Source organism: Acanthopagrus latus, chromosome 4 (assembly GCF_904848185.1).
Source record: "Acanthopagrus latus isolate v.2019 chromosome 4, fAcaLat1.1, whole genome shotgun sequence".
Lineage (NCBI taxonomy): Eukaryota > Metazoa > Chordata > Actinopteri > Spariformes > Sparidae > Acanthopagrus > Acanthopagrus latus.
In genome coordinates this window covers 23,361,695-23,422,642 of record NC_051042.1, presented here as the reverse complement: position 1 = coordinate 23,422,642, position 60,948 = coordinate 23,361,695, and the positions used below count along the sequence as shown (strand labels likewise).

Here is a 60,948-nt window from a genome sequence, read left to right as displayed (position 1 = left end):
CCCTCAACTCAGTTGGTAGTTCTCTTGCGCTCCAGGAGGTGGCAGCATCAACCTTAGTACAACTGCCTGAATGGGCGAGATCATTTTTTTAATGACCTTTTATCAATGTGGGCTCAGCATTACCACCAGAAAATACACCAGATTGCATTTATTTTCTTGTTATTATCAGTAAATCAAACCCAGATTGTAAACAAGATAGGTCTGACGGGATGAAGTACTAAATAGAGGCGAAACAAAAGGATTACTGTAAATCCAAGAAGTATTGCATATTGGTGGTAAGTCTCATGTTACTGCCCCACAAATCAAAATGAGGAAGTGTCATTGCACTTCAGTGGTTTCCTTATAGACTCCAGATGCCTGACAGGTGCAGCCAACATAAAGAGAGATTTTAAGACAAGAGATGAGACCAACTTGCAGAACTCGACCGACAGCCGGCTGTTATGTCAGATGTGTTAATGTGTCATTTTTTTTCCATTGTAAAGGAAGACAAAGGATGACAGTGTGACAAGAGGAGCATGAGATGACAAAGGGAAATTCTCAAGTCTTGCAATTCAGGGCGTTTGCGAAAGAAGGAAGTTGCAGATGTCATTGCTTCAAATATTTTCCAAAGGACGCTTGTAAAAGAAGACCCATGAAAGTGCAAACCCGAGGCAGATCGTGATTCAGGGTGCAGAGGGGATTTATTTACAAGACAGCAAAGTACAGAACAAAAAAACCCTGATAATAAATGTCCAATATCAGAAGCATACAAATATGCCAATATGCTGTGATGTTATGTAGTCATGTGTGATCAGTGACAAACACACAGGGGGTTAACAAAGTGTATGTACATAAAACTGTATAATATAAGATCTATGCATGGCAACACAATACAGTCAGGTCAAGATGGATTCAAAACACATACTGTATGGCGTTTGATGCAGAAGATGAGTATTTCTTTTGCTCTTTTTTTAACAGCAGTCAAAACATCGCCTACAATCTTTTTACCTGATGGTGTCTGTATTTAGTTGCCATGTAGCAGCAACGGTATTTACATGAATCTCTTATGGCCTGTTTCTTTTTTATTCAAAAGTAAAACATTCACTTTAACCCTGACTTTTTTAATTCTCAGCTCCTGTTGAGAATGTTTCTCTGCAGGTTGAGGTATGAAGGAGTGGACCCAACATGTGTTCCAGCCCCTCGCTTCACTAAACATCAGAAAACTCTTCACTTGTCCGGAGTCTGGTGACGCCTCATTGTAACTGGTTGTGACAGGTCAGGCAGGCAGGGACACGGAGGACGGGGGCGGTGGACCGGCTACTAGTTGTCGGTGACAGAGATGGGGTTGTCATAAGCTGCGTCCTCCAGGTCATCCACCCGTTTCCTGCGAGTCTCCGCAGGGGGTCTCGGTGGTGGATTCTGAGGGGGATTCTTGATGCTCTCTGCGACTGGTGTCCGGGTCTCCTTCCTTGGAAGAATGGGCTCCCAGCGCTCACCTCGGATTGCTGCCTAGAAACAAGGAAAGGTGACGAGGAAAGCGAGTCAGTACTGATCGGCTGGCCACTCCCCTGACCGGTCAGATTGCACAACTGCAGGGTGATGTCTCAAAAGAGGTACCAGTAATGAAACAATGTCTTCCTTGTTGTCATTTCCTCATTTCCTTCAACAAGCCACCTCCTGTCACAACTAATCAAAGGTGGCAAAGATTGACCAACTTACCACAAAGTAGATAATGCTGGCAATGCCGAGGCAGACACATCCCAGGACGGTGGCAAGCATGAAACCTCCAGGCACACAGATACTATTAAAGACAGACAGGGATTTTAAGGACAAAGGACTGTAATGACCATATCTGAAATGTGACTGTGAATAAGTGGAATGCTGCCCTGCGAAAGACAAGCGGCTGACATAATGGACTCACGCAGCATGTAAAAATGCTCTGACATAGTAGTTCCTTGTCAGCGGCCCGAAGGACTTAACACACACTGTGAAGCAGTACTGGCCCCTGAGGGAAACACAAGGGTGTGACTGGTTGATAAGCCTCACTTCATCACAGAACACGCTCATTAAAGCAAAGACGACACATTGAATTATTTGACGGTGACATCACTCACGGTCTCTCCACGCTCGTGCCCTTGCTCCTCTTGCTCCTGGGGTATTCGAGCAGGCACACAAACACCCCAGCAGCACTGGTTATCTGTCAAGGCTGTTTTCATCTTACATGCTTCACTAAGTCACATAAAACTATGAGATGATGTTCAAAGCAAAGGAGAAGATGACTGGATTGATGGTTTCTGCTGCAAAGGATTACATTTGCACAGAATGTCAAGCATGGGAGATGGAAAGAACTTTTTTTTTTTTTTACCGTGTTGTGTTTTCACTGATGTAAAATGTGATGAATACAAATGTTAGCAGACACAATTGAGACTTACTATATATGGGTTCAAGCATTCATGTAATTAAGTAATTATTACAATCGACCCAGCTCCCCTAGGCTTACATTGTAGTTACCTACAGTAAATCACATCTTAACTTTCAGCTATTGATTTATTCATTCTTCATGCAAGTTATTTTACTAAAGGGCTGCCATAACATCCTTAAAGGTGCACAGCTACTGTCTTCTTCTGAATAAACTCCAGTTTTGGTTAAGAAACATTCATGATGCCTCAAAAGTGGATATTTTCAGAGACAATTTCAGTGTCACTTTTTTAAATTGGACTGTGGTTTATTCAAAGTATTAAGGATACACTGCATAAGCAGCAAACTGCCAGCCTCTGAACTGTCCAGCCACCCCCACAATGCCTCCAGTGAGGAGAACTGAAACGAGGAAACAGGAAGAGTAAATTAAAACTTAAGTCAAACATAGACATACCTTTCACCCCCGACAGTGGAACAAAAGTTGTACATTGACTTGACTCTGAAATGCAGTTTCTTTTCTATACACGTATTATTAATGAGTATTTTCCATCATTTCTGATAAGAGCAGGCAGTTCATCAAAACAAGCTGTTAAGCTGAATTAAATAATAATAAGGAGCATTTACTCCATCACTTAACTGGTCATGGCAGCTTAAAAAAAAACAAAACAATTTAATGTAAAAGTATTGCATTTTGGTCAAACTGCTCATGTAATAATGAGACATGAATGTCTTTTTCTTTTTCATGGAACTCATTAAACAGCTCAAAGTAAAGTTTATATACTCACTGAGACCCGAAGCCAGAGCCTGCTCGTTGGCCCACATCGCCCACTCTATTTTCCCCATCGCGTTCAGATAAACGTTCCCTCTGCACGCCGCTGTGACTCTCAAGTGAGCGACTGCTAACTTCTGATTGTTTCTACAAGGAAGCAGATGTATTTACGTGATGTGAGGTGTGCAGACGAGCAGGATGGGGAGGGGGCGGGGCTTAGCGAGTCGTCATTTCCGACAATGGGAGAGGAGGGGCTGACCAATCAGACTCACCAGACAGGTCATTCTGTATGAAGTCATTTAGTCAAACCAAAGTTTATTGACATTTTTTATTGAGGAAAGATACTTGTTATTGGTTTTACAGTTAACTCTCGGACTGAACGATTTGGCTTTTTCTGACTGATGTTCCAATTCGATTTGGTCAAGCTTCAGCTCAATATTCACTGTGTATTAGATTTAAAACATATTGTGGAGTATTACCACATTATTATACAGGTCTTGCATACAGGTCCTTTTTCGATGTTGTACATCAGTCTCTTCACTGCGGTAAAGCCAGACATGGTTCGAGTTTACTTGGTCAAATCAGCCGCACCTTTTTTTTCGGTGCGCAAATGCACAAACATTTACAGTAATCGTAATGAACCCGCTCTGACTGTGGGTCAGACTGCAGTCTCACAATCAGACCCAGGAAACATACGATGATACTTTTACAGTAATTATTCCCGGTTATAAACTGAAGGTATCACGTAGGTATCCTTCCGGGTTTCAAAGTAAAGGACTCCAAGATTCATACACTGCTGAACTAAGTACTTCCAAGACCACTTGCATGCATAATAAGAAATACTTTTGCTGTGTATTTTTAAAGTACTACTTTGGCAAAATCGCTAACGGAGAAAAAGATTAACTATATTTCGCCCAACTTTGATTGGGAATAAAAAAAACTTGCTGGCCGAAAGATAGGTACTCTTGTTCTCTGTTAAGGATTGTGACCCTGGATTACTTGAAAGTCTGAAAGTACAATAAGTATTGTATATTGTAACCGAAGTAAAACTATTCATTTATTTATTCATCATTTATAAAAATACACGGTAAAAGTACTTAATTTTATGTATGCAAGTAGTATAGGAATTACTAAATTCAGTATTGCATGAATCTTGGACAACTTAAGTGCATAAACAAAATAATTATATATATATATATATATATATATATATATATATATATATATATATTTTCATTTACTTGTAAATCCTGAGGGATACCTACGTGATACCTTCAGTCTATTATGGGGAATAATTACTGTGAAAGCTCTTCAGAGCTATTGCAGTACGATTATGGCCACCTCTTGAATTCAATCTCAGAGTAAATAGGGAGCAGCATATCAGAAATGTAACAAACCAACTGCTATTAGCTAGTTAGCTAGCTCAATTAGCAAAGCAGCTAGCAGTCAAGACTGGGAGCTCGAACCAGTGGGAGACAGTTAACATGTATGCTAGGCTCCACTGCTGGAAAAGGTGTACTGGGATGGGTTTGGCTGGGTAGCGTGCCAAATGTGCTTTGCTACAAAATACAAAGACGTCACTCCTTCACATTTTAATGTTTTCAATCGTAATTATTACATACTGCACCTTTAAAGTCAACAACACTGAGTGGACCATGGATTTTTTTTCAATGTCTTATCTTTCTGTCGTTCTTTGCGTTTGTCCCCGAGGAAAACAAACTCTTACAAAAGCTACTGGAATCTGGGCATAACAAAAGAAAACTCAAAGGAACAATCACATTGACTAAAATATATTTAATATCACAGAATAAAATTCACATCAATTATGAGTGTGCTTTTCAGTCTGACATGAGGTTTCATGAGATGAAAAATGAAAACATACTTAGGTAAAAATAATTATTGTACCTTCCTTCAAGTCAGAGAGCTGAGGATCAACTGTATTTATGACTCAGTTTGTCCTTTTAGGTACTTTTCTGTTGCTCTCTTCACTGAGACATTTCAGAACCAGGTCTTTTACTCTGGCTTTTCATTGCACTGAGATCAGGGTTTGTATGCAAATTGGGATTCTTATGGTTGTTTTTTACTTTCAACCGTAGCGAGGCTGCCAAATATAAAAAGGTTTCTGCCAGAGAAATGTACTCCAAGTACATGCAAGAATATCAAGTGATAAAGAGATGAGAGACACACCAGTTGGATAATTAAAGGAGAATAGAGCAGAAGGTGTCTGTTGTGGCTGTGATTTGTAAAAACCTTTGTAAAAAAAAATAAAAAAATGCACATTTGATCTCGTTCGTTCAGAGCTTCAAGGCATCAGACAGTTTCCTTGGGCAAACCATCAGATCCAAGCAGATGCTGAGCTGGATCCTCTACAACACGAGGGCCTGGTCCAGCCTTGAACACACAACAAGGAGAGGTCATGTCACTGACTGATGCAAAAGATCAGACACATCCTCTGTGATCGTGGTATGATCTCCAAATGCATCAACTTTAAAAGATTGCTCTAATAAATTATAACCTTAATAGTGTTGTTTAGTGAAATGTTTAAAGACATTATTAACCTGGGTTTAACATCAGTAAAGCAGGGGAACTACCATGTGCCACACTTTTTAAGTGAAGGAGTGCAGCACAATGTTATATAAAAGGAAATGTGGACATAAATCTAAACTTGTCGCACAATCTGATGATTAATATACTACATCTTTCTAGCTTATATTGTGCTTAAGATAGGACACACCAAGACATAAATCAACAACAGATAACATTGATTTTTAGCTATTGTTTAAAGTAAACTGATAAAGGAACTGGGCTGCAGAGTGATTACATCTGGGTGTACCTTTGTACTAATAATGTAGCTTATTCCCTTTGGCATTGGCTCCAAACCAATAGCCTGTTTCAGCTCCCCGGAAAGAGAGGCACTCTTTACTGGAAGACCCTTAATGAACCTGCAGAGAACGAAGAAACAATCAATGAGTCATCCACAGGCTGAGACACACGCCCTAATAAAAAACAGTGTGAAACAGCTTCTATGGAGACAAAAAACTTCCATCTACAATTGTATATTCACGGTATAAATATATATATATTTTAGATAAATTAAGTGGTTTGCATTATGCATAATTTTGTTTAAAGCTAAAAAAGAATGTTAACTATTCACTCACTGTCCTCCGTTGGTCTCTGGGGGGAAGAAGTGTTGAACCACCTGCACAAACTCAGGAACATGCTGCTGCAGAATAAAGATCACGGCATTGGGTCCTGCATCAAATGTGTAGGTCACCTGGAAGGAGACGAACCTAGACTGTGACCGTCATGTAAAGAGGGAGGGTGTTTCTGTTCCCCGGTTTAAAAACCACCGTACAAGTTTCACATCATCATTACACCAGCTGGGAAACCCAGCTGCATGAGCTGGGACACATTTATAACATAAGAGAAAAGTGAATAAAGAGAAAGCAGGATTTAACCACAACGAATAGAACTGCTAAATAGATATTTTCTGACAGAAGTGTAAAGTTGCTCACCCTTGTCTCCCCGTAGTGTCTGTTATACCGATGTACCAAATTGATGACCTGTTGAGACACACTGTTGAGGTAGAAGATGGGAGGGTATGTGTCAAGGCAGGTGGCATGGAACTGGTTACTGTCCTTCATGGTTAGTTCAGCAAACCCAGCAAAGTCCCTTCTTCGCACCGCCTCAATCATCTCTACCATCCGGCCTGGAACAACACACTCAGCTCGGTGCTGAACACACACACGCGCACACAGTGTACATGAAAATGATCTCCAATTTTAACAGACAGTAAGTTAGCAGGACAGAGTTAGTACAATGAAAAAAGTGAGTTTGAAAAAGCTACCTTTAAAAGACAGCTCGTTTGTACACTGGTTTGCATCCCAGAGGTGCTGCCCACTGGCTTTCTCTCAGCACTGGCCTGTGACAAAGTGCATTAATAAGCTTTAGTGGAATCTTTCTTACCATGTGGAATGAAAAAGTGCATTTTGTGCAACTACTCATGATGGCTTCTCTACATTTTATGTAGAAAAAATGTCATTTATACTTTCACAATATAACACAGAAATCCTGACCCACCACAAGCACAAGGATTCTGAGCTCAGGCCAGTGAGTCTCTGGCTCCACCTGCTGGGCTATACTGTCCTTGCCATCGTCTTTCTGCCCCATGATCCACTGGACAAACCCTCCATACATACTCCGACATGCGCTTCCTGAGCCCTGTCGAGCTATGCCAGACAACTCCCCCTCTACACCGAACACCCGGGCCAGAGTGTACACTGCAACACAGGCACAAAAGAGGGAGTAAGAGCAGAGACTGGACCAAATATGAGACAGATATTGTACACTGAATAATGTGCATTTGTACTCTAGAGTCCTTAGCTGTTATGTCAGTCATGCATTAAAACAGAGCTCACCAAGACAAGCGAATCCAGCTGCTGAGGAGGCGAGACCAGCAGCAGTGGGGAAGTTGTTAACAGAGCAGATGTGGACTTTGTGAGACAAATCCAAACTAGGGTCACTGTCATTACGTCTCTTCCTTGCTAATCGTCGAACTAAATACAAAACACAGGAAAAAATTACTTAGTTAGCATCACTCTCTCCGTCCTGGTTTTTGTGGAAAGTAAAATGGACAGGACTCACTCTCTCTCAGGCAGGACTGTAGTCTAGGATGGGTTATATCCTCCTCTTTGCCATTGAGCCATATTCGATCTTCTTGAAATGATCTGCTGGTTGCGACTGTCGTGGTTGTTTTCAGCTGAACAGATGGAGAAGGACAAGGCAGATGTGTGTCAAAGTGCATATCATTTATACAATGCCAGACGTGACAACTTCAGCCTCAACTCAAATTGTGATGTGTGCATCACACATCACAATATGAGTATTTTAAGAAGCAAATATCTTTGCTTCTTCCGTGTGAATATCTTCTGTTGTCTTTACTCCTGTGTGACAGTGGAAAACACTACTAGACAATTTAATTTTCTGACATTAGACAATGTAGCTATGTGATTCACTGAGAATGCTGACAAAAAAAATCGTTATTGACAGCCCTAATGCATAAAATAACACAAGTAAACATACATATTTAAGGACTGATCACCTGAACCTACACTATCAAAACAAATAAGTCAAGACAAGCCCAACTGAATGAGCTTCCTTCTACAGTTTTATTCACTGAGTTTATATACACACACAGCTGTACCTCACCTTAGCAGGTCTGGACAGGAACAATAACACTTTAATCAGCTGACTGCCCATAATGCAGTTTACTTAATTACCTGGTCTTGATGCAGTGTGACACTCAGAGAAGAATTGATGGGTAGGATTAATTCTTCATCTCTCTTTCCCCCTGAAAAAGAAAAAAGTTTCGTAACTGCAGTCTGAACTTGCTCAACACTAAATTCACTCTTTCATTGTCCAGAGAGAAAGACAACACAAGTCACCATAAGAGAAAAACATGTATTGACGATTAGGCAGGGTTTAGGTTTCATTGAGTTCAAAAGCTACAAACGTGTCTACAAGAGGCTCAAGACGATACTTACAGTATTTTATGACCGCTATATTCACAGGAGCGGTGCATGTTGCTATCTTTGTCTTGTCCATACTCTCCTCGGACGTTGCTGTGTATGGAAACCGATTTTCTTATTAATAGAACTACGTGAATATCCTGAAATACCCTCTGCAAGGCTACTCTGTGTTTAGCAGTGTCAGTTTAGCTAGCACTACTCAACCTCACTACGATGTTTCCTCGAGCTCTCTCTCTATTGGCCGATGGTGAACACGTGGCTAACCCCGCCACCAATCACAGCCCAGACGTTTGGATTAAGCAGTCGCAACAGCCAATGAGAAGTCATCTGACCACGGTCGTGCGAAAATGGGGCAATGACAGAGCCCATCCCACAACTAGATGATATGAAATATAGTTGATAAAATCCTGACAACGGGTAAAGTCATGATGATTGGGTAATTTAAGAAACAAACAAACAAACAAACAAACAAAAAAACACATATTGTAAATGATGAAAGCTGTAGTGAGATAAATACAAGTAAACAATTTAAATTCAGTGGGATAGTGGTTGAAAGTAGTAGCCGACTAATTACTTTCAAATCAGCACACTTTTGAGGAAATTGTACTCGAGCTTTTCCATTTCATATATTTTATGCTAATTTATAATACGACTCATTTCCAAAGCTGAACTGTCAAAAGCTTGTTGTTCAACTACATTCATTTCACAGATACACTGGATACATACCACTACATTTGATGACCTTATGACTATAAAAAGCTGTACATTAAACTAAAAAGCGGTATACACAGTCAAAATAAGCTTGCGAACAATTATGCCCACATACTGTCTAAATTAAGTACTTTTATTAGATAAAGTGGGTAATAGTTTTACTTTGAATTAAACATTCTTTTTAAAATTGCAGGGACCTTTGTTATTGAACTTTTTGTAATAGTTCAGTTTCATTTAAGTAAAGGTTTTGAAAAATCCTTCCATTAATGGTGATGAGCAAACCATTTAGCCAGTTACTTCTTTTGATAACATATGGCTAAATTGTATATCAGTGTAAGTAATAATGAATATGACTGTAGAGCTCTGTCCACTGCAGCGAATTCAAAGGAATGCAGTGGTTATAAACTGTTCCTTTGGTTTATTCAATTATGGCATGTGTTGGCTGTGGAAACAAAGCGTTATTGGACTTGACACAGAGCAAATCAAGCTTCTCCTCCGTATTTTTTATTTCAAAAGAAGGTTCACATTTGAGAATCTGTTTATTGTTGTTTGAAATCCAAAACATGAGATTGTTGATTCAAAAAAAAGAAAGAAAAAAAAAGAACATGAAGTAACAAGTAAGTCAGCATTTTCCCCGGTGGTGAGGATACTGTGTGATGATGCTGCAAAGTTTCCTGTTCTTGCATTGAACATATTCATAGTTGGGGTAATTGTGTGCCCTGACCCAATGGATCTATTATGTGTGAAAACCCAAAAGTGAAACTGTTTCTAAATGGTTGAACACAATATTCATTTAATAACAGATTATTTTAGTAATGTTTCACTAGAAAAACAAACATTTGAATTTAAGGCCTTTTTTATTATTTATTTTTTTTTTTTTATGTAAACCTTTGAAGTACATGTCAACAAAAAGAAAATATTCAAGTGCAACATCCATGCTGGCCTTGAATACAGAACAATGTATGATATCCACAGAGCAGTCTAGATAAAATATACCAGCAACAGTACATTTTGCACTTCATCTAGCTTCTTGTGTTTGAAGTCAACCATGGTGAAAAAAAGAGCGAAATCACTAAGAGGGAGTAGAGGAGTCAAACAGTGTCAAAAACTGCCAGGGGTACAACACAAGCACATTTGTAGAAACTTGATGACAAAAGAACACCTTATTTGACACTGTGTGCATTGTACTCCCCACCAATTATGCAGCAACGTAAACCCCAATTTGTTGCTCTTCCCTCTCTGTATGTAGTCTCCAGAGACAAACAGATGCTAGTGTGGCATCCCAGGATTCAGCCAGTCAAAGATGCTACCAGAGTCCCAGTAAAGCAAATGCCGCTTCTTTTCTTGGTGTATCCTGAGGCTCCAGTTAAGAGTTAGTAATCATCCTCATCATCGGAGTCCATCACCCTCCGTCTGTTGAACTGACAAGCAGAGAGCACAAGTTCTGTAAGATGGACAAGTGACTTGATTACGAATCAGAACATAGGTGACACTTCAGTGAAACATACTTTGACGGTCGTCTTCTTCTCTGTTTGCTGACTGACTTTTTCCAGAATCTCAATCAAGCCTGCTTCTGAAATCTGACAAAAGGCAAAATCCAGTCATTGCACTGCTGGCATGATGAAGCACATCGACAACATTAGCGTGTCGAGGTATCAGAGCTACATTTTCTTACCTTTCCTCCTAACTTCCCAAAACGAGCCATTTGAATGAGATAGTTTTCAACTGCATTGGCCTTCTCTGGCTTCACCAAAGCAAGATTGCTCACTGAAAAAAGGTAATTAAATGTATCACCTTGTGACCACATGTTATGGGTATTTACAAGTACATCACAACCTATTCATTATACAATATAGTGTCAGTGGAACACTGGATGCTTATTCAAAACTGATATCTAAGTGGGCTTAGATATATTAATAAATCATATTTGATACTTTCATTAGAGTTAAAATAACTTTTAATATGCTAAATAAATACACATTTTAAATGATATCTTTTGGTTCTACAAGAGCATGATTCAATTTCAGAGGGATCAACAGGGAAAACAATGAATATAACACACTTACATCTGGCACGGGCAGATTGGTCCAGAACTTGAGCCAATATAGAGTTCCTCATGTCTGTTTCTCTGCAAATAAGAAATAAAAATATTACCACATCAGTACTACCTACTATTGTTTGGATCCAGAGCTAGGACCAAGTAAAGGAATACAGGAAAACACATTTATTAAACTCTCAAGCCATCAGAACACAAGCTTGGACCCACAGTTCCACTGACATGTTTAATACGACAGCCAGTGTTCATAACCTTGTTTTCAATCTTTAGTTGATTCAAAAGCAAACTGTACTGTATATATGTACAGATTTAGTAGTAAGCTTCTAAATAAATATAAACATCATACCTTTGTTTGGCCTCCTCTCCTTGCTGATTATTAGAAGAATCCTGAAAGAACACGTGAGACAGAACCATCACATACATGTTGCATTTCTGCATTCAACTTATTGCAAGATGTATAACCTCATAAGGAAAGACATTTTAACACCAGTTATATCCCTTGACGTTGGAAAAGCTCGAGCCAGGTGAGTGTAGAGATGTCACTTGTTAGATGTCTGTATACAATATTTTGGTTGAAGTCACCAACATCGATCTGTAAGTTCAATAACCTTGTGTTAATGTCCATATATCGATATATAAGCTAAATCTCGCAAATTTTGCTTCCATCCTAATGCACAGTACTGTTTGCTTTTCAAAAGATTTGACATTTCAACATTGAAAAATGTCCCACAAGTATATTGTTGTATATTGATGTGTTGTATTTTAGTGTCTCGGACCAATATTACTAGTCTGCTTTCAGAAAAGTTTAGTTACTGCCCTTACATTCAAATTTCTAGTATTTAGTTGTAGTTTAGTACCTAGTTATTTTCTAAATAATGTAAGTTTGTATAAACGCATATTATATGTATGTTAAATAGTTTTCCACAAACAAAATAAAACACAAATTGTATTCTGTTTTTCAAAGGAATTTTGCCACACACCCTGAAAACTAGTTTCACAAATACTGAAACCAATTCTGATATTCAGTCTGTGGAAATTTTGTGTTTGGAGATGAAGGAATCAAGAGTCCTGAGCAACAAGCACTTATGATTGTGTGATTATTGAGGCAGATACTACTGAGTTATAACAGTTTACTAAATTCTATATACTATATCAGCTAAAATAAATGTTTAAGCACAAGTATATATCTTTTTTTCATGTAGATCGCTTATATGAAGTCATTGAGTATTCGATCAAGGCATACACTACTCAAAATTGGTTAGGGATAATGGGATATGGGTGCATTTATGCAAAAATATTTACAAAGCACAAAATAAAAATTCAGATATGTTACAGAATACACCAATGAGTGAAAATAAATATCCCAATATCACTAACTCATTTTGAGGAGTGTGAAGTGGGCTGTCTCCTGAGTTGGACATGTATAAAGTACAAAAATACCTTCCCAGAACTCTCTGGTGGGCAAACTATGTAATGGTGACACCGTTTCCAAATTACCTCGAATACGCCTTTGGCCTTTCTGTTCTGCAGTGTCTGGTTGCTTCACTGGTAGTGAAGCTATATAGGCTGATACCAGTTCATCTATAAGGAGCTAACATCGTCCAAAAGAGTGACCCCACCAATTAATCGATCAGAGACCTGCTGAGCATTGTGAGTAAGATTTAGATCCACTAACAGAACACAATGTGTGTGCAAAGACTGACAGCACTGATTTAACAATCTGTTTCAAATAAACCCCTATATTTTATTCATATCAAACCCAATATCAAGGCTTTATGTGAAATAAATATACATGTCTGCTGTCATGTAACAAAGTAGATACCACTAACAGATTCGTAATGCATGTGTTCATTATTAAGTACATAAATAATTATGTTTAAGATACTATCCTGCCTCGTCACATCAGGAAAAATCCAATACCAACTGAGCTTACCAATCTACTTAGAAACATGGCCATTATCACTCATTTTTGGCACATTTTTGTACGAGTCTTTACATTTTAACAGCACATTTGCTTTGCTAACGCTGTCATTATCGGAGGGGTGTGAGCTGACACAAAGCTAGCAGTGCCAGTGAGATGATGCTGGCTGTTACTGAGATTCTTCTCGCTAACTCCTGATGTAATAACACCAAATTTACAACTGGTACGGGTCTCGCATTTGAGCTACATATATATATATATATATATATATATATATATATATATATATATATATATATATATATATATATATATATATATTCCGAGTGACAGTTTAGTTGAGTTGTGGTGACTGGTTTAGCCACACTAGCTAGCAGCAGACTGAACCCAGCATCTCCTTATAAGGCGGCCGCAAACACGCTTCCGAGCTCATGTTTTGTTCTTACCCCTTGCTTTGCCTGGAGTTCCGCCATTCTTTGCCGCCTAATTGCCTCCAGTTCGTCGTCCGCCATGGTTTACTCAAGTAATGTGTACCCAAAAGACCGAAAAAATTATGTGTTAACGTAATAAAACGCACCCTAACCTCCCATCAGAAGCAAGGCCCTGTCGAACTCAGGGGAGTGCAATCGACATCGAATAAACCGATCTGACACGCAGGCAAAAGCAATCGAGCGCAGAGGAGGAAAGGCTTAGCAAAGAAAAGAAAGTTGTGACAGGTCTCTCACTGAGAAATGTGTCAGCTATAACATTTTCATATTAAAGAGTGATTTATATATAATATTTTTTGACAAATATGTACATTTGTTAAGAATGGGATTAAGTGCACTAGTTTGGGAACATTGATTGACATGACAAGGTTGACATGACAATGCTGCAAGCTAGAAAGTGGCTTCTAGAAAGGGTCCTATAAATATATACAAAGTAAAACAGTATGAAATTGAGTCTACCTTTGACAGTTCGTTTACTCAGTTTATTCAGTCACGAAAATCAGTAAATGTTCACTTCCCTAAACTATATAGTGTTCCTTTAAAAATGTCATGTATTAACAGAGCTATGTGGGTGCTTCTTCTTGAGAACAGAGTACACTTAATAGTATTTATTTATTGGTATTTATACAAGATGTGAATTTCACTCAGCTATGAAAAGAGAGATGGTGCTTTGAAAAAAGTTCATCAGATGGATTCGCCTGCATGCCTTGAAAAAGAAAACACATTTGACAATAAACAACCTCAGTTTTTTGTTTAATGTTTAATTGCGAACAAGTTATATTGATTATAACATCATTATTCAAATGGAGGAGCAATTCAAGTGGAGCTTGTCAAGAGATGAATGTTCTGTCCCTCAGGAGCACCATCACCCCTGCTCTCTAGCTTCCTCTGTATGTGCTATAAGAGAAACGGCTCAGGATCAAGGGAATGTGGTACTTTTGGTCTGAGTTGTTTATAGTGAAGACAATCTGCATCAAAACAACAAACAAAAGAAGAGTATTGTCAGCAGGTTAGATCACAGGTCATTGCAGATCAAATGTGGACACAAATTCACTTATAACACTGCAAGTGTTGAAAACAGAAGCAGCAGCAGCCTGAGAATGGTAGTTGAGGATGTCAATATGTGAAGACATAAGAGTTCCTCACCTCAGCATACGGGTAAAAGCACGTCTCTCCTAAACTCTCCCAGTACTGAGCAGTCTCAAAACGAATTCTATACACTCCTGCTGTAAACGCTTCTTTTGTGATGAGTCCTGGGCAGCGTCCATCATCGTTAGTGGTCCTGTTGAGACCAAATGTGGTTAAGACCTACACGGAAAGATGTCCAGTAGTGATATTTAAGCTTTTAATATTTTGTTACCATGTGTTTGATATTTTGTATATTGTTTTTACCCAGTGGTTATCAAACTCCACACTTTAGTCGAGGGGTTTTGTCGATGAAGACTGAGGGCCATGTTTGAGCCAGGAACACCCATCCCAGTGTTCAGTACATGGGTGGTCAGAGGACTAGGTGAGCCTGCCATTGCTGTGATCTACAAAACAGGGAAGCAAGACTATAAATGGATCAAATTAAATCTGAAAAAACAAATAAGACTGCAATTAAAAACTCTGTTCTCGACGATTGGCAAAATAATATTTATAGAGCTATTTTTTTATTTGAGTTCAAACAATGTATAATTATTTTTGGCAGTTTATTCAGACTTAGCAAGATACAGTTAAAACATTACTTAACATAAATTACTTAACCCTGTACCATATAGCACACCATTACTGTGTCATAAACTAGAACTTGGCCTGGGGGAGTATTTTTTACATTTATATGCATTTTAATACTGTGCTCATGATCAAACATTAGGCATTTTAAGAAAAACCTTCATATCTGGACAACAGAAAGAATGTATTTAAACAATTAATTTAGATGGGAGTTATTTAGGTGCAAAAATGAACATTTTGCTTCCAAACATCAGTTATAAAACTGCTGATTTATTTTCTAATGCAGATTTTGTTTGTTTTTTGATCTATTGAAAACCAAAATTTGGAATAAAAATTAACATGCATGTTCTATAAACAAGGTGTATGTTACTAAGTATAAATCCTGGGTATATAATTACTTTTGATAGCTACGGTACAATGTGCTTGTTGGCAAGTAGAAACTCTGGATTTAGACTTTTGAATTAGTTTCCTAATTTGGACAATATTTAATCAAATGATTAGTTTTTTCACAAAATGAACAATTAACTGCTTCTGTCGTCGCCTCTCTCACTTCTCACAAAATATCCCCACAGCCAGAGTTCATGTATATATAGCTGTTAGAACTTTTGTAATATGGTACAATGCAACATATTGAACATGTAACACTTCCTCACTTATCAAGAGGTCTTTTGAATAAAAAAAAAGTTACAATTAATTAAATATTTATTGTTAAAGTTTGGTGCTTACCTTATTTTCAGGCAAAATATGACCCTTGAGTTGCTGCAGCCTTTTGGCACTCATATGCACTGATGGATAAAATCCAAACTGGGTCAGCAGTTTTAACCAATATTTCAATTTTATGGTTTTATTAACGGCATCAGGTTTTTGTCACATGCTGTCTGGCAGTACACAGTGCATACTGTGCTATTCAGTACGACATTCAGTACACATGTGCTTATCCTTTTGTCAACAGAGGACTTGTTGTGCAAGAGCTCCTTTTGTCACACTTTGAACTATGTGGAAATGGAACATCATGGAACAAGTTAAGGCAGAGGAGTTAAATAAAAGGAGTTAAAAAGGAAGTCTGTTTTATTTTCTTACATTTACAAGTTTGGCTGCTGGGTTAGTAAACCCTAAAATACACAACCCACAACTTCCTGATTGAATTCTACAAGAAATCCAATGACAAGCACTGTAATACTTCCTCCAGATGTAATATTACAGAGATCTTTTAGAGCGTAACATTGACACCAAGCTCACCTCCATTTTATACTGTTAAGCATTTGTGTAAAATGTTGTGATATGAATTTTTGAGCCAAAGATGTAGTTTGTGAGCTCACACTGACCTCGATCTTTGACATTCAATCACCAAAATCTAATCAGTTCATCCTTGAGTTCAAGGGGACATATGTGCCAAATTTGACGAAATTCCCTCAAGGTGTTTTTGAGATATTGAACTCAACAAGAATGGGACAAACGGACAGACAACAAACACATTTTGACTCCAGCTACGGCTAATGCCTGTGCCGAGGAATTTAAAAATGATAGAATCTTTCAGCATGACAGGAACTGATCTTCTGTTTCTGATCACGCTTTGTTGACTGAGAATGGTCTCATCAAGTAACTAAATCCCCCATGTTTAGATTGTGTTTCTGCTTGCTTATCAATCAGTCACATTGTTACTGATGCAAGTATATTTATGCTATGATACATAATCTTTATAGAGACTCCGTGGTATTTAATTTTTTCCCATATATTTCACTTTTGTGTTTGGGTGAAAACTGATGCAGTGTGAGTCTGGGTAGTGTTTGGTGGTTGCCGTCTTAACCAGGCACACAGTGCGGATGATACTGTGCACAATTTAGCCTGAGGGCCCAACCGACCTTTGGTCCGACCTTCCAATGCACTGAGGAAAATACTGTGGGATCAAAGACAAAGCGATCACATAATATAGCAGTCCACTCTGAAAAGTCTGCAAGCAAAGTGATATTTACCATGATCTGTTCCCTCTGTATGCATTGTTTTATTGTACGATTTATACTTCAGATTAACTGATCAGTAATTGTAAGTACTGTATATGAAAAAGTACCTTTCCCCTGCTAATTTTTGCTTTTCTTTCCCTCTCTTCCTTTGTGTGTATCGAGGTCTTTCAGAACAAAAACACACTCACACGAACTGTATTTATACTCAATATGAAAATACTTTTACTACTGTGACAATGAGTATTTCCACTTGGCTTATCTTAAGAATGCAAACAAAAACATTTAACACCATAAGAATCATAATAACATCATTGTTTTCTTTAAAAAACACATGAGTAGTCCTAAAGCAAGAATAAAGTCAGACAGTTCAACAAGTACAGTAAAGTTTACAATAATACACATTATTACACACTGACCTGGGCCTTTGCATGTCTCAGAGTGCCAAATACATGGTGGAAGAGAGTTGAACTTTCCCCTAACACATTTAGAGCCGAGGAAACACTTGGTGTGACAGAACAAGGTCATATGTAGAATATTTCTTTCAGAGAGTCACACTCTGAGATATGACACACCGATGAAAACAAGTTGCTTCTCTTCTGAATCTGCAGTTTGACCGTTCAGGCTCTCAGGGATCACTGTGATTTCATTTGAAGTACTGTTATCTTGGAAGTATATAATAAAATGAGGCAAGAGTTGATAAAAAGGCCTCCTGAAGGATCAAATTTGACAGCTTTCAGAGTTCTCCAAAATACTCTGAGATCCACAGAGGGGTTTACTTTAATAGTGCATGCACACAATATTCCAGTTATAGCCGTATTCTGAAATGCTAACAATATTTAGGTAAGTGTTTCACACCGCCCATGCTATCTTAAAGGTGTAATTTGTAGAATATTGCCAGAATTTGAAGGTAGTCCAAAAACATAGGTGGCAGCATCTCACCAGAGTAACCAACAACTCCTGCTCTTTGCTAGCTCTCCTTGGCTGTAGCTAGCTACAATAATTAGCTCATGGCTCAGTTAGCCGTGGAGCCTATAGTTGGTTCGGAACGTATCTTGGATCAAGAGGGAGTCACCAAGTGCAATGGGATCCAGCTCAGCTGGATTTGGCCACCTGATGTGAGCTGGACACCAAATTGGGACTACCTCCACCAACAGAGGATACGTGCAGAAATGATTTACAGTGGCTCTGACCAAGACTATGACTTCTGGGATAACAAGGAATGGCAGGCTGGGATTTATTTCGACTTCCCCAGAGGCGACAGTAGAACTTTTATGAACTTTTTTTTATGAGTAATGGGGCCATAAAGCTTGTCTTCGTTCTCTCAAAAGAGAAGAATGTGAATTCAGAAAGTGTACAGTTGTACTTTTCTGTTTAGTGAGGAAAACAGAAGTTAGAGAATTTGTTTTTATGACATTTTGTGAGTTCATTTTGCTCATTTATGATGCTAGAACTACGGGGCGCTATCAGACTATCAGACTGTCACCTCTTGCCGATGCAAAGTGGTATTATGAGACAAGGTGGGCTAGGTGGTTAGCATGCTAACTTCAGTAGACATCTCTGCAACACAGTACATACAGTACATGTCTTTGACACATCAACGCTGTCATTTCTTCACAATCTGTTGATGGTGTTAGTTCATTTTGGACTGTTTCAAACTAAAATTCTGGTAATATCCTAAAACATTCTCCTTTAAAGACTCCTGATAAACAGAAATCCAACATTTCCTTGAATGTTGTTTCCCTTTGCCGTGTCTTTCTTGGGAGTAAAACTGGTGAAGAAGCAGAGACATTATAGCACCTCCAGCTAAACATAAATGATTACTGCATGTATTGTCTGATACTGACATATGCTGCCTGTTTCAGTGGGAGGCTTTTAATTTGAAAAAGATAAACTGGTAAGCTGCTTACATGATGTTTTAATCAGAGAGCTCTGTTGTCTCATTTGGGTTAATACAGCAGTATGTGGATTAATACTGGAATATTTGTGTTCATGCAAACCCACTGCTTAGGCAGGATTATAAAAAGTTTAATTTACCACCATGCTTCCAGGTGTCCTTTCTAATTACTCTCAGAATAAGACCCCTCTCTCTCTCAGAGTCCGACAAAACAAATTCTCCTCAACCATGTGCACATTCTTGGTGTGCGCGTCACGGGTGTCAGTGATTTTGTTCCACTAAAAAGAGTGATCGCTGTGATACAATTAAATGCATTGTGTTGAGCCTCTGATATAGGTGTTGACTTGGTGGCGGTGGTTGTTCTCTTCCTCCATGTTTGGCACGTAATCCACATCGTCTACACCCTCTCATGTTCCTCCCTCATATTTCCTCCTCAGGGTCAGAGCTGTGATTGCTCATCTGTGACGGACAGACAGACAGACAGACAGACAGACAGACAGACAGACAGACAGACAGACAGACAGGAAGACAGACAGACATGAAACAGAGAGACATATTAAACTGTGTGCTCAGAATGACTAAGTGAAATTTAATCGTGCAACCGTGAATTGATCTCACAATAGTGGAGTCTCTGTAATATTCCTCCACAGTTTCCTCAACAAAGCAGAAACATGTGCTCATCTTGTCTGTGTCATTTTACAGCCTAAACATTTTTTCTTAAAAGGGGACTTATTCCTTGTTTTTCCCCCTTTCCTTAAGAGTCTTATATTTGTTCTTGTGTATGTAAAAGACTTTGAAAGTTAAAAACGTCAGAGTCTGCCCCAACAAAAGTTCCTTTCTCCCACAGAAAACGCTGCAACTGAAACGCCTCGTCAGTAGTCCCGCAATTATTCTGCGACTTTATGACATGACATTATGTCACCATGTCACACTTTTGCATACTTTTATGCCTTCCGACTATTTGCGATGTAAGTCTTGATTAAACACGGCTGCTTTGTTGTTGTTGGTGGCGCTGAGTCAGGGATGTTTGAGCTGACCAATCACAGCAGACTGGATATTTGGAAGGAGGAACCTTAAAGAGACAGGAGCTATAACAGAGCATTTCAGAGGGGGAATACAGAGCTGCAGCATTGGATAGTATGAGTATAGAATGTGGAGATCTCCTCGTAGCAACCAAAAAATAAAATGATGGACCTGTAAATGAGCATGCTATGTCTCCTTTTAAATAAACTCATTAAATAGCTATTAAAATGGCAGTAGTAGTAGTAGTAATAGTAGTATCATTTTGACCTTTGTAAGTCTTAATAATATCTCCAGAAACTAGTATCATGCACTTACTCCTGAACAAGCGTGCACAGACTTTGAGGTGCATTTACCGTGTGGTGGTCGTCCTCAGGCTCCCTCAGGTCGGGGCTCTCCCTGTGGATTCGATGGCGGGAGCTGGGTGGAGAGAGGGAGGAGAGGGAATGCTCGGGGCTGCTGGCAGACAGAGCGTACGGCGAGCCAGCAGAACTGTCCTCTCTCAGGGGAGACCCTATAACACAGGAGTGAACACATGCATGAGTTTATTGAAAAGCAGTTTGGTCCCAGTCCATCTTGGACAGGAGCGTGAGGGAAAATGCATGTTTACCGTGGTTCAAAGACTAGAAACGTCCGCGCACATCCCACTGATTTTGTACTAGATGACGGGCAGGAAACAAGAGTGGGAGTGACAGGACGAAGGACAGATGAGGAGATAGAGAGGAGGAAGGCGAGAGACAGCAAAGCTGAGAGACGGGGGAGTCAAGTAGAACTGGAGATAAATTAATATGAGGATGAGTGCTATCAATCGCTCAAGGTCATTCAAAGTAGGCAGAACACACTCATGCACACACACTTTCCTGAAAGAGTGCACATACACAGCTTTACTGCCGTAGCCGCAGGACACATTCTCCTTACTGTTTACTCTTTATTTGTATCCACAGCCTGACTTCTAGGTTCATGTGTAAAGCGCTGTCTTTGTTGTCTTGGACTAAACAAGAACGTTTTAGTGTAGCAGCAACTGTGGATTTAAATAACAGATAAAGGTGGTGAGTGGTGTGAACTGTTTCAGTTCAGGATCAGTTTAATTAAGATTCCGGAAAAAAAAACAATTTCCTCAGGAAGGATGATAAAGCCTTGTCTGGGCTGTTGCTCTTGCTGGCAGGTGGAGTAACTGCATTGTGTTCAAATGTCCACAGGAGGGCAGCAGCAGCTCTTCCCGCTGTGTAAGCCGATCTGCTGTTTTTCTCTCAGTCCCTCATATTCGTCTGTTTTCTGAAGCTCCATCAGTCAGTTCCTTCAGCTACACTGTTTGTTCAGCATGTTCCACAATCTTCTCACCGCCATAAATCACGACGCCCGCACTCCATTTGATTTCAGCCCTGATTCGACTTTGTAAAAACATCCTGACTGGAGGGAAATAATTGATTTGTCAGGTAAAATAGGAGTGGGCTCTGGTGGTGCAGTGCATTCCGACCCCCAACCCACCCAAGTTTCCCCGCAGCAAATATCCTGAATCATTTTGATTGGGGTTGTGACTGGTGGAGCTAATCAAGCAGAAATCGGGAAAGTGGCATTTCACCGGAGACGCCTCAAAATGTTCCTGATGTGCGGATAGATTATCTATCATTCGATCTCACAGCTACCTGCCTCCACTGTCTTTGTGAATGAGCGTCTCACCTTTGTGGTCATTCCTCTGTGTGTCCATCCTGTCAAGACTGTCAAGCAGCCCATCGATCTGTGTCTTTATCAGAGTCAGCTCCTTTTTAATCACCTGCAACTCCTCCATGCCCACTGCAGGGAGAGAGAGAGAGAGAGAGAGAGAGAGAGAGAGGGTGTGAGAATGTAAGGGACTTTCAGAAATTACACGACCTGAGCATTTCTTTAGGGTTTAAATGACAGGGGATGCAGCTTTAAAGGAGTAGCTAGGCATATGTTTTTTTTTCCCTTTCAGAGGGTTAGATGAGGTGAATATACCACTCTCATGCTGAATATGAAACTACCCCCAGCAGATGGTTAGCTTAGCTTAGTATAAAGGTCTGGTAGCAAGGGGAAAGAGCTAGCCTGGCTCTGTCCAAATGTTACAGAATCCACCTCCAAGAGCTTTGAAAGCTAATTAAAATGCGATATTTAATTTGTTTAATTACTGGTGTCATGTTGTCACTCTGAGGTTTACATGATGAAGACTCCAACTCTAGGGGGGTTGCTACAAAAAGTAGTAAAGTAATCCTCCAAAAGACACAACCTGCAAGCAAGGCAACCTGCGCCCACCTTCATGCTAAGCTTGGGTGTAGGTATGATGTGTACAGATATGACAGTGATGTCAAGCATGTCATCTTAATCAATTCACCAAATGTCTATACTTAAAAAAAAATGCAACTGTGAAGAAGCAGAACAAGAAATAGAAGAAGAAAAACAAGGAAGAGTAGGAGGAGAAGAAGATGAAGAAGGTGCAGAAGAAGAAATAGAAGAAGCTGTGCACTGCTTGCATTATCCTTGATGTTAAAACTTCTTGGGTAGCATTAATTTGCTTCTCAGCCACTCGGGCTCACATTCAGGTGTCATGCAGCCATGGTTTGAATAGAGCTAATTTTTCCAGCTGCATCGTTTCATCTCCGCAGAGCTGCATCAGAAAAAAAAGTCAAATCTGTTGACTTCAGTAAACTTCAAAGAGGATATTCGGTCCGTTACACTAAAAGGACGAGAAGCAACAGATGTAATTATGCTGAGTGATCCAAGCTTTACAGCATTAGATCTTTCTAACAGGGAGTCAAATGGTGTACATCTGCAGCATCTGATGCGGCACCTCTTTTTCTGGTGACTTTGTCCATTCATGTTACTCACACTTGGCTGCGGATGAACTAGTAGAGTGGGCTCTGGAGCTTTTGGAGTGGGTTCTGTCTCGGCTGCGTCTGTGGCCACTGGAGTAAGAGGAGGAACGGGAACGCTTGGCCAGACTGGGTCCCAGGGGAGGCAGGGGAGACAGGGACGCTGGCACACGCTGGTAGTCATACACCCTGGAAATTCAGAAGATTTTTTAAAAGACTGAACTGTTTAACTCTGTTCATGCAGCCGGTTTGCTGAAGACGATAATTTGAGCTGCCCACAGCCAAACAAGCTTTTACTTTTTTGTCTGTAGCACAGAGTAACTCCATGAACAACTGGAAGCTGGAATCAAATATCAGATTAGTGACTGATAATTAATTATTTTGTAGAAAATGTGCTTGCTGTATTTTATTCAGGCGGACAGCTCTTGACAGGTCAGGAGAAAGGTAAAACAATGCATCAAGATATTTGTTTTGGTATCAGTATATACAGTACACTCAGGTACAAGCTGGGAAAAGGAGAAGAAGGACAAAAAGTTGAAGAAAAAGCATCTGTTCAAGCATCTCCCAGATAAATATAGATATTTATATTCAATGTTTTTTTGTCTTTTACTTTCCATCTCTGTTTCCCTCTCGCGCCGGCGTCCCCACCTCCCCGTGGACAGCTCCATGTCTCTATCTGTCACTGAATGTAATTGGTTCTGTCAGGGCCAATCAATAGCTCCCCGCCAGGGTAGTAGTGCTGGTGACAGGGGGTGTATCACAGTCAAACTCTATAGCGCTTACAGAAATGACACTGAGTGTTTGTATGTGCAGGTTTCAGTAGAAATAGAGTTGTTTGTTGTGATTCAGGCCGAGAGTGATTTAACCTCACACCTGACCTCAGCAGTCACTGATCCAATGAGCAGGTGAAATACAGCTATGGGATCAAAGCGAGCCAATCGCCTGCCAGCACAGCTGCGGGAAACGTGGGAACTAGAGCAATCAGATCCATTAGTGATTATCCTAATGTTTCTACTTCATCACGGCACCCTTTTGTGGGCTCAGAAAATGACCTTCTTAATAGCAAACAGAGGGGAATGTGAGGCCTTTTTCACCAAAGAATGACAAGAATCATTATGGACAATGAGGCTTGTTGTATATAATAATAATTCCTGTGATAATTAATCAGTTAACCTGGTCCTGATCTGAGTAAATGGCGGGAAATTGATGGATGGATTAACTAAATGAATGTCCATTTTTGCTAAAATCTATACCTGCCGTTTATAGGCGATGAGCTCCCTGGCTGCTGTAGCTCAATGTAGCGACGGTCTTTGCTTCAGGGCTGGTTGTGCTGACTGAAGCTCCAAAACACAACTGATGGAAACGAGTGGAGAAATTCCCAAAATTTACACAACAAAATATGCAAACCTACAGGGCTGAGCTCTAAAGCGTATTCCCACTTTAAGACCTTCAGATAATAAAACCTTGTGGCAAGCGGTCAATTAATTTTAGGAGCGTGACGATGCTTTGTGTCGATGGCGATCCATCTCAACCGGATTTAGTCACAATCTGGATATACCTGGATCGAGGACAGCCTGAGGACAGCCTAAATGGTTTCTGTATGCCAAAATGTGTGGAAAAGCTCTTCTGCTGTACATCACAAGCCAAACAACGGGGAAGCAAGCTGTCAGCTGCAAGGACTTGGAGTCGGACGTGGATGTAGATTTTCTGATTGAGCTGTTGTTCGCCAGTCAGTCAGACTTCAGCCAGGCTTCCTGAAAAGTTTTGTTTTCTGTTGGTTTGTATTCTGTGAAGCCTCTCTGCTTCATACAGAGATTTCTGCACATCCACAGTCTGTCCCACACACATACACACACACACACACACACACACACACACACACACACACACACACACACACTCATCGCAATGTCACGTAAGGATGAAGTGTATAGGCCTTCATAAGCGTGTGAGATTAGAGGCTTTGAGCATTGTCCATGTGTGGAGACACTGAGACCAAAGACTTATGGGAGTTTAGAGTCCTTTAGAGCAGTTTGCAGGGGCATATAGACAATGTGTTGTTACACCAGCTTTAAAGTGTCATCTGTGAGAGCAGAGGCTCAGACAATGAATGACTGTAGACGAGTGAGGATTACAGAAAAGTGTGCGAGTGTGTGCGAGAGTGAGTGTTTGTCTCTGTGGATTAGACCCCACACGGAAAGCAGCTTTGTCAGCTCGAGCTGTTATCTGCACGCTGAAAGACACTTTTCCTTCGTGTTCGCACAAGAGCACGGCCGACAAAAACAGTCATTTCTCTCTTTCCCACATATTGATGCGCACAAACAAACATGGAAACAAAAAAACGCACACACACACACACGGTCCCCCACGCATTCACACACCTCGAGGCAAACACATGTGCGCACAAATATAAATATGCATGCACACACACACACACACACACAGTTTCATTCCCACACGTACACACAGCTGTCAGTCGTGCTAGCCAGCAGCATGGGGAATAATCATGCACTGTGTTAAAAACAAATTGAAAATCAGTGGTGAGTGTTCCCCCCTGAGCAAAGAGAGAAAAACGCCGAGCAAGGCAAACCACATGAAAAAAAAAAAAAGAAAAACACAAAAAGATGACAGATAATACTCAGAGCAACAGAGCATCGATGTGTGTGTGCGTGTGTGTGTTTGTGTACAATGTGGCCGCCTTCTTTTATTCAGATGTGCTGAGTGGAGTGTTTACGAGCGAGGCCTGGGGGATGTAGGACGGTCCCTGCGCAATTTCAGCAGAGGGCCAACAACACAGAGCCGGTCTGGAACAGACTACATCACCCACCTCACTGCCGCACTTAACTGTACACTGAATAAGCGTGGTGTTCAGTAGCATGAGGAGGTGAACGCCCGCTGCACGCTAGCAGCCGAGCAAAGAGTTCATGATAAGTCTCAAACAAAACCCTCAGTGTCAGTGTTTTTAAGAGGCGTTATGTAAGTCTAATGTGTGGTCGTTCTCAAACGGACCTGGCAGCGAGGAGAAACGGCAAATTTAGTGAGAACAGGGACCTCAAACCAGTGACGAGTTCACATCAGAGACAGACAAGTTCAGCAGCGATTTGAAGAGGTCACCGGAGATTTTTTTAAGAAATAAAATGTGGTTCTGTTTGCGTTGTTTACCCTGAACTTGTATTTGCTAACATTACAGGGAAACAAGGCTTTTTTTTTTTTTTATATATATATTATATTATAATGAGGTGAGAAGAAAAAGCACAGAACAGGGAAAGGAAGTTACCTAATTTGTATGATGATAATATTGAGGCCTTTATAAGCTGCTTTCACAGTTGACCTCTCTCTCTCCTGGCTGTTTTTCTGATGAGGACGGGCTGAAAAAGTTACATACTGCACCTTTTAAGGCATATTTTAAAATTCTCTAATGTGTGTCTGACATGTGTGTCTGTTTTGGAGAAGAAAAAAAACAGATAATTAGCATGTGGCACTGCTTCTTCTTCCTCACTAAACATTTCATGTTTCCATTTGATGAGTTTAATCAATGGACACAAGACGTCTCCTACTTCCTACTTCACTGTGAGGTCCCTCCTACTGAGGAACAGCTTAACATGTTTAACACTGAACAGTCATAATTTTGCAGATTCTTCAGTTACAAAGAGGAAAGCAAATGCATATTGTTGTCTGCATCTCGCTAGTCGATGGACCAGTATCCAAAAAAACACCCAACATCCATTTTCATTTTGCACTTTCATTATTATGTTTGGGATTCTGGATGGACATTTTCCCCAAATATTAAATGAAATTATTCTGTTGCAATATTTGTATTTGACATTTAAATAAGAAAACCGGAATCTTGTTGGGTTTTTTTTTCTATGTTTGGGAAAGGACATAGCTACGAATTGGCTGACAATATGTTTCAACGATTTACTAAAAGGATCCACGAAAATTGAATTTAATTGAGTTATATTTCTTTTACTCTTTTGTGTCCAACTGTCTTCATGTTGTATGTCATTATGTCACGTTAACTTTCATTTTTCCTTTAAATAACTGACAAAAATAAAACAAGTTTAAGTTACGGTTCTCAAATGGGAGCTTTTCATCATACATCCACAATACATGTGTCTTCACAGTAAGTGTTCAACTCTACATGTGGAAAAATATATGCCTTTAAGTGTGTGTGTGTGTGTGTATCTGTGTGTGAGAGACTGGCTGCTGAGCAGTAACAGGCAGCATTATAGGCAGAGACAGGATGACTGACAGCTGTGTGGCAGACAGCGATGGGGAGCAGACTACCGGGGACAACAAAGATGAAGAATCCACTTTAGCCTCTTTCCCTTTCGCCTCGTGTGGCGCACAGACAAGCAATATGGCGTGTGAGCTGCCAGGCGTAGCTTTCTGACAGTACCTGTCATAGTAGTCCTCGTGGTAGCTGTCATAGTCCAGGTCTAACTCAGATCTGCAGGACAGGTGGAGACAGAGACGGAGGACGTGGTTAGTAAAGTATTTTGCCAGAACTACGTGATGCGCTTTAACTGGGCGCTATCGGATATTTCACTTAAACAGAAAGCCCAGCTGGTGAGTCAGAGTGTGAATGTGAGTCTCAACACAGTTGCATGGTACAGTCGCTTCATCTGGAAAGAATGCAGCGTTCATGATCTCCAGCCAGCCAGAAAAAGACATTGGATTTGTTCTGCTGCAGCATCCAAGGTGGAAAATCCAATCGAAATTGTCCCGTGCTCCAACTGCACCGCTCACCGAACGCCTCCGTGTGTGAGCATGGCGAGGTGTGTGTGTGTGTGTGTGTGTGTGTGTGTGTGTGTGCATACAGTGTGAGAGAGGGGGAGTCAGAGGCAGGTGAGTGATGTGACAGGAGTGAACTTATATGGGATGGTAGCGGCTGTGTTACCTGCAGAACAGAGCGCAGGAAGTGGAGGGGAGAGGAGTGACACTAAGCCAGAACGAGATCACATTGTGGTGTGTCAGACCTCAGCATTCCTCGCTAATCCTCACTCAGAGACGCTAATAATCCCTTCGTGTTGCTCACCCTCCCTCTGTCTCTCTTTGTCTCTCATGCTGATTCACCCCCCACCCCCCCACCCTCCATCCCATTAGACAAGCTAAGACCAAGACTCTGGGCATTGAGACAAAGTCAGGACCAGGACCACAGTGTATCCGGACCGAGGCAAGACCAAGATCAAGGCACTACGAGACCAAGTAAAGAACGGACCAGCGCTAGTCCCCCACTGCATGATACACTTATGCTTGAATGTGGAATACGCAAGCTGTAGGCAGTCTTTTTCCATGTTCATCCGTCCTCCAAACGCAATACAATTTTTGAGCACACATCAGGTTTTCTGGGCGACTCTTGTCTTCCAACACAAGCCATCACTAAGTACAGAATGCATTACAAGTTCAGCAATAGAGTGATATCTTCTGGTCTTGAAATAAAAATCAAGTTTCAACACATCCTCAGTTAGAATCACCGTACAACGCCAACATTTATTCTGGCAACTGGGTTGAAGTAAAGTACATTTTTCAGAATATTTCAACGTGTTTTGGGAAACTAACACACCCACAGTCCTGGCCATCTGTTTATCTGCTACTCAGGAAAACGGTGGTTCTCCTGGTTGTACCCGTCCACCTCGTCTCAAAGAATAGATGTTTTTTTTGGTACACTTCTCCACCAGAGTAACACACGTACTCAGACAAACATCACAGGGCTCTGAAAAGCGAAAACCTCTCAACCTCTGCTCCCTGCTTGCGAGTGGGTCTCTGGATCTGAAGTGTCGACTTATTTTGGAGTGGACCGTAATCACCTCTCCACCGGCGTTACTCCTCTGTCTCGTTACCAGCTGGTTTTTCAGAGCTCCGGAGACAGAAGAGCACAAAATAAGTCATAACTCGTCGCTGGACGCTGGCCAAAATATCGAAAGCGTGCTTTCAATTCAAGTCTTCTGTTATCCTGTTAGAAGTGGAGGAGGTCTACAGGATGTTTTTAGCTCATTCTGTCGAAAAAAGGTTGAAAAATCTCGAACACAAAAGCAAGTAGGGGATTCCTAGAGAATCCTCCTTTTATATCCTGCACAGGTAAGGGACACACTGAGAGGCAGAAGGACGAGAGAAACAATAACTCCTCAGCTGAGCGGAGCTTTCTGTTCTCTAAGTGAATTCAGCACAAAGAGAGACAGAACATAACAGCTATTCACCAAATCCTCAGTGAGGAGGAACAAAGCTGCTGCTCTCTGTGTTTGCTGTTCACCGCTTCTGTGACGGAGTGAATATCATTTCTTAAAATCACTTTTTTCACAATTATTATATAATTGCTGTTGGCTCATTTGTCATTATTTTACTTCTATACTATATTCCCAACTTTGGTATAGCCTGTAAAAAATGTTCTTATCATTATATACATCTACGTTTTGCATTTCTGTCAAAAACATAATTAGTTAATCTGCATCACTTAAAGGTGTTATACGCAAACACTGGTGACTAAATTGGCTGCTAACTGGAGCTGCTGTTAGCTAGTTAGCTCAGTTAACTGTGCAGCTGGTAGTCGAGACCATAGACATAATATACGTAGACGCCTCATAGACTGACGCTGCCTATTGGAGCTGACTATCAGCGCGGCCGCCATCTTGGACGGGTCTCTAATGCGACCCCCCATGCATTTATTTCTACTGAGGAAGGTGTATCCCCAACTACAAAAATCATAACCTCCCGAATTTTTACAGGATTTTCACACGGTTACAAATGGCAGAGATTTAGTTATGATACAGGGCGCTGTCACAAAAATTATTAAAATAAATAATAAATAAATAAATAAATCTTACTTGTGAAAGGTAATCCCCCACGATCTGTTAACAATACTGCGCCGGATACTGCAACCATAAACTGCACAAAATATGGTCATAGTTGCTCGCTCGCCGTTGATTCCGATTGACTCTGGTGCTAGCCTAGAGTGAGGAGACCCAACCAAGGTGGCGGCAACGCGGGATTACGTTCCAGCACGCCATGAGGCGTCTACGTATGTTATGTCTATGGTCGGGACTGGGAGCACCAGGTGTGTTTATATAGCAAGTATGGGAGCTTGCTAACTTCAGTTATATCACGTTACATATACATCATAAAGTCCATACTGTAAAAAAATGTATATCCTACTGATAATCTATTAATGTTTTTTTTTTCAAATCATGCACCTTTAATAATGATGAATAAATACATACACATTTCCTCTGTTATATACAAATCAATGCTAAATGATGTGCTGTTCGTCACCGTTGAAGAAAAATATGTATATAATAATAATGTATGTAAACAGGTCATTTACATCCATAACTTACCATTTAACCACTGAATATTGAAAGATAAATGTGTGGTTAGTCATTTTGTCAGAATGGTCAGGTCATTAAAGATGTCACCATGCCACAATAATAATATGACAAAAGCATGATTTAGTGACGATAAATCTGTGAAAGGTAAGCACAGACCATTTAGACTGTAATTACAAGTGACCAGCCAAGTGCTGAGGTCACTGCGTGTGTTTTTTTTTGTTTTTTTTGTGTTTGTGTGTGTGTGTGTGTGTGTGTGTGTGTGTGTGTGAGAGAGAGAGAGAGAGAGAGAGAGAGAGAGAGAGAGAGAGAGAGAGAGAGAGAGAGAGAGAGAGAGATGGACAGCAGGGTCACTAAAGGCTAATTAATTTCTTTTCATAATTTCTCAAGTGCCAAGGCAATCCATTAGACATGGCCGGCTATAAATCATCTCAGTCTAAGCGTGTCTGTGCATGCGCGCGTGTGTGAGAGAGAAAAAGTGTGTGTGTGCGTGTGCATTCTGCTTTTTTAAAGCTGCCTTTTGTGAACAAAGCATCCCAGAGATTTCCTCCAACATGCACACTCAACACCCACCAAAGGCAGAAAACCATCAGTTTCACAGCAGCTGAATCTATGAAAGAACCTCCAAGGTGTGTGTCTGTGTGTGTGTGTGTGTGTGTGTGTGTGTATCTGTGTGTGTGTGTGTGTGTCTGTGCGTGTGTGTGTGTGTGTGTGTGTGTGAGATGAATTATTAGAGATAGTTCAATTGGCTTAGAGGCTTGACAGATGCTATTTAAATTACACCGACAATGAATCAAAGTGACATTTTCTGTGAGAATCTTGTTTTGCTGTTTGTGGTGACATTTTTGGTGATAAATAATCACTCCTGTAGTCTTTTGTCTCCCCTTTTCAGTCAATTCCCAACGTTGTCATCTATTTTTTATTTAGCTTTCAGACTGGACAGTTACAATAAGACTGAATTGATACAATACATACGAATTTTAGTACAAATAATGACAGAATTCCAGCTCTTGCCTGAAAGTAACCACATGTATAGATGGTAAAAATCTCAAAAAACTGCCATTATCATGTTTACAACGTTGGAGACAGTGCATTGCTTTTGCCACTGAAAAAGCAGAAGATAAGTTGAAGCCCAACATTAGAGAGTTACTGAGTAGGTTGAAGCTAAAAATAGCAAAAGCCTGGCTTGAATCAAGAACCCCTGCTTTAATCTTTCACACCTTGTCCTCTCTGAAGGTAAATGTTTTTTCTTTGCAGTAACTAATGACAAAATAATCCTTTTTTCAATTGCACATGTAACATGGATGTTATATTCCCACACGTTCACGACAGCAGGAAATTAGGTGTGCAGACACACACACACACACACACACACAGATATACTCAGTTATACTATAGTCACATAATCCATGAAGCTAAAATGTCCCGTAATTAATGACATGGAATAACAATTTGACATAATTCGTCATGCACAGTGCAAAGATTTGTAGAGCACGCTTGCTGCAGGGGAAGAAAATTAGTTCCAGTTGCTTAATTTCAACACCCATTATCCACTCTCCTTCAAAAAAATGTGATGGTCATTGATTTACATTTACATTCATAATTAGGTAAAGGACAGATTGTCTCACACTGCTTTGAACTCGTATGAGAATGCAGATGGACAAAATGCAGTTTTAGTTAAAAAAGTGGAAGAAGCAGATAAGGAAGGTTATTGAGAGTGGTACTGAAATAACAGAGGGGGGACTTTTACGTGGCTCTGCAGATTATTGACTGTTCTAACAGTCGACATCAATCCAAAATCAGTTCTGTAGCGTTCCTGAAGCAGCAGTTTGCATCTGAAGCATGAAATGCAGATCATATAAAATGCAGGTGTGTATTACATGCAACAGTAGTTGTGAATCGATTAGAGCAGAATAGTGAAGTGACTCCTTGCAGCATGATACATGACCTATTTATGAACAAGAGGGAGCTCTATTTTCTATTTCATAGGGTCTAACTGAATCGAATAATCAAAGCAGGATAATATGGTATCATCAGCATACAGATACATTTTCTAAATCATGCACAAAAGAGACAAAATAATTCAAAGAATGAAGCAGAACAAGCCTCAGAAAGAATAAGACTCACCAGCAGAAATCCATCTTATCTCCCTCACACACCTTATACTTAAGTGTCAGTGTAACGGTTTTAAATATCTTGTTCCTCAGAGATTAGTAGACACACAAACTGACCTAAGGGCTGCCCTGTAGATCATCACACAAGTCTATGGTCCTTTTAATTTTATTGTTGCAGATCAGTAACATCCGACTCATTCTGGAAAGGCTATACTCTATGAATTAAATAGGTTTTTATAAAGATCAGTTTTATATGTGATTATGCGCGCAAACAACATGCGAATAAAGAGAGTACATGCGCTTTTTTCACTTTAAACAATGTCATTCACAAACTTCTGTCTGATAAAAGCTGACCGTGGTTGTTCATTAACGCAAGTCTCATGTCATTTGTGTGCCTACAACTTTAACACAACCCTTTTTTCCTGTATGTCACTTGTTGTCACACCATCCGTCATACGAGCAAACGCAGGCGGACTGTGAGTGAAGACTACGACTGATCAGTGTAAATATGGTCACGGTGTGCTGCCAATAAGGCTGCTGCTCAAATGAATATCTGCTCTCGGCTGAGTTTATCAGACAGATTATTGTCAAAAATGTAGACACCCGCTTGTGACTTTCACCAATTCACTGTTGTGAACGGAGCAACAAAACAGAACAGCTGCAGGAATAATGCGAGTGGTGAAAACAGAGCGAGGATCAACATCAGACGAGGCAGACTGGCTCCATTTTTTCCTTTGGCTGTTACATCCCTTAATTCCTGTCAGATTTTTTTCACACATATTAACAAACTTGTTCAGTCATGCTTTCTCTCCTGTTAAAAAATAATTCTCGGATGAGACATCTCCCCTCCTTTAAAGCGCTGAGAAATTAATCCGTGCTTTTGTGTCTTCACGCTTAGATTACTGTAATTCTCTGTGTGCCTCCCTCAGCCAAGGAGCAGCCGCTTCGCCTTCAGCTGCTTCAAAACACTGCAGCTCATCTTCGCACAAAGAGAAAGCACAGGGAGCACTTTACTCCAATGCTGGCCTGTCTCTATTACCTACCAGCAGAGATCAAAATGAAATATAAAACTCCAGTGATTACCTATTAAATAGTAGCCTTCAACAGAGTGAAATACATTTAGATTGTTTGATTGTTGTCGGTGTCCAAACATTTTTCGTACGACATCATCAAACACGTCGTGTTTTTACTGCTTTGCGTTTTCACATTGACGTAATTCCTCTTTTGTTTGTGTCATTCCTGTGTTTAATCTAATTTGTTGCAATCTTTTGCATCTCTTTGTGCGATAGCAAAGTTTAAAGCTTCCTCGTCTTAATTCAATAAACACAGAAAGATAAGACAATAAGATAAGAAGAAGGAGATAAGAGGAAGCAGATAAGGCAATGGTCTGCATATTTTTTTTCTTGCGTGCCCAGGGCCCAACACAGATAAATAGGCAGCAGGAGGATACATGAGAGATGCTAATGGGTGAGAGGGCAGAAAAAAAAGTGAGGAGGATCCTGCTGAATCACAGACCAAGACACTTGCTGGTTGCTAACCTTTCCGTGTTCCCTCAGAGTTTCACTGCCCCTTTAAGGCCCCGCAGGGACTCCCTGAGCTCCACATCTCTTGTGATGGAAACGAAAAGGTCAAAAGAGGTCATAAGTTGTGCGTAAGTCAAAGTTAAGCACGACGAGACATGATAAGAAATTCAGGTGATGAAACCTTATGACACATGGCCAGACTGAAGGGTAGAAAATGAAGGTGAGCGCTTAGTCCAGAGAGCAGCTGTATGTTTATATACATATAAAACACATGTACCAGAACAACTGTGGTTTCAGCAAATGTCCAAAAACTATATTACATTCACCTGACAGTCCTCAATGGGCCATTGCAGACAAACACATGACGGTCACAAATGTGACTTTCCTTACATTCCCTTAGTAGGCAGATGGACGAGGTTGGCCTGGAAAAAAGGGGTCAACAAAATGTCAGACTTCAAAAATATAGACTACTCGTCATTCCCTGCTCTCTTTCTAAGAATTGGCTTCTTTTGACGGTTGTATATCATTTTTATTCATCCCAAACGTTCCCAACAGTCTGTCCAACCAGAGCAGTTCGTTCAGGGTAACAGTGCTCTTCATGTTGGCTGAAATTACATACTGTGCTGTTAACAGAGTGATAGATTCCAACCACTAAGTTGTTTTAGTCCCTTAACCTGACCCAACGTTAGCCAGATCATCAAAAAGGTAGAATTTATTTAATTGTTAATGGTTTTGGAAGTCGCTGACAAACAGAATGATGCCATCCTGTTGACAGTGCCTCTGTTGTGCTCAAGGGCATGGCAGAAACATAGATATACACAGATATAGATAGATATAAACACAGATATTTTCCATGGCCTTGGTAGTAAAGAAAACGAAAAAAACATCTTCACTAAAGCCTGAAAACAAATGTTGTGTTTACTAGTCAGCGTGGCCTTCTCTATCCAGAGCCACGGTGAAAAGCGACAAAAAAAAAAACCACAACAGTATAATCAAAGGAGAACACATTGAAACACAGCCCACACCTACACAGAGACACTAACAACAGCGTGCAGTCAGGAAGAAATGAGATTACTGCGTGTAAAAACGGTGCAGGGGGAGCCGAGCCCCAAAAAAAAAAAAAAAAATGAGAAGACTACATTTGTGTTCGTGGCTCGACAATTAGAGGGAGAGACAGAGAGAGGAGGGGAAGAAAGAGAGACCACGGGATGTTCGGGGTGAGTATGATCAAGATGAGAGCAGAGAGGCTTTGATGGGGGAGGAGGGGAAGATGAAGGGAGTGCTGGCAGCTCGTTCTCCCTCTCAGACGCTCTCTAAGGACAGACTCTGAGCTAATCTACTCCCTCTTTCCCTTTCATTTAATCACTGTCACTGTTACTCTCGCCATTTTACTCACATTCACTATTCCTTCCTCCGAGTCTTTCTTGTGTGTTTTTTGCATTATGAACACGATTGATGCTTCAGATGCATTCAATACACGCACTCATAGATACAGATAATCGCAACAACCAAACCATGTACTATTTCAAATGAATTCATATCATTTGTATGTTATTTGTATGCCAGAATTTTGTATTTCTTTTATCTTGGCCACATATATGATCTCTGCGGTTGGGGTTTTACCAGCCTATTTTCAGCTCAATTCATCAAACAGGGCAACTTAGCCTTAGTGGCACCACGCTTTAAACGATGACGCTGTATGTAAACCACAAGCAGCATTTCTGGAGGCGGCTGGGGTGATTGGATTGGTCACTCTAAGGCTGTCACTGAATCAAATTTTCACTGGACAATTATTGTGGCCAAAAGAAATTTATGATAGGGATATTAAAGTTATATATAGAGACATTTTTAAAAAAGAGATTAAAAAGAATGGATCTTAGCTTTATTTTACTATGTGTTTTGTCTGTTTTTTTGTCAAATTAATAGCATACCACATACAACTAACTATAGGGTGGTAGAGAGAGAAGCCTACATGACCATAAATGTCTGTGGTTTCCACATGAATTTGCACAGCAGTAATAGATCAATATGTATCAGCCAAACACTGGCTTTCTCACCGTTAACTGCAACATTCACTTATTTTTCCATTGGCTGAAACCAATTTAGGTTTAGTTAAAGTTGACTAAAGTTATTTTGTTACGTAACTTTAACATTCACTGCCAGGCATCTTTAATTGGTTATTACTGCCATGGATCCTGTGACAGGAGGCGTAAATAGTCCGAAAAGCTTAATAAGTGAAATCTCAACATGCTTTATTTTGAAAGTCTAACTAGATTTTGAGTATTTGATCCTGACTGCTTGACCACTGCCAAGCTGTCACTAGTAGTAAGTATAGCGTCACTGTTTAAATCTCAGGGCCACTGACCAAAGCTGCTGTATTTTAAGAGGGGTAAGTGGGAACATGTTTGGTTTTACGTTTGACGCGCACGAAAAGACAAAAGACATATACTGTCAATCGCATGTGTCCACTGTAGTATCTGCGTGACTGTGGTATCTACATTTTACCTTTGACATCTCTGGTTCCACTGAAGGCAATAATGCAAATCAAGGACTTAGACTACTTCTATGGCATTATTGGAATCTCTGGATCAGTGAAGGTTCTTGATTTATCCGTCTGGCATTATCTGACATTTCCAGCTGGTTACTTTATCTGTAAAATATTCCTCTAATTAATTTTCATGATTTATATCAATGTTGTTGTATGAAAAGACCGACTGTTACAGATGATGTAATCCAAGTTCTCGCCACAGAGACACAGTCAGCTTTAACAGCTCCTCCTGAGGAGAATTAACGTTTGACAAAGAGCATCTTCATTATTTCCCGAGAAACCTACTTGAACATGCAGTGATCACACACTCGGCTGCTTTACTCAATGACGTGTGCAGGATAGTGACCGATCAATAGCGCATCACCGTGTAATCGGCTCCTTGACATCCATTACTGCTTGGCCCGTTGCTCTGGATCATTGCATTGGACGTACTGTATGTACTGCAGAATGGTGATACACAGCTATGGGCCCGGAACATGAGGGGCACTGGAGCAATCGTAACTCAAGGAGCTCATGAATTTCTGTCCTACATGCATCAAGGTTAAATTATGGCCTTAGAGCAATTTACTCAGTCTGAGAAATAGAAGTTCATAGATAAGGGCTGTGTATGAGATTGCACTCGTCCTTCCTCACTTTAGTTTAAGTAGCTCTGACTGGTTCACGGCCATTTAGGTTTGATTGCAGCCACGCCGTCAGAAAAAAAGGAGCAGAAGAGCTGCGCATTGATAGAGAGGAGCTGCCGAGTGCTGCTGCATCAATAAGGCATTGAACAGGAGCCAGGGCTGGAGCAGGAGCATGACAGGCAGAACACAACAGACAACGGGCAGGAAACAAGGAATTCAATAAAGAGCGTCCCTTAGGACCATCTTTGGCCCTGTGGACCATTTGTCCATCAGAACGCATCCTTCTGTTCCCTCATATAGGTGTAAAGTAACACTCAAATGGCAGCAGGAGACAGTGCCACCTCGCCGAAGCTCTCAAACAGGAGTGGATAAAGTGGAGAGGACAGCAAAGGGGGATGAGTGGAGCGCTTGTTAAAGAGGCAAGGAGGACGGGGACAGAGAGGGGAATGAGTCAGATTGTCCTACAGCTGTCAGGGTGTGGACATTCCTGACTGACCGGGATCAGAGACGAGGCGGGGCGCAGCGTTGTAGGGTTCCTGTTTGAGTGGCCAAGCAGCCAGAGAATGTCACAGTTGGAAATAATGAGCGAGCCTCATGAATCAACCCGTGTTTTTAGCATCATTACCAGCCGACGATGATGGAGGAGGGCTGACGGATTCATTGTCACTTGATGCGTGATGAATGTCAGTTTGACACAACTAAGTCATAAGAGACAGCATTTTAAATGTTTTCCCATGAGGGACAGAAGTCATTACAGTCTGTAACTATTAAACATCAGTGTCCCCTGAGCTTTAGTCACATGCCAGCTGAGGAGTTTAAAGACTCAACTAAAGCTTCTCAACTTACTGGGTATCGATCTCAGTACTTTCAAGGGTACCAAGTGAATTACATAGGAACTACTGAGTACCAATTCACAACTATTCAAACAGTGCAAAATTTCAGTGCCTCATATTAGAGCAGAGAAAGGAAGAGAAAGAGCAAGACGTCATCCCTGCAATGAACCAAAGTGAGTCAGGGCAATATTCGTAATGCAAATAACCAAGCTCACCAAGGTGACACATCTAACCTGAGGAAACACCTGCTCCAAAACAAAATATAAAGCGTGTACAGTGACATTGAGTTCCCCGCAACTGGGCTTTTTCCACATCAAGATTAGCGTTATCTTAGCAGATTCACTAACGTTCACCAGACCTCAGTGGCCGGCTGCGTCCCAAATTCTAGCCTTTAATTCTGTGACTTCTTGACATCACACTACGTCACCATGTCACACATTTGCATAATTCAAGACTAATTTAAGAGCCGACAGGAGATGGTGGCGCTGGCTCGGGCATATGTGAGCTGACCAGTCAGAGCAGACTGGGTATTCCAGAGGTGGGACTCAAAGAAAGAGGAGCTTAAAAACAAAGCATCTCAGACAGAGGGGGAATACAGAGCTGCAGCACTGGACAGTGTGAGGAAACTGATTATTTTTTTGAGCATTATAGCATGGGAAATTATCCCGGTAGCAACTTGAAATAAAAATCTGGACTACTATTACTATCAATGAAGTGCTGAGAGCAGAACACACAGAGACTTTTTTCATGAGTCTGGCAATTGCAGCACAGGCTTGCTTGAGAGGATGACAGGGGGTTTCCACCTGTCAGCAGACATCACCACTGCCTGCTCAAAGGTGGCCCTACTCTGGAGAGAGTCCATGCCGGGCACGGCTTGGCTCAACTTGGCAAGGTAAAACTGGTTACTATAACACAAATCAGCAGTTTGACTCGGTTGGTCCAAGCGAAAAAGCCCCGTAAGTATTGTGCGGAGGATAAAAAAAGCACAGGTCAAGAGAGGAGCTCACTGTAAATGGGCCCAGACTGTCCAAACAACAGATTAACATAATCCGCCTTTCAAATCAGGCGGTGTTACAGGTGTTTCCTGTGATTAAAAGCCTAGAGAGTTTTTAAATGAATTGCTCATTTAGCACTCTTGCAGGGCAGGATGTGAATATTTGAATAATACTGTAATGTTTTGTTGCCACAGTAAAAAATACTTGAAATACTCCAGTCTGATCAGGTGCTGGGTTTTGGCTGGCCTCTGTTTGATACAGAAATACAAAGCAAGGCTAAAAATACATTAAAAAAAAAAAAATCATAGACAAAAACTTAAACCTCTGAATTTAAATCACCGAAAGACATACAGTATAATCAGTCTGTGTGTGTGTTTGTGCTGCTCTGGTTTCTGTGTGCACGCTCAGTATGTGGGTGTAGGTATGTCTGCACAACATAAATATGTGCATATGTAGATAGCTGTGGGTTTATCTCAACGTGTATGTGCTGTAGAAGCTGCGTCGACAATGTGGCCTAATCCTGCTGGAGGCAGAGTGTTTGGAGTGGGATAAGTCCAATTCTTCTGCGTGACTTGGAACCATCTGCATAAAACTCGACACATAACAAAGTGAACCAGCGATGCTACTTCTTCTTCGTCTTTTTTCTTTTTTAACAACTTTGAAAAGGTCTTCTTCAATTCAAGCTCGTTGTTGGTGTCAAGGTTTGAGTTTTTGGTTTAGTTACTTCATGTTTCACATTGTAGTTATATCCTCATGTGTTTTTGGACTTTCCACTTCCTGCTCACCTGTGTTCCTGTGCTCCTCCCTATTCTGTCAATCGCCAACAGCCTGTCTCACATCAGCCTCGTTGGCATGACCAGTGATTTTCGAAGCTTCCCGGCTCTCTCTTCTTTACCCTAACCATTCCCCTCACCTGTGTTGCTCCACTTCTCTCCGTCAGCACCTCACCCCCTCCTTAGATTAGTTTGTATTTCAGTGTTTGGTGTCTTTTGTCAGTTCATCATGTCAGTGATTTCTCTGTCATGTTTGCAGTGTCACTAGTTTTGTTTGCATGCACACTAATTTCCATTAATATTCCGAATGTGATACAGGTCATGTAAACAGAATATTCCATTGTTGTAATATTCCTAATTACTTACTCTGGATGTAGCATTTTCCAGTTGAGACACGTACGATGCTGGTATTAATCTTGTTTGAGGCATATTTGGAATATGTGCCTCAGCTGGGGTTCTGTTGCGACACACAACACACACCCTCTTGCCTGTTTACATGACTGCTGTGCTGAGTGAATTAACGATGTGAGTCACTACAATAATTGAACTATGTACAGCTGCCTGTACATGGGAATATTCATGGAATATTCATATTCCATTTGCCATGTAAACAGGCAATTGCAATATTGTCTTTTTCAAAATAAAGGCAAAAACTGGAATATTATGTGCATATAAACTTTGCCACTACGTGTTGTGGGTTGTGTTTTCAAATTCAATTAAATTGTGTTCCCTGAGCTTCTTCATCCAGTTTTTGTATTTCTCTAATGGTTTTTGTAGATTTTCCCCTTCCTGCTTACGTCAGTTTTGTTGCCTGCTTTTTGAATTTTGGATTCTCTGACTTCAGCTTGCTTCGTTAAAGCCCTCTTTTGTTTCTTTACCTGCCTGCCGTTGGGTCTTCACCTTTCCTCGACCACAAGCAAGGATGGGGAAAGTCCACCACTTTGAAACACCTGATGGTACACACAAGCTTGGTAACACTTCGTAAAAAAAGTCAATGAACACTGTTTGCAAAAGATTCCATTCTTATCTTCGTGTCCCAACTTTTTTGCAGTCGAGGCTGAAGTTGTTAACGCAGCCCACTTAACATGTCATCTGCCTGTTAGTGATGCGGTGCGTGTTCATCTTTGTGTATGTGTGGCTTCTCTCCAGGAGGGCCGACTGCTTAAACTTGGTGCCATTCATCAAAAGCTCAGGGTCTCGCTGGGAGCAGTAATTGGAAATTTCAGAGTTCAGCCTATTTAGTGCTAATTAGCAGCATTACGCAGCGGTAAGGTGACAAGTGACATCCAGGGCACTCGCAGGGACCCCTCCCCTCCACCCATTACCCGTAAAGAGCACGAGGTAGCACAGCTATCGAGACACTTCCTCTAACCGGGGCGACTATCCCCATCAAAACCGACTTAGAGCACAAAGTTAAAAGGTTACCCGGGGCTGCCTCAAAGTAATTAATCCTTCCAGCCTTTTCAACCCTGTCAAGCCCCTGCATCGTTTTCATGTCCTGAACTATGCTGTTGTCCTGAAATTATTGAAGAATTAAAAGCTAAAAGTCACATCAGCTCAACTGCATGAAGGGAAAAGCGGCATGGGTACACCGAGCTAAAATTAACTTCTTCGCTCGCTAGCAAAAGGAAAGTGAAAAAGACAAGACGCTGTCACAAAGATAGCAAGGCTCTGAGTATGTGTGTGTGTGTGTGTGTGTCGCTGTGTCTAGTTAGACTATGTCATCCAGCCACGGAGCAAACAAATCCAGTTCTCTCCATGGACAGCAAGTGAGGATCTGAACATTTAGAGGAGATCTGGGGCAAATAATAAGCTGCCATTCAGAAAAGGCCCTCACGAGAGCTGTCTGTGGTTTTAACTGTGATCGACAGGGCTGACATTTACCGAGTCAACCTCAGACTGCAGTGTGCCGTCCTCGCCGGACAAAACTTTAACCTCAGCTAACATTAGCTATGCTAAGTCAACATCCTCCCTGTATCTGCCTCGCCGTTGTTAGCATAGAGATTGAAGGAGGCAGAGAAATTAAAAGCGAGGAGATGTCAAGTGTACGGCTTGAAGACATCGTGTTTGTACAGCTCAGACAAAAACTAAATGGGCTGCTGCTGCTGTAGGAAAGCAGCCATTAGCAAATATTTCAGGAGACCCAAGAGTTGAGCAGCTGCACAAAATGCTCACATAAAATTATTTAAAATTTTGGAGGATGTGATGGAAAATTACTACACAGCTTCACAGACTGTTTATGATAATTTGATCACAATTAGTGCGTGTCATATTTTTGTTTATTGTTTTTGTGGAGGCCTATAAGTAAATTATTAATTAATGACAGTGACTGACAGCAATTACAGATATGTTCCATCAATGTGATGGCGTACTTTTATTTGTGTTTGATTTCCGTGTTCTGCTCTCAGTGCTTTGCTATGCAAATGGTGACTAATGTATCAGAGATGGAAAGTGGTAGGTGGTAAGTTGGTAGGTGAATTGATCTGAATTTACTTCTTTCTAACCTCCAGAATTTTTAGCATTTTCATTTGTTTCACCTTTGCTTTTCCTGCTGCGGGACGTTAATGTTTTTATTGTGAAATAGGTCTCTGAATAAGTCAACAAAGGGAACTCCAATCACGCGTGCGTACGTAATGTAAATAAAACCCACAGTGTTGTGCAAGAATGAGCTCATATTTTTTGCAAAATGCTGAACCCCGCGTAACCCTGCTCGAGCTTATGAGCGTCGTTAACTCCTGCACAAAGTTAATGAGGCGAAGATGAAGATGGGAACGTTTCATATCAAGTAAAGTAAAAGCCCAGAAGCTTAAGTTCTTTACAAATGCAGCGGTGTTACAGCTCAACCCAAGGCATCATGAGACTGTGGGTGGACTGCTAACAATCGTGCTAACAACACCTATAATTGTTTTCAACAAAGGAAATGGATAAATAACTCCAAGAGAGAGTTCAAGGCTGGATTTCAATGCTGCTAAAAAGGGATATGATCGTATCAGAAGCCTCATTAGCATTAATGGAATAAGCAGAAATGTGGCTAGCCAGCGTTTTTAACATGCAGCTTTCCAGAGATACTTACTATATAGTGTATGAAAGATTATTTTTATAACACAGCGTTAGGGGCTTGGGACGAATGAGTCAGAGGTTCTACTGCAGAAGAATAGCTTGGAGCAGGTTGTTTAAAAAGAAGAAGAAGAAGAAGAGGAAGAAGGAGAAAAAAGTCCTACTACTTTGTTCTCATTTCTGTGAACTGAACTTCGAGTTCTTGTGAACATGCACAGCACTGTTGTGGGGGCGACGAGAGAACGTTGAACTTGAAGGGCATTCATCAGTGGGTATCACAGGTGAGGCTGAGAGAATAAATGGAGCGTAAAGCTGCAGGGAGGTGACTCAGAGGTCTGTGTGTGTGCATGTGTGTGTCCCGCATGGAGACCAAAGGTCAAAAAAACGGTCTGGCTTGTTTTCGCTGAATGAAATATTCAGCATAAAATAGTGCTAGAGCACTGTGCAGCATGGCGGAGGAAGACCAAGTCGCAACGGGGCGCCCACTTAATGATCCGTCTTTAAAGCAGCATCCCAGCACGCATACATGTATGTGTCCTCCGTCATTTCACTGCAAACCAGAGAGTTACTGAGGTCACCGACACATTGTAATACCATTTGCGCCCACACATTCACACCTATTTATATACTCTCACGCTCGTCTTCACTCCCCCTATTCACCCTGCTAACCCCCATTACCCCTCTGTGCTGACAGAGAGCTTTTCCAGTCCAGGCCACAGAAAAAGGCTCCTGCTGCCTCCCGAACGCTGACATGCTCAAAGACAACCCCTCCCTTGCTCTCTGTTTTTTCTTTTTTTTTTTTTTTTTCACCGCGGTCTCTCATTGCCTGTATTCCCCTCCTTTCGCCCTATCTCTGTGTCACTTCGCGGCGCTCTCTGTCATCAAAATGAACTTTGAGTTAGTTTTCTGTGCATCCCGGTCTCTGGTGGTGCACTGTAAAGTTGCTGTCAGCTTCAATCCGGTGACCCGGGCGGCGATGAAAAGTGAGAAAAAAAGCAGAGCAAACATAAATTGGGAACACTGGTCACTAGGCGGCAATAACACAACGATGGAGTCTACAAAATACCAGCAGCCAGATGATTTTTCACTGGTTAATAAGTTTATGAGTGCACATTTATCATGCTTAGGAAGCTGTGGTGTGTGTGTGAAGAGCTCCCACACTTCCTGTGCTGGATTGTAAGTGTTTCCAGAGACACTGTGTGGTGAAAGTCACTTTTGAGCCATTGTTTATCTGGGTTTATTTTTTTACTGGGCCCGGAGAGGCAGCTCGCTCCCCTAAGCTGACTGACGGTCTAAATGCGAGCCGGTATTGATCGTCCTTCCTCAGGCCTTTCACGCAGCCTTGCTGAGGACACATTAAATGTGTTATAAGTTATTAAGAGCTCCAGGCCTCAAGTCTCACCTGTCTAACTTAAAATGTATTGACATATTGTGCTGACAAACTTTTTTTTAAAATTTTTTGACGTAGCCTGTGGGTGCGTTCTGACGCCTGCGAAGAGTGCGTGTGAGCGTATTCGTTAATGTGTCTATGCACAGTGCAGCCTCTCTGTACTGTGCTGAACACTGGGGAGCATGTGTCAGTGTATGGTTGTGTTGGGTACACGGAGAGACATTGAAACTGTGTGTGTGTATCGTGTGTGCGTGTGTGTGTGTGTGTGTGTACAGGGAGCAGGCTCGTCCTCTTGCTGCCCCGGGGGCTCAGAGCCCATTTCCTGTTGTGCAGTGTGATAAGTTTCCCTGTCAGATCCTCCCAGCACCACTATATTTCTGATAAGCTCCACTGCTAGTTTTCCCGACCTCTGGCACAGAGATCAATTTGAGATTGATTCAGAATGCCCTGCTGGGCCGAGCTGGAAGATCAATTTGAGATGGATTGTTCACGCCAGGGGGCCAATGACACGCAGTGCAGTGCTCACTTGCTTTTCCCCTCCTTTCGCTTTTCTTCACCCCTCAGTCTCCCTGGCTGTTGTTTCTTTCTCTCCCTCTTCCCCCTCCTATCTCCTCCTCTCTCTTTCAATTGTTTCACACTCGTCCTTCTGTGCTGTTTTTTCACACCGCTTCGCGACTTTCACCCTTTTGCATCAATCCTTTTTTTCATGCCTATGTGTCTCCCCGCTTCCCACCTGCTTCTTTTACCTTTCTCCTCCCAGCGTCGAGGGATAGAGATGACTTCATTAGCAGAGGGAGCGACCTCTGCAGAGTGATAAGCCTTCAGGACAGGCCAGATAACTCATCTGGTTTGGTAATGCACAAAGAATACATGGACACACACACACACACACACACAGTAAAAATGGGTAGAAAGCTATATATTTCTTCTTTAGTTATGAGATCCTGGTGATTTTTGCTATCGCGCCCTCAGCTATTGGTGTCACAGCCACCACTGCCTCGTGACCTTTTTCCACAGAACATCATGTCCACAGAATCCATATCACTCTCTCTCTCCTTTGTCACTACCCCCCTCTCTCTCTATCCACCTGTCTCCTATCTTCACTTATTCTCTGTTGTCTCAAAGGGCTCGGGCAGTAGCCCTTAAACCAGCGGAGGCACTCTCCTCCCTCGTCTGCACGCGGTGACCTTTTCCCCAGCATTACACCCACCTCTGACTGCACTGACCTTTACCTACAGTAGCCCCCATCACCTCTCTCGGGAGCAGAGTGCAGGCAGCACATCGTCTGTGCATCCAAGCACAGAGGACAGAAGGGGAAAAGCCGGCCGCACAAATGAAAAACGGCACTTACACTGTAAAATTGATGCTGAAGTGGAAGGGGAAGGCACAGTCGGCATTGATGAATAGTTAGCAGGCTGAAAAACTGACACCTCGGCCGGGAGCTTTCTCGCCCGTCTCACTTAGGGAAGGTGTGTGAGGATGCTGAGTTCAAACTAAGGGGTGCATTCAAACACAATTAAAGACGAGGTGAGGTGAAAAGTTTGCCATTACGGAGAGTGGTGAGATGCAATGAACTGTACAAATGGGGGTGAGGGCAAACACTGATGGACAGTCAAAGAAACCTCAAAGGAACACAAGGTGAAACAGAGAAGGTTGGGGAAGTAATGAAAAAAGAGAGCTTAAGAAAGCAGCTTAAATCACATCCGGTCAGTCGCTGCGTGGAGTGGACGTGCTGTTCGGATCGTCTCTGTCAGAAGCGCTTGAAGCAGACGCCCCAGTTCTGTGTGTATTCAGGGTGCTGTCCAATGATCCAACAGTACTTCCACTCTGTTGAAAGCTGCTTCAGCTCCCCAGGCTTCCTCACCTTCCCTGTGTAAAAGCATTTTACTGCCACTGATTCTGTACAATTATGATCATGAAATGGCAACTCTGCATATATGCAGCTTTGTATCAGTGCAGTTCTGATGGTATATGTGAATGAACAATGCTAAACTTTCGTCCATTTTGCCCGCACCGAGAGCCTTGCATTCTTTTTACTGGTCCTCTGAATGACATAAAATGCATCATCTGGTTGATTGTAAGGCTCTTGTGTCAACTACAGACTGCAAGCATCCATCGACAAATGGCATTAATTTAATGAATAATAATCTTTTTACTGAAGTCAATGTATATGTGTAATGAAACACAAATCCAGTCATTACTGTCTGTAATCACAGACTCTACTATTAACCATACCACCGTCACTTAACCTAACTCTGACTCCAAATGCTCTTGTACAGTTCCTAGATTGTATTGTAGTTGTTAGTCTGATATAACTTTATTATCATCAACTCTACCATTAATTTCTTCGTCTTTCTTCTCGTAGCTGTACTTACTTCCATCATTGCGCTGCTGCCACCTAATCTTTTCTGCTCCGGGTCCATAAAAATGTTTCTTATCCTAACCCAAACTTTTTCTTGGTAAAAATTGAGTTTAGATTTATTTGAATGGGACGCACGCTCTCATCCACAATGATCGAATCTGCAATGCAAAAGGCATCTGTGGCACGGGTGGTGCATTCATACACAAAAAGTATACATTTATTTGAAACCACACACAGACTCCTGCTGTATTGATCCGAATCACTCCCGCGTGAGCGTGTGGGGAACAGGTTTCATGCCTGCTCTGCAGTGAGTCACAGGAGCTGATTGGCCACATGGTGTCTGACTTGGTTGGAACAATGTTGCTACTCTAAATGAAAACACTGCCACGAAGGCCCAGAACTCTCTCCACACTTCATTTAACTTCATTTTACCAAAGTGCAGACCTAAGCAGAACGGCCTTGCTATTTGTGAGGAGAAACTAAATGGTGAGAAATCCATCACCGTGAACAGCAGTATTCTCTGAAGTGCTTTTCAATATACAATAAATGAACAACCCAAACTACAGCCATGCTGAATTATGTGATTTCCCCCCCCCCCCACCTTCCATATTTTGCCTTGTTTTCTTTTATTAGTCAATTTTTCTGAAAATATATCAGGAGCTATCAAATATCAAATACATGCTAAATGACTTCTAGCCAAGTCAGCAAACTGAAGACGACTACAAAGTCCTGAAAGTCACAAATCACACATCCGCAGTCATTAACTCAGACTAGAATCCTGCATGGATCACCTCTGCACATTTCACATCACAGCCCGACGTCAGAAAACAAAGTGCAGATCAACGTCTGCGTTGCATCTATTTCACAGCTGTGTATTTACAAGCTTTAAAGTGCTTTTAGCCCCATTAACTATATACAAATATGAGCTGTTATGTCTTACCCATTGTGCATTATGCAACACCGTCTTTTTAAACACCACTTATGTCATTTCTAAAAAGATGATCATGCTGTTGTGTGTGTGTGTGTGTGTGTGTGTGTGTGTACAGATTTAGCTGTGGGTGGCTGTCATAACAGCTGGCGGACAGCTGTGTTGTGACAATCAGAATGATGTGACAGAAAAATGTCCGGCAGAAAGAGGTCATTCGTAAAAACGGGTGAACTTTCTTGACTGCAGATTGCCTCCGTTTGACCTTTGCTTTTTCGCTGCTCGTGGGGGTTTTACAGATGTCAGCCAGACGAGCCTCGGGATAGATACACACATACAATCAAATGACAAAATACGTGACAAGCCTTGCTGGGAACAACAGATGAGATAGGATGAAAGGAGGTATGACTAAAAATACAAACTCATTTCAGAAAAGAAAAGGATGCATATGGCATTATCACTGTTTTGAGAATAGAAGCTACAGTTTACATATCTGTTCTCTAAACTGCCATAATGCCTCTTATAAAAATCTTAAATGATCATTCTGGTTCATCACAACCTACCTATTCTTTTCCCTTTTTGTAAAATGAATACATGAATAAATCAAATGGGAAAATATAATGGAAAAGTTAATAAATAGGGGATTTAAGACAAAGGTAAATAAATATAAAAGCAAGTTAAAACTGAAATATTAATTTATATCATAAATTATGTCATGGAAATGCCTGTTTTCAGCATTATTTTTGGTGCATTTAAAGGCATATTCACTTTTTTTTGTTTCTTTCTTTGACAGGTTCAGTCCTCCATATCACGGCATCAACATTACAAAGTCTAATGGGGGTAAGAAACAGATCAGACGGTCGTTTCACCATCTGCATAAATAAGGCGAGTACAAGGAAGTCAAATTTCAAAAAGGAGGTCAGCCTGTAAAGTGTGATGGACCGTTATGATCCTGACAGTTGAAATCTCTCCCTTCACCTTTGCCTTCTCTTCAGAATAAGTATGACTTTCTTTAAACCCAAATAGATTTATTTTTAATTATGTTGATCCGACTCCCAAGCCTCAGCAGTTAACATGGTTTGCAGAGTGTTATCACAACTAGTATAAATGGTTTAAAAAAGACCCAAGTAATAATAAACAATAATGATCTTTTTCAGCTGCCTTGACACTCTTATGTGACCAATCTGTCACCCTCACCTGTATCCATGTAATATCTGATGTCAGATCAGTCCTTAAGTTGTTGCAGACACAGACAGGACATCGTCACCCACTGCTCAACGGACAATGGCAGAGTTCACACCATGATGCCTCCACCTGTCCCGCCTCCGTTAGCCTCTTTGAGCCCTATATGACAGATGGGCCCGCTGCATCGTTTCCATCCTAACTCAAACCCCTCTCCACGACCAGCCCCTCTGATAATTAAAACAGATGAGAGGCTATGACAAGAATGAAGCACAGCCGAAAATACCAGATGCTCAGTCGCTCCGTGTTCAGGTCAGTCCCTTCGTCACTGAGATATAAGTACAGTCAGGAGAAAATGTTGTCAGTTAACATTTTCTGCCTGCCGCCGATATGTTTGTATTCATGCGTGTGACAGTTTAAGTACAATAATCACATTTCACGTTCGGATTGCATGTCTATGACCTGACCTTCATATCGAGAGGTGGAGGAGATGGTGGAGGAGTTAGGTGAGAAAGATGGCAAGTCAGTGACCCCAGTTCAGGATTGCCTGAATCTGCTGTGTATTTTTAAGGAGTAGTTTTAGCCATGATTGTTGCAACCAAAACAGGTATTTTAAGCCAAAACATGATGTTTTCCTAACCCTAGCAGGGCTCTTTTATTCATAAATCTAAACAGACCATAAGAAGGGAGTTGAAGAACATAAAATTGCAACCTAAAGAAACGTAAAATTTCAACATATCCGTTGTTTACAGAAATATACAGTCCCAATGTTTATTCTACCAAGTGGGTCGCACACACTCACAAACACCTCTGGGGCTCTTCGTCTGGCACCTGAGCCTCTTTACAGAGGCCACACAGTACACTGAGCTTTTGTACGCAGTGCACTGGAGCACAAAGAGGCCGCGGCTGCAGCAGCAGCATCTGGGCCATGAAACACTTGCCACTCATTCTCCCCCATCCCTCCATCCACAGCTGGGTACTGCCAAGCTAGAGGAGACCTGTGGCAGTAAGAGAGCGCAGGCGATAAATGATGACAAAACCCTTATGTCGCCAGGGTCGCTCTGAAGCAAATACCCTGGGGGGAGACATATGAAGGGGAGGCAGCGGGAAGAGAGGAATAGGGGCATAAATTGTGCTAACTATCACGAGACAAAAACAATGACTTGGACAACAAAAAAGACATTCTTGATTTTGTTTTCTTTGCTGAACCGGAGAGAATGTGAATTGATAATCTGACTTTCTAGGAATGACAGTTCAGAAATGGTGGCATCCCGTATGGTGAGCATGAGCAGATTATATTGCTTCAGCGTCTTGACATGAGTTGGAAAGTTAGCTCACAAAGTAATCTAGGCCACAGGCAGTAGTGTTTGTTGGCCGGCTCTGTGAGAGGAGTGGGAGGAGGGAGGATCGGGGCACACTGCTGCCAGCAGCACAGAACAGGATTATTGGAGTCTGGACAGAGAGGTTTTCGGTGGCTGTCTCGACATGATTTACATTTGTGATGTTAACTGTGCTGTAGTTTCTGTTTGTGGGAAATGATCATGGAGATTGGCCTGTCCTATATTTCATATCTCTCACTTTGCCAATAGCTAAAAATCTATGTGGTGCTATGAAGGGAAAAGAACAACACTTTCAGATGCGGCCTTCAAATAAACACAAAACCGATTAATTCACTTTTTATGTTTGCCGTTGTACATTATATACACATTGATGCTGTATAGGTGTGGCTCTAATGATGGTGATGTTCGTTTGTCAGCCCATTTTGGCCCACACTGAAATATCTTAACAGCTTTTTAGATGGACATTAATGGTGCACAGAGGATTAACCCTCCTGACTTTGGTGACCCACAGACTGAAAAATATCTCAACATCTATCTATCCACTATCTGCAGACAAAAAAAAAATAGCGTCCAGGCAAAGTATCTTAACACTTTGGTGTTCCTGCACGAGTGCCACAATGAGTGTTCGCCTGTGTTTTTACAACTATAAACGAGTTATAATGTAAAGAGTTATAGCTGGTTTGCATTTTTAAGTGTCCTGTCAATGGTTTTTTTTGGGGGGGGGCCTCAACACTAACAGTAGGTTCATGGGTGCTTTGTGCTAATTAGCAAAAATGAGCACAAACTAAGATAGCGATCCTGAGCAACATTATACCTACCCAACATCAGCATGTCAGCAATGTCACTGCGCGCACGTTAGCATGCTGATGTTAGCATTTAGCTCACAGCATCTCTGTGCCTGATTAAGCCTCGCAGTGCTGCTAGCATGGCTGAAGGTCTGTTCAGTCAGCACAGCTTCTGAGCTTCGTTAATTCGACTGGATGTGACCATAAATGGCTACAGGAAGCCGAGTTGGTCTGCTTAAAGTCCATGTCATCTCTGCGAAAAATCAAGCAGGCCTGGAATATATCAGGGCTGATACCTCAGGTGTGTTCCATTTGTGGTTAGTCATTATGTGTGTGTGTGTGTGTGTGTGTGTGTGTGTGTGTGTCTGTTGTATGAGTAACCTCATTAATGCATGGCTGCATGCTGCTGAATAACTACATGGTGAAATGGGTAATAACGTGCGGTGGTTTAAGGTTTAGGCAGAGATGGTCAGAGGGGGTGGGGGAGGAGGGGGAGGAGGAGGAGGAGGAGGAGGGAGGGAGGGCAGGCAGAAAGCTGGATTAACTCTTTTGAAGGACATGCTGGGATCATAATATAAAATGATCCATGCTGCAGTATTTATACCTTTACGTACTTGGAGGGACAGTAAATGGAGCTGCCAGGAATGGAAAAATAACAGTTTATATTGTGGAGTTGGAAACATATGTGGAGTTCCAGTAATGGAGAAAAATGATATTTGATGATTAGGCGAGAGATAAACAAGTCAGCATTAATATAATCACATCTGTTAATGTTCATTTCCTATTCTGGTTTGTTTTCTGTACCTGTTTTGCATTTTTTCCTGGGGTGGATGTCCTGCGAAGTATTTATTCATTATTCACTGTGTTTATTCCTGTTGCCTTGATATGAGTATCTCTCCTCTCACCATCTCCATTGTCAGCAAAAGCGCTGTGTGCCTGTAACGTTGCGGCGTTTCACCATTTTATTATTAGGTAGATGCAGCTACATGTATGTTTAAATATTTACATCTGTCTTTCTCTTTTCTGATAAGTTGGCATTTTCTACAAACCTTGCCTGTCATTTCTACTTCCTTTGTTATATAAAGGACATTATATGGACTTCCAGAGGACATATAGGAGCAGATGCACTGTTGGTGGAGTAAGAGCTATTGATGCAATCCGTTGCAAGTCAGAGGTCGATATTCTCGACTTCCAATCTAAATGCATTGCAAACATGGACGCCAGCAGCAAACAGATGTGCAAATGGAAAGTCTATGAAATTCACGAGCAACTACAGCAGCACCGATAACAAAGGTGCGTTGTCACAGAACTGACCACCTTCACGAAATTCACACTCCAAACAAACAGTGTTGTAGTAATGAGTCAGTTAACGTTATTACACATTCGGTTCTCTTGTCTAGAGAAAATAAAGGTCGCCCAGCAATGTCGCGACTCTTCTCTGTTCTGGCGCCTCAGTGGTGGAATGAGCTCCCAACCAATGTCAGGACAGCGGAGTCACTCGCCATCTTCCACAAAAGATTCAAGACCCATTGGTTCAGACGTCACCTCGATCTGCATTGGATGACTCCCCTCCCAGTAAGTAACATTCCTACATATGGAGCCTTTAACAGACGACAGCCTGCTCTCGATGACTTCGGTCAGGCGTAAATCAACTGAACAGAATTTGACAACAACATAGTTCTTGATGCAGCAAATTTCAAAACCCAAAGTCAAGAGTGATGAGATGGTAAAAGGTAATTGTTCACTGTGTGTGTCACCACACTGCTGCGATGTCATGTGTGTTGATGTCGGTGAAGTCATTCTAGGTGGATGTTTCTGGGATTTCCAAATTGGATGACCATTCTGTTGCACTTTTCCTTTTTCCAAGCTCCGAATACAATGAAATGCAGCATAGGAAATGAGAATCTACTCAAACACGCGCACACACACGAAGACACACACAGTTCTTCCTGTGGTTTATGCTCATTAGAGGAGCTCCAGTCCACAGAGCTGCAGCTCCAGTAAGAGATGCAGTTCAAGGATAGAGTTGGAGGTAAGAGTAATGAAGGCATGAATGAATTTAAACAAGCCACCACACACACACACACACACACACACACACACACACACACACACACACACATGCCCACACGCACACACACACACTGTCGTCTCCCCCACTGCCCTCCATTCCCTCCCCCGGCTATCTGAGCACACGGGTGATGTTAGTGTAGCTCTTGCACTCCAGTATTGAACTGCCTGCAATAAACAGTAATCAGCCACAATCATATGTGTGCACTACATCAACAGATAGATTAAAACATTGACCGATGGAGACAGCACCTATGGCCAAAATCGATAGCAGCTAACATACACGGCTGGTATGAGGCTAATAACGAATAATGCTGCATTGATTGCAACGCTGAGGTGCAGCTATTGAGTTACAGATAAAGGGTTGCAGCAAATAATAGAGCACGGAATTATCTCTGAGTGTGTGGGGGTGGAAATGTGTGTGTGTGTGTGTGTGTGTGTGTGTGTGTGTGTGTGTGTGTGTGTGTGTGTGTGTGTGTGGGGTGGGGTTCATACTCACCCGTAAGTGGTGTTGCTGGCCCTCTTGCTCGCTGCCCTGGAGCGGCTGGACTTCAACTCTCCACTCATGGTCATGTCTGTGCGGAAGAGCAACCAATTAATTGTGTAGTGTTACAGTAAAGAGCATCACAGCACAGCAGCGGGTACCAAGCACAGAGTGGGAGTGTTCAGATTCAGAGTAACTAACCTGTAAACCCTGCACGGTGTCTGCTCATGTTGATCTGACTCTTAGCTAACTCTTAATCTGAGCAGAATTAACCTAAACCATTGAAGTTGTTGTCATCATCTGACATGATAATGACTGAAGGGCCAGCGCAGACTGACAGTGGCTGAGTTTCACACACATCTATCACTCTCTGTTGATTGCTTCTGCCACTCCGAGCCAGCTGTTCACCTCCATGTTCGTCTCCTGTCTGCAAGCGCACATCAGAAAACTCGGCGGTGCAGCTTCAGACGTGTCTCAGAAGCCCAACTCTATCTCTCCGTCTCCCCGTGTCTCTCCTGCAAACACCTCTGAAGCACACGGTCCAACGGGCCAATTAACCAACAGCCATTTTGATTACAGGAAACGCCGACAGCTCAGCGGTGATTTTACCAAAGCTGAGCGTAGGAGAGAGGGAAAAGTGCAGGAGTAAAAAGAGGAGGTGAGGATTGTAGAGGAGAGGAGAAGAGAGGGGGCCGGTCTGACATGGACAGATGGGTGGCGAATGGAGTGTGACTGGGCCAGCTGCACATACACTCACACAGCGTGACTGTCAAATGGCTGGAGGCTACAATTAATTAAGTACGGGTTTGAATGTGTGAAAAGAAATTTAGACACGTGTATGTGCCTTTACCTCCCGCAGCAGGGATAATTTTCTGACAGTTTATAGTCAAACAGTGACCTGCTGGTCGGCTTCTCTGTGGATGGGGAGCTGGCCCCCCTGCTGTTGACACCTTAACCGTTACCTGCCTGAACCATGATGCATGCACACAGGACTGTGAAGGAAAACAGAAAATCGGATGGGGGTGTTTTGTGAATAGCATTCAAGTGGAAGTATTTGGAGGGAAGTAACCGGTATTTTGGTACGTTTTGCAAACATATTTTTTCATCTAATGATACATGTGAATTTAGTTTATTTATTCAACTTTTATTCAAGCAGGAAGCCACTTGAGATTTAAATCTCTTTACCGAGGGAGACCAGCACAAAAAAACACACCAATTACAAGGTAGAGACTGAATTCAGCTTAAATAAGGTAATTGCATTTCTCTGTTTTATGGAGGTTTAAAGGAACGCTATTATGCGTATTTGTTGTTTCCCTTTCCATCAGGGTTTTATAGGTTCTTGTGCGTGTGAAAGATCTTGCATGTTAAAAAGCCCAAGTCCAAACGATCTGAAACTCCTCTCACCCACAGAAAACACTGCTCCTGTAGTGCCTGGAAATGTCTTTTCAGTAGTCCACTTCTGGACATCACACTACATCACCATGTCACACTGCATGATTAATGGCTATATACACATTAGAAGTGAACTTAATTATCTATCTATCTATCTATCTATCTATCTATCTATCTATCTATCTATCTATCTATCTATCTATCTATCTATCTATCTTGTTCTTCACACACACTACACAAGCTTTGTTATATTTATTCTTAGAACAATGTACCATTCTATGCCCACAATGTTGTGACAGTTTTGCCATGTTGTATAAAATATCAAAGACTGCTATTTATCATGTTATTGTTTCTAAGATAAAAACACTAAAGGGCCACACATTTCATATACCGGTGTATAAAAGTTTATCTGAGCTGACAGAAGACTGAAACGTGATGAGGCAAATAATCTCTAATAACAGACTGGACAGTTCCTCATCCACACAGATTGGTGCTGAAGTGATTGTAGGGCAGAGGGAAACGAAACTGAGTTTTATGATGTGTTTGCTGAGCAACGTGACAACTGCATGATTGACTGCGTGAAGGAGTCATTACACAGGAAGAGGATGGAGGAGGCTGCTGAGCGCAGTTGTCTTGCTCCACAGGAGCAAAACCTCAGGAGGCAGTCAGACCGCTATTTTGGTTAACTAAACCCAATACGGTGAAATCTGCTTCTTCGTTGTAGGCTTTCTCCACATATACTGCAAACTCTGGGCTGCTCTTTCTCTTCCCCCACTTGGCTACTTAAACACTGAGACCTACATAAAGATCATTTCAGGCACATGTCTGCAGTGATAACCAACATCATGCTCGGAAACTGCATGTGTTGACAGTGTAAATGATGAATGTGATGATAATGGTGATTAATGTTTGCTGCTGTAGGGCAATTGTTAATTTTCCCCCTCCCATTATTTATATTTTTACTTTAACCCTCTTATATGGCATTTATTATACCTTCATCAACAATTCATAAGTAGTTTATAACAATGCAGCCGTATGCAAAGGTTGATATTGGGTATTTCTTAAAAAATTACTTAATCCTCTCCCATGAAGATATATGTCATATTATTGGTGCTGTTTCTGATGAACAAATTAATTAAACACATCTGCTCACAACCGGAGAGGAGACACACCATTCAAAGCATTTTGAATGGCAAAGTCTGCGACGCCAGAGATGGCTGCCTTATGTTGGATATTTCTTCCCTGCAAAAGCCAATAGCATGCTATATAGCTGCCAAACCAGGAAAGATATCAGCCAGTCTTGTTGTTGCACTGATGGAAGCACACAGCTGATATTCACGACAGCTTCAAAACGATTCGGGAAAATAAGCGCGGAGGAAGGGGAAGAGAGAGGAAGCTGACACTGACATTGAATCTCTTTGTGGTCTCCACTCTTGATTGAGCTGTAAAATAAGTTGGCATCACAAAAATAACTTTTCAAACTTTTATTATGATTTTACGTCCAGGTGACCATTAAAAGTGAAGATCTCATTGTTTCCCCATTCGTCAAGATAGAGGCCTGGTCTTCTTAGCCTGAGATAACTGCCCAGGGCGTTGGTTGTCAAGATGGCTGCCAAGTTGCCTGTGAGGACTTTGTGAAACCTTTGTCAAAACGTGTCATAGGCTACATAAATTATGTTTATATAAAAGGCTAAATGGAGGTAGTAAAGTGTTTCTACCAATATATGATCTTTTGTTGTCACTGGTTTCCTTTTAAAAATAAGGCTTTTCATTCTACCACATTTTTTAAAAATGTTGATCTTTTACTGCATGAGAAAACAGATTGCTAATCTGAATTTCCACCACTGCTTACTGCCAAAAATCCCTCTTTTCATGCTGTGTTTGTTAAGCTGGAAAGGAATTGAAAAGGCATTTGGCTCCAACATTGATTATTTGTCAAAGGTATGATGAAATGTTTTCATTCTATGTGTGTTGAAACAGCTCAGCTTTGTACACTTGCACATTGTTTCCTCTCAGTTGTCTATAACACCACGTGAAAACGACAGGAATGGTACAACGCATTTGTTCTCGACCCTTTTATTTCTGATTATTTTGGGGTTCCAGTGGTTTGTTTTCCTCTTTAGTAACACAGATGTTTGGATGCATTACAGACAATTTTGCGTATCTCAAAATTGCATGAATGGTGATAGTATCATTGTCATGGGTTGTGTTTCATGATTCTCATTACAGACCAGCTGAATCAGGGACAAGCCCAAGAGACTCCAGCTAAAAATAGCAGAGATAGATCGCACGGAAAACAAACAGCAGTGCAATCTAACAAATAGTATGTTTGTAAAATAGAAGCGAGGGCCACCAGAGGACACATCAAGGTCACATGCAATCAGCCATAATGAGTTGTAAAGCCTCAGCCTCTGCCTCGGTCTACAGTCTGTCGCTGCGCTTTGTATCAGCGGATGTCAGGCCGAGTGCCAGAGCGTCGCCTCATACCGAGCCAAAGTGAGAGCCGGCTTAATCACACTACCTGGAAACACAACAACACAGAAACAACGTGCAAAAGCCTTTCTTACTCTAAATTATTCAGAGTCTCCACAGGAGGCCTGAAAGGGCTGAGTGCTTCGGCTGACCGGACGGCCTTTGAAGACCCCAGTCAGTCAGCATCCACCCTGCTGAAGTGTCCTTGAACTCCCCACCAGCTGCAGGAAAGCTCCTCTGTCTGAATCTGCACTTTCACCTCCCCTGTCTACACTAAAGAGACATCCTCTCTGCAGGGGTCTGTTAAGTAGCTCACTAATTTTCTTTTACTCATAGTCAGGCTTCAGGTGATTCATGTATGCAACAGTAAAACTCAAGAATGAACACTGAGACTGTCAGACTCTGCAGAAGGCTTCGTGCACTGCATGTAATTTATGTTCACAGACTTTTTTGGCAAGAGGCTCGTGCACAGCCACACGTGCAAAACACACACACGCACACGTTCCTGCAGTTTGGAAAAGGGCCAACATAATTTGCCTTGAATAGCGAACACGGTAGCGTGTATCAGAAAATATAATTCATGCTGTATTAATCTGTGCACTTTGAAGCTACTGATGAGCGGGAGATCAGATAAAGCCATCACTAAATTTTTCTCCCCCCCGCTTCGGTAATTTGCCACGCGATGAGGCTGAGCTGCATTCTGACTTGTTATGTTGTTTTTTTTGTTTTGTTTTGTTTTTTGGTTGTTTTTTTAATTTTTTTTTTAGATATTTTTCAATTAATGTCTGAATCAAACACCTAATTTCCGAACTGAGCAGAAATGCTTGCGCTGACGAGTGACACATCTATTTTCGGTGGCGTGTCAATCTAAGAATATTTAACGTTCACACATCTTTCCACACAAAAAGACAATTGTGCAATTAGGACAGAACGCCTTTGCGACAATCATTTTAACTGGGACAACAGGGGCTGCTAAATTGATTTCACTTTAACTGGCTGTGGCAGATTTAAGAAACCGTTTCATACCTAGGTGGAAAATATATTTAACTGTCCCTTTATGACTACCTCTTATCTAAATCTAATTGGTCAGGATGCTGTTAGAATCTATAAGCCTTTCATGTCTTAGCTGAGAACAAAGTTGTCAAGATAAAACGTTTTTTTTGCTATAAAGCAGCTGAATAAGTGCAATATGACACTTTTTTTAGTTGATTGTGCCGGATACATTTCTTCACCTGAGTCTGACCTGCTCTTCATATGAAACAAAGTTTGTTTCACTTGTGTTCTGTCCTTAAAGCTGTGACTAATTGGATCATCTGTGGTCCATTGTCACACTTCCTGTTTGCAGCTTGGTGGGCAAATGGACTCTCGAGCCGAAAAGAGGACACATTTATCTTGTTTTCATTTTGATACGCACACGTCTTTTTAACATCACTTGTCTCTGAGGTTATTAATCAGGCCGTAGTCTGGCACCCTACATTTGGAGAGAGGATAGTTTGTCAAATGCGGATATAGAAGCACAGAGCGCATGAATCTTGCTGACCGACGCTGCACTCTGTCATGTATCGTCTTCATTTGCTGCGCTGCTGCTGACCTTCGGGTCACACTCGGGGCCAAGCAGCGACCACGAAGCTTTAGTCTGCACTCTTGTGTGTGATCTCTGGCATCGCTGTCAACATAAACATGGATCATAACACTAATGAATCAAGAGAGCAGATAGAAAATTTAGGGAACTGATGTCATGTTGGACAGACTAAATTTATACACCACCTCAGTGAAAAGGGAGGTGAGCTAAAGCCAGTAGAAACATCACTACCACGACTACACATGGGGATCCCACATCACAGAGAGAGCCTGAGATGAGTTTTGCTTCCACTGTCTGGATTGAACTCTTCTACTTTCCCAGCAGACGTGCAGCTTTGTGAGTAGAGTGCTGTTTTTGAAGTAGTGTGGAAGTTGTGAGGAGGTGTAGCCGCTCTGCCTGCCCGCCTGTTAAAATGCCCTGACTGGGAACTGTTCACAAAAGCGATGCACGACTCATTCCACAGCCGAAGACAAAAGAAAACAAAACATATGCTTTAGTCCGTTACCAGACTGTAGGACTACGGCATAGTTAAGCCTTGTTAAACATTTCCGTCTCACAAGCTGACCTTGCCGATAGGAGAGACAAGTTGAGCTTTGAGCATGAAGTTGTCAGAAAGACCTGAAAAAACATGTTATTCTAGCGCATGCCAGAAACACCTTTTAATGCTTAATGTTTACGTCATACTCTCAGACATCTCACAGATCTGTTCCCAAACCATCTTCTGACTGGATCAATCAATGTGTAGGTAGGGAGAGGGCCAGAAAAAACAAAACAAAACAAAACAAAACAAAACAAAAACAGCTATGAGGCAAAAGTGAGAGGGAACCTGGGATTCAGACGAGCAAACACAGGCTGAGACTATGAGGAGAGAGGCTTGTAGAGGGAAAGGCAGAGGATGGGAGGGAGGGGGGGAGCAGAAGAAACGAGAGGCACAGTGGAAAATGTTGTCTTTCAGAAACACAGTGCTGCATGCAAACATCCACTAACACATGCATGAACACACACGCAGGGATAAAAACCCCTGTATACTCACATCTGGGGCTGAACAGGGTCATATCAGGGATGCCAAACAACCAGGAGACTGAGAGAAGAGATGCTCGCTGAGGATTTTCTTCGCGTCTCTCTTGCAACTCACTCTTTTTTACGTCCTCGCTCCTGCTGTGGGTGAGCTTGTCTGTGTGAGTGTGTGTGTGTGTGTGCGTGTGTGTGTATTCAGGCTGCCGTTTGGGCTGACTGCTGTGATACTACTGAGTCAGTAACAAACCAGCTAGAGAAGCACCGATGGGATGTACCAAATGTTTCCCTTTGGCAGGGGTGCACAGGGGTGCAGTGAGCTGTTCCATGAGCAGGAGAACTGGCAGGAGGATTGGGCGAGTGTGCAGCTGGTTTCCCCTCAGCAACAGGAGCTTGGCTGGAGCTCAGGGCTTTCAAATTCCAGCCAGGCAAGGAGAAAGCTGCCGGAGTGTGTGCAAGTGTGTCTGTATCTTAATACACTCGCAGGAACCTGAAGAAACAGCTGTGCACGAGCTCCACTTCACACTGATGATGTGCAAGTCTATATAATAGACTGTATACTCATATAAAGTAAATAATACATGCACACACTTACAGAGGGGATTAAAATAGACCTGACGTGTTCTTATGAAGGTCATTTATGTATTCATGAAGTTAAGTTGCTCCAGAAGCGTTTGATGGCTTATTTGTAAAAAATCTCTTAGCATCCTGCCAGTAATTAATAAATCGAATGCTCTGACAAATTACAATGGAAAATCCAGTAACTGTTGCGATTGTCTCACTGTCTCTGAGCCTGTTGTTCAGCAGCGAGTGAACTCAGTAGCACTGAGCACACATCCCCTGACCCCAAAGAATGACTGAGCAGCAGTGCTAGTG

The 60,948-nt window shown here is 41.6% G+C and overlaps 5 protein-coding genes across 7 annotated transcripts; all 5 read right to left on the bottom strand.

Annotated features, from left to right (window-relative positions):
- Window positions 1–655: 655 nt before the first annotated feature.
- On the bottom strand, window positions 656–3,344 carry LOC119018825 (cytochrome b-245 light chain). The gene is made up of 6 exons (XM_037096822.1): window positions 3,183–3,344; window positions 2,727–2,796; window positions 2,094–2,168; window positions 1,901–1,984; window positions 1,699–1,780; window positions 656–1,488 (listed from the first exon to the last, which is right to left on the bottom strand). The coding sequence occupies exons 1-6, from the start codon at window positions 3,238–3,240 to the stop codon at window positions 1,300–1,302; spliced, it is 558 nt and encodes a 185-aa protein (XP_036952717.1). The 5' UTR covers window positions 3,241–3,344; the 3' UTR covers window positions 656–1,299.
- A 1,591-nt stretch (window positions 3,345–4,935) lies between these two features.
- mvda (mevalonate (diphospho) decarboxylase a) lies at window positions 4,936–8,920 on the bottom strand. The gene is made up of 10 exons (XM_037095499.1): window positions 8,710–8,920; window positions 8,446–8,516; window positions 7,811–7,925; window positions 7,585–7,722; window positions 7,247–7,446; window positions 7,014–7,088; window positions 6,682–6,900; window positions 6,325–6,440; window positions 6,000–6,108; window positions 4,936–5,557 (listed from the first exon to the last, which is right to left on the bottom strand). Exons 1-10 carry the CDS (start codon window positions 8,768–8,770, stop codon window positions 5,477–5,479), a joined length of 1,185 nt encoding a protein of 394 aa, XP_036951394.1. The 5' UTR covers window positions 8,771–8,920; the 3' UTR covers window positions 4,936–5,476.
- A 967-nt stretch (window positions 8,921–9,887) lies between these two features.
- On the bottom strand, window positions 9,888–14,019 carry pdcd5 (programmed cell death 5). The gene is made up of 6 exons (XM_037096648.1): window positions 13,829–14,019; window positions 11,808–11,848; window positions 11,472–11,533; window positions 11,081–11,172; window positions 10,914–10,985; window positions 9,888–10,826 (listed from the first exon to the last, which is right to left on the bottom strand). Exons 1-6 carry the CDS (start codon window positions 13,892–13,894, stop codon window positions 10,779–10,781), a joined length of 381 nt encoding a protein of 126 aa, XP_036952543.1. The 5' UTR covers window positions 13,895–14,019; the 3' UTR covers window positions 9,888–10,778.
- A 478-nt stretch (window positions 14,020–14,497) lies between these two features.
- LOC119018361 (5-hydroxyisourate hydrolase-like) lies at window positions 14,498–16,486 on the bottom strand. Of its 2 annotated transcripts, none has more exons than XM_037095955.1 (4): window positions 16,310–16,447; window positions 15,263–15,423; window positions 15,017–15,152; window positions 14,498–14,838 (listed from the first exon to the last, which is right to left on the bottom strand). In XM_037095955.1, the coding sequence occupies exons 2-4, from the start codon at window positions 15,391–15,393 to the stop codon at window positions 14,749–14,751; spliced, it is 357 nt and encodes a 118-aa protein (XP_036951850.1). In that variant the 5' UTR covers window positions 15,394–15,423; window positions 16,310–16,447; the 3' UTR covers window positions 14,498–14,748. The 2 variants fall into 2 exon arrangements, with proteins under 2 accessions (XP_036951850.1, XP_036951849.1); XM_037095954.1 differs by having other exon boundaries at window positions 14,504–14,838; window positions 15,263–15,402; window positions 16,310–16,486.
- Window positions 16,487–17,724: 1,238 nt separating this feature from the next.
- Window positions 17,725–60,286, bottom strand: si:dkey-234i14.2 (heterogeneous nuclear ribonucleoprotein C). Of its 2 annotated transcripts, XM_037094330.1 has the most exons (7): window positions 60,092–60,286; window positions 53,628–53,703; window positions 27,686–27,736; window positions 23,303–23,475; window positions 22,139–22,252; window positions 20,815–20,972; window positions 17,725–19,897 (listed from the first exon to the last, which is right to left on the bottom strand). In XM_037094330.1, the coding sequence occupies exons 1-7, from the start codon at window positions 60,111–60,113 to the stop codon at window positions 19,859–19,861; spliced, it is 633 nt and encodes a 210-aa protein (XP_036950225.1). In that variant the 5' UTR covers window positions 60,114–60,286; the 3' UTR covers window positions 17,725–19,858. The 2 variants fall into 2 exon arrangements, with proteins under 2 accessions (XP_036950225.1, XP_036950226.1); XM_037094331.1 differs by lacking the exon at window positions 27,686–27,736.
- Window positions 60,287–60,948: the final 662 nt, after the last annotated feature.

Excerpts from the sequence above, each read along its gene's own strand:
- si:dkey-234i14.2 (XM_037094330.1), bottom strand. The coding sequence starts at position 60,113 with ATGACCCTGTTCAGCCCCAGAT. Across the intron at positions 23,476-27,685 it reads CACGAGGACTACTATGACAG|GGTGTATGACTACCAGCGTG; the intron begins GTACTGTCAGAA and ends CTGAATTTCCAG. Across the intron at positions 20,973-22,138 it reads ACAGAGGAATGACCACAAAG|GGTCTCCCCTGAGAGAGGAC; the intron begins GTGAGACGCTCA and ends CCTGTGTTATAG.
- LOC119018361 (XM_037095954.1), bottom strand. The coding sequence starts at position 16,363 with ATGAGTGCCAAAAGGCTGCAGCAACTCAAGGGTCATATTTTGCCTGAA. Across the intron at positions 15,403-16,309 it reads ATATTTTGCCTGAAAATAAG|ATCACAGCAATGGCAGGCTC; the intron begins GTAAGCACCAAA and ends CCTGTTTTGTAG. Across the intron at positions 15,153-15,262 it reads TGGAGTTTGATAACCACTGG|GACCACTAACGATGATGGAC; the intron begins GTAAAAACAATA and ends TGGTCTCAACAG.
- pdcd5 (XM_037096648.1), bottom strand. The coding sequence starts at position 13,894 with ATGGCGGACGACGAACTGGAGGCAATTAGGCGGCAAAGAATGGCGGAA. Across the intron at positions 11,849-13,828 it reads AACTCCAGGCAAAGCAAGGG|GATTCTTCTAATAATCAGCA; the intron begins GTAAGAACAAAA and ends GTGTTCTTTCAG. Across the intron at positions 11,173-11,471 it reads CCAATCTGCCCGTGCCAGAT|TGAGCAATCTTGCTTTGGTG; the intron begins GTAAGTGTGTTA and ends ACCTTTTTTCAG.
- mvda (XM_037095499.1), bottom strand. The coding sequence starts at position 8,770 with ATGGACAAGACAAAGATAGCAACATGCACCGCTCCTGTGAATATAGCG. Across the intron at positions 7,089-7,246 it reads TCAGAATCCTTGTGCTTGTG|GCCAGTGCTGAGAGAAAGCC; the intron begins GTGGGTCAGGAT and ends ACTTTGTCACAG. Across the intron at positions 6,901-7,013 it reads AAACGAGCTGTCTTTTAAAG|CACCGAGCTGAGTGTGTTGT; the intron begins GTAGCTTTTTCA and ends GTGTGTGTTCAG.
- LOC119018825 (XM_037096822.1), bottom strand. The coding sequence starts at position 3,240 with ATGGGGAAAATAGAGTGGGCGATGTGGGCCAACGAGCAGGCTCTGGCT. Across the intron at positions 2,169-2,726 it reads CAGTTTGCTGCTTATGCAGT|TGCTGCTGGGGTGTTTGTGT; the intron begins GTATCCTTAATA and ends ACAGATAACCAG. Across the intron at positions 1,781-1,900 it reads AGAGCATTTTTACATGCTGC|TATCTGTGTGCCTGGAGGTT; the intron begins GTGAGTCCATTA and ends TGTCTTTAATAG.